The sequence below is a fragment of the Lytechinus pictus genome, chromosome 11 (assembly GCF_037042905.1).
Source record: "Lytechinus pictus isolate F3 Inbred chromosome 11, Lp3.0, whole genome shotgun sequence".
Taxonomy (NCBI): Eukaryota; Metazoa; Echinodermata; class Echinoidea; order Temnopleuroida; family Toxopneustidae; genus Lytechinus; species Lytechinus pictus.
The window spans coordinates 15,588,888-15,660,976 of record NC_087255.1 but is presented as its reverse complement, the minus strand read 5'-3'; the positions used below and the strand labels follow the sequence as shown (position 1 = coordinate 15,660,976).

Sequence of the window (72,089 nt, the reverse complement as noted above, 5' to 3'; positions counted from 1 at the left end):
AAAAAATCAAATCTTCAAAAGACGTGAATCTACTCGAAAAACGACGGGCATGCAAGGCCGTGGCAGGTTATGAGGCTGCATTTTACTAAAAATCCATGTCATTTTCATCAAATTCGGCAAAATTGTAGAGGAATGCATTGCAAATGTGTAGGGAAGTTAAAAATATGGGGTCCATGTGCTCGTTTTTAAATTATCAGGCCCGTATTCTGATAGCGTGGTTTAACTCAACCCTAGTCTAAGTGCGGTAACAAACTGCCATATTTAAACCTAGGTTTAAGTTTCGTTTTCCGATAGCAAGGTTTAATTTAACCCTGGTCTAAGTGTGGTAATAAATCCTTAAAAAGTTAAACTCGCGCAGGGGGTAGTTTAAGCCTGGTCTAAATCCAACAAATCATGGCCAACATTTTTTTAGAATTCATGCCTATATTGCATTTCGAGGTACTCCCTCAGTTTTAAACCGATTCTCATGAAATTTGGAACACACATTGGTCTCAAAGTAAGGAGGCGTAAGATTTTTTTTCTGTTTTTCGGAAATTGTGTTGCCATGGTAACATAATATTATTATGGCCAATATTTTGCCGTTTAAAATACTCCATCAGTTTTTTTACCAATTCTCAAGAAAGTTGGCTAACACATTGGTTTTGAGGTAAAGATATGCAAGACACATGTTTGCATGTGTCTGAAATTGTGTTGCCATGGTAACGGTATATTATGGAAAAAATTACGTATAAATATTGCTATTCCAACTTCTTTCTCAGTTTTTAACCAATTCTCTTGAAATTTGGCACAGACATTAGTCTTAATGTGAAGATGTGCAAAACATATTTTATTCATATATAAAAAAATCACGTTGCCATGGTAACAACATATTAAATAACGAAAATTAGGTGAAAAAGCCTTGTGGTTTTAACTACTTTATAATTTTTAAACCATTTCTCATGATATTTGGCACAGACATAAGTCTTGAGGTAAAGATGTGCAAGACACATTTTTGCATGTGTCGGAAACTGTATTGCCATGCTAACAGTATATCATGGCAAAAATTATGTAAAAATCTTGCAGTTCCAACTACTCCCTCAGTTTTTAACTAATTCTCAGGAAATGTGGTACAAACATTAGTCTTGATGTGAAAATGTGCAAATGCGTATTCTATGACTAAAAAAAAAGTGTTTCCATGGTAACAAATGAAAAACAAAAATTAGATGAAAATCTTGTGATTTGAACTACTTTATCAGTTTCCAACTGGTCAATTCTCTTTTTCTCAATTTCTCAAAAAAAAATGGCACATACATTAATTTTGAGAAAAAGATGTCTAAGACATAATTTTGCCTGTATCAGAAATCGTGTTGCCATGGTAACAACATATTATATAGCGAAAATAAGGTGAAAATCTTGTAGTTCGAACCCCTTCATCTTTTTTTCAACCAATGCTCATGAAAGTTGGCAAACACATTAGTCTTGAGTTGAAGATGTGCAAGACAGAGTTTTGTCTGTATCAGAAATCGTGTTGCCATGGTAACAACATATTATATAATGAATTTAGGTAAAAATCTTGGGGTTTGCACTCCTTCATTAGTTTTCAACCAATTCTTATAAAAGTTGGCTCACACATTGGTTTTCAGGTAAAGATCTGCGAGAAATATATTTGCGTGTGTTGGAAACTGTGTTGCCATGGTAACAGCATATTAAATCAATAAATGTGCAAACACATCTTGTGGATTGGACTACTTCATTTAATGACATAGGCCTATGCTCGTGAAATTTAGAACACAGGTTTTAAGCTAAAATAATCTGCAAGACACTTTTTCTCATTCATCAAAATATGTGTTTGTATGGTAACTAAACACGCCAAAATAACATTAAGACAATGGTCAATGCTAATTTTTGTTTGGCTACATAGAGAACTACGTGTAGCTGTAGGCTTAGTTCTAGTTTTAATGGGGGTGCTAGAACTCTAGATCTCAAACTACAGTCCATAGCTCTAGATCGAGATCCTTTAGTTCTAGAAATAATCTAACTTTAGATGCAAAGCCTACCTCCTTTTCAGGCCTAACGTTAGATGAGTAGATTTAACTGTTAGACTGGCCTACATTTACTATTTTTAGATCTAGAATAATATACATTTAGATAGAGTCTACAAGTCTCTAGATCTAGACGTATTACATGTAGACCTAGATTGATATAGTTCTAGATCTAGATAGGGACCAACTTTTTTAGTCAATGTTATTTAGTCTAGATCTAGGCCTACGCTAGAGATTCTAGATCAAACAGCGGGCTAGATCAGCCAGTCCTAACGTTAGGGCTACCGGCTAGGCTAGAAATAGATACTAGAAAACAAAATATAGCACAGACTAGGCCTAACGATAGGCCGCCGAGATCTAGATTCTTAAATAAATCTAGGTCCTGACCTAGTCTAGACTGAGCTGTTGCTTGTAGGTCTAGCCGGTTTAAACGGTCTATGCCTGTTTTCTAGTCCTGGAAACCTAAACAAGGCCCAAAAATGTTAACATAAAATAAAAACTCCAAACAAACAGATGGAACTAAAACAGAAGTAGATCTAATCATCGAGATCTGTAACTGTTACTGTAAGATAGAAATAACCGTTGTTTCTGGGGATTTATTTAGATATTTCTGACATTTTACTGTCATATCACATTGCCTTGGTGAGAGAGGCCAACGTAGATCTCTAGACTGTTAGTTCAGCGGAACAACTAAAATACAGAGACTGAAGCTTTTTGTCTAAGTCAGATCTAAAGTACTAGACCTAGATATATCCCTGTCGTAAGTAAGGCTAAGCCAGTCTAAGTCCTGAATGTTGTTCTATACCTAGAGTCTAGACCAATACTAATGTAGCTTCAGTCTCGGTTGCTCCACTAGACTATGTTTAGCTTCAGCCTTTAGTTTCAGGAAAGTAAAAAAGTCAAAACAATGTTCGATTCTCCTCCAAACAGACGGATATTAGTTGTAGATCTTGGGCCTAGGCTAGATCTAGGCCTAATGTTAGACCCAAGATTAGTCTCAAAAGTTACAAAAGTGTTCCCTTACTTAAAATTAGAATAAAGATGTCGACTTCTTAAGTTATTGTTTTAGACCTAGAGTCTAGATTCTAAAGTGGGTGAGGGGAATCGCATACATTCGTAATTCCGAAGCTTCGTTATTCCGAAGGTTCGTTATTCCGAAGGTTCGTATTTCCGAAGGTTCGTAATTCCGAAGGTTAGTTAGTCCGAAAACGAAATGAGGTTCGTAATTCCGAAGGTTCGTTAGTCCGAAAACGAAGTGAGGCTCGTAAGTCCGAAGGTTCGTTAATCCGAAATAGAAATGAGGTTCGTAATTCCGAAGGTTCGTTAGTCCGAAAACTAAATGATTAACTAACCTTATTTTGTTTTCGGACTAACGAACCTTCGGAACAACGAACCTTATTTCGCTTTCGGATTAACAAACCTTCGGAACAACGAACCTTATTTTGTTTTGGGATTAACGAACCTTCGGAACATCGAACCTTATTACGTTTTCGGATTATCGAACCTTCGGAATAACGCCACAAATGTTCGGATTAACGAACCCTTTTACGTTTTCGGATTAACGAACATCGAGGTATAGGCAATTTACGTGTTTCGGAATTACAACCTTCGGAATAAAGAACCTTCGGAATTACGAACCATCGGAATTACGAAGTGTAACCGAGGGGAATCTATTCAATTTTGACTTTACAATTTAAATTTTGACAAACAATACATGAAAAGCAATAAATGGGGCTGATACACAAAAACACTGCACGTCACTCGGTTTGGGATTGAAATGTTTTGGTAATTAACAAAAATATAGATAATCTGAATAAAAAAATTCTTACCATATATGGGTGATGGATGCTTTCCTATTACTAAAATAGTTGTAATTAGTTTCCATAAAATCAAACATTTTTAAGAAAAAAACAACTTTAGTAAAATTTTTTCAACTTTGTTGCAGTCACCCCTGCAGCACTAATTTACCCTAAATGTGCTAGTTTTGGTCAAAAGAGGGTCATTATTTCCAAAAAGAATTTTAAACCCGGGTTTAACCCAGGTTTAGTTAAACCTGGCTATCAGAATACCAAAATAATTAAACTACACTTAGACCAGAGGTGAGGTTTAGAGGAGATTTAGTTAAACTAGGGTTAACTTTAGACTAGGGTTAAAATAAACCTGCTATCAGAATACGGGCCTCAGTGTCTAAAGTGTTGCGAGTTGTATTGAAACAGCCAAAAATCAGCCGAATACGTGCAAAAGTCTAATATACCGTCTATAAAATATCTGAAATACGAATGGTTCCGTAGTTTTACTACCAAACATTTAAAATCCATGTCATTTTCATCATACTCCTCAGATTCTAAAGACGTTGAAATATTAAAAATATGGGGTCCATGTCCTCGTTTTTAAGCTACAAGTGTAAAAAATGAATTTGACATGTTTAGACCTCATGAGATCACAACAATGAGTTTAAAGCTCTATTACTCAGTCAAAATCCATGAAAATCTCATCAAACTTCGTAATGTAAATCAATAATTGTATCCTTAAGAATTAAGTTAAGATGGATAATCTATTATATTGAGATAAATTGTTTGCTCTTTTAAGTCTAATAGCACTCTCATTTCTTAGAGATTGCGCGAAAGATAGCAAGAGCACAACCTTTAAAATGTGAAATTTCAATAACAAACGTGAGAAGTACAAGAAATCCGTCATTCTTTGCAGCACTACGGAGTAAAGTATATTTTTAATTGTAGGGGAATTTTTAAAAATTGGTCCTTGGAATTCCAGTTTATTAGCTTCATAAAACAGCACATCATATCTGCGGTTAGTGCAGATAAGGAGAAAAATCAGCTCATACCTACAGCTGATTAATCACCTGCTCATCGATTGTGATGTCAGCGCGCAGAGTGTAAATTATGCGCAGATCATGATGCGCACCAACATAACTGTGGAACGTCCTTTTCAAATTTTTGTTGAAATGCTTAAGGACTTTCCACAGTTATGTTTGTATCAATCTTAAGGATACAACTATTACATTGCGAAATTTGACGACATTTTCATGGATTTTGACTGAGTGATAGAGCTTTAAACTCAATGTTGTGATCTCGTGATGTCTAAAAATATGTCAAATTATTTTGAATGCGCAATTCTTAAGAACATCCATTTTGGTGAAATTTGAAGCTCTATAGCAGAAAATCAAGCACACGGACCCATGTTAATTTTGCACATTTGGAATATTCAGGTGCTAAAGTATCTATGTGCAAAGTATGATAAAAATGACATGGATTTTCATTGTTTGGGAGCAAGACTACGGAACCATTCGCATTTTAGACGTATAAGAATTTTGCTTGTTTTTGGCGCATTTTGGGTTGTTTCAAGCCAACTCGCAATACTTTGGACACTGATAATTTGACCCCTTATTTTCAATGTAAAACATATTCCTTTACATTATTTGATTGATTTACAAGTTGATCTTTTTTTTTCTGTAAAATGACAGTTTTATGGTTTAGATATATACAGCTCGCGCTGCGCGCTAGCATTATTTGATTTGTCAAGTAACTATTCTCTTTGTGTATTCCATGAAGTTTTGAAAAATTTGATTGTGAATAGTATCAGCTAGCGCTGCTCGCTAGCATTGTATACCTATATTAATTCTAAGTTATTCTAAATCCCTCTTTCATGACAGTTTATCAAAATTTTCGGCTCGCAGTTTGCGCTCGCATTATATTTGATAAAAAATTATTAAACCATGCATCCGGTTCATTAATACAAAATGTCCAGTTTTCTGGCATTAACATCAATTTCGCGCTCTTATTAGGCTTATTAGGTTAATCAGTAAGATAGTAATATTTTAATGATGTCCTAATATCATATTGTCCATTTTTTTATAATGGAATATCGACAATTTTCATCTCGCGCTTGGGAAGACGTATAGGAAGATATTTATCATAGTCATAACAAAATATTCTTAAAATGTCCCGGTCGCACGTAAAAATACATAATAATAACTTGCATCATCAAGCGCAATCCCTATCCACTTCAGAACTTTCATACACAGTGTTCGAAATAGCGCTTAAATTCACATTTTTTTCAGATTGGAATATAAAATATTTTCAGCTCGCGCTTCGCGCTCGCACTATTGATATTATAATAAAATGTAGAATGTCCAGATTCTAGGTCTAAATCTGAACACGCGCACGCATGTTTATTGAGATTCAAATCTTGTTCCAGTTTCAGATCAGAATGTCTTTTTTTTTTTTTGATCACACGAGCTCTTTTTAATTCCATCCGGAGAAAAAGTATTCTTTATATACGATTTCATTCAAAGCAAACACTTGTGAATGAAGACATTTCATGAGAAATAAATACACTTATACGTTCTGCAAAAAGAAAATATTTTATAACAAATTTGAAAAAAAATAAAAGGTAATCTGAATAAACATGGACGTTCTTGACTGAAATCATAGGTAGAAACAAACCATCTACAATCAGTGAAATCATACATCATGATGTAAAGATAGAAAATCTGTTTGACGTGGCGAATGTATTCAATGACTTTTTTTCTTACCATAGGGGGAAAACCTCACTCGGTCTTAACCAAATTCAATATTCTTTGACTTCATGCCTTAAATATTTGATAAATCTTTGTTTTGAGACCCATTAGTGAACATGAAGTTGCTAATATCATAAAGAATATCAGCCCTGGAACGAGCCCTGAATATGATTTTTTGTCAATTTATATACACCTGATTTGTACTTATTACTTAACCATTGACTCATATATGTAATTTATCTATTCAAACCGATGATCTCCTAATAAAATGAGGTTAGCAAAGGTTGGCCCTGTCCATAAAAAGAGATAAATTTGATTATAATATTTACAGACCTATATCCGTTTTGCCATTGTTTTCGACAGTTCTTGAAAGACTAGTATACAATAGGTTGTACAATTTTGTGAACTTACTCATTCCCAATCAATACGGTTTTATGAAAGAATGTTCTACTGATTTTACATTAATTGAACTAAGTGATTTAATTTTGAATTATATGTATAAGAATAAACATCCAATCGTTATTTGTATGGATTTATCAAAAGTGTTTGATACTTTGTCACACTCTATTTTGCTGTCTAAGCTTTTTTTATGGAATTAAAGGCTTGCCTCATGCCTGGTTCTGTAGTTATTTACAAAAAATAGGAAACAATTTACCGTGTACAATGGCCAATCATCAAATTCCAAAATCATTTATTCTGGTGTTCTCCAAGGAAGTATTCTTGAGCCCCTTGTATTCTTAATTTACATAAATGATATAGCCAACTGTTCAAACGTCTTTAAATTTGTACAGTTTGCAGATGACAACTCATTGACTGCCTCTCATATAAACTTTCAATCTTTAATCCACATGATCAATATAAACTCCTCAAAAAAGTTTTGAAATCTGACTGGTTGATAATCCCTCCTCAGATTTTAGTAAATGTTAATGTGTGATTGATACCAATAAATAGATCATTTAATCAAAATGATACCCTACAATACATGATATGATAATGGTTCACATGGAGGTGAAGTTCCTTGAATTGTGGTTCAAGGTCAAAATTCAAAAGTTGCAAAATGACGCAATATTGAAAGTCACTGTTCTTTTTTCCCTGGTGATGAGCGAGTTTCTCAGCGGTTTCTTTTGTTTTCATGCACCTTAACATCAACATTATTTATTGGAATCAAGCACACTTCTGCACAAGCAAACACATAACAAACAAACAAATATGCATGGGTATTTCAAACCATGTTATCTCACAGAACATTTAGACAACAATTTCTAGTCTCTTTGATTGCGTGATCAATAAAAAATTATATTTTGTCAATAATAAAGTTATAGTAGGTGGTCATGTGAAAAATTGATTGGCAACAAAGAATGTTTCATTACAGGTGAATTAAAGGTGAAAATGTTATGTGTCGTTAGCGACTCAGAAATGTCCCTTTCCATAGGCAACTCCACTTTATTATTAACACAAAACAAATTGAAGTTTCTCATTTGTTTGGATAATAGGTTAAAAAATGTTGCGAAAATTGCTGATTTTTGTAGCATGGAACCGCCCACAACAAAACACTTGAAGAAGCAGGGACTTGATTTGAATGGATTTTCATATTTTTTATTGACACATCAGACGAAAGAATGATGTTCTTTGCTGACCCTTCGTGACTATTTCTGCTCGTTTTTTAGCTTTTCAATTCAGACCTCATCCAACACTTTTAAATCCTGCTCTTTACATGATGACATGATCATAACAAGCATAGTATCATTTTAAAGAGAATCAAATGATCTTTTGAATGATATCAAAAATGCATTGTGTTGAATTGGGGGTTGGGATAAATTAATGGCCAAACTCAGATTTCCAAACTTTGTTGAGAGGTTTAGATCTTAATTGTGTTTATATCTGGCTCGTTCACGATAACAATTATTGCTTAGAATGTTCAATTTCAAAATACTTGAAATTTCCTTTTAAAAATAGCTCGCGCTCGTACTATTCAATTAGGGCTTATATGATATTGTTTATGTTTTGTAAGAATCAAAGAAGTGACTATTAGGACTACCCTTTCAAAGGGTTCCATGACCATTGCTCCGCCGACAATTTCTACGCAAAATACGACAACTGCTCCGCCGTAAACTTTTCTTAGTCGTGAAACATTTGGGGGCACATGGCCCCCAAGCCGCCCCCATCTATACGCCTATGATATTCCCTGGAACTTGGGGCGCCCCACTGCGATTTTTTTCTAGGAGCGTCGAGGAACGTATGATGGGATATAGGCATGCGTGTTAGACCGCGTTGCCGGGGGGGGGGGGTCATTTTCATTCTTACACAGCGTGTACATCTTACGCGAAGACAAGGCGTTGGTTCAGTGTACATACACATTGAAATAATCGAAAACATCAGAGGGGGGGTCAAACTCGGACATGAAGGGTTTCTTTACGTAAGAAAAGAAGCCTACGTGCGAATTTCAGCGGAGTTCCCATTGTAGTGGGGCAATAACCACAGATGGACCACCAGCTTATGGCAACCCCCAGGGGCGTGTTGCCCATAATCACCCGCCGGATCAGTCTCGCGCTGCAGTGCTGCAGGTAAGGCAGGGGCTGAAAAGGGTGGCCCAAGATATAAACTCTGGCCCTACCACGCAGCTGATCGGAAACCACTTACTCGATGCAACGGATGATGTAAGGGCAAACTTTGGGTCCGTGGCAACGGTTGCTCGAGATGTGCAACGGCAGAGGTAATGTATGATGTTTAAAGAGAACAACAACAGAACAGCAATACTACCACATCCACAGTCATGAAGATGGTGGTGATAATTATGTTGATAATGATGATAATAATGATGATGATGCTGATGATGATAATGGTGATACAATGATAATGATAATGATAATACGTATATGAACACATGTTTTCTTCTCATAAAGTTCATTCTTGGTAAATAAATAGGCGGCCATATACAAATGAAGGTATATCATTTATAGAAGAAAATCTTGTTTGATTGATTTGTTTTATTTTTTAAACTACGTGTAAAATTATATTCCCCAATCAACAACAAATCGCTACTTACATTATAACATCATAATGAATATAATTCGACTGTTGGCGGACCATACGGATTTTATTTGTTGATTTTCGTGAATATTAATTTTTACTTACTTAATGACTTGGTCATGTTTGTGTGGGAAAAAATTGCCGACAGGAAACATTTTGCGTGACTACAGTACATGTTTTCGAAAAATAAGGTGGGGTACCGTTGAATTTCACCTCGAGCAAATATTAGTCCAGGATAGGCCCCACAGAAACTTGACCAAACCTTGTTTTTTTTACATATACAATATTTTTTGATGGTTTCTTGTCAATTCGAGGGTGCTGATTACGAATCTGGATGATGCCACTCGTGTAACCTTGAGCATTTTCCGCAAATCGGCAAAATTCAATATGGCCGCGAAAATATGCAAATTACCCTTGATAATCATAAATTGTCCGCACATAGGCTATGAAATACATGAAATTGTGTGGCAGGACTGAAACACTCTCTGAAAAAAATAATTTTTGACAAAATGTTTATTTTCATGATATTCAAAATGGCCGCCATAAGCCATTGTATATTCTGTTATGTACAATATGAATAGGGAAAACTAATTTTCACAAAAATGAGCACTAAACTGCAAAAACCGCGATGCATGAACGAAGTAATATATGCAAATCATCATTACTAACGAGATATATCATTTATTATGTCATATATGGGAACATTGCTGTATTTTGATGTCTAAAATAGCCGCCACTGGCCCAAAGACTATTATGTACAATGACAATGGCCAGGGCCCCCAAAAAATGACAAGAGTGAGCACTAAAATACATATTATTAAGATAAACGAGTGAAATACTGACTAAAAACATAATTGTTAATATGCCATTTTTGTTAAATGCTGTATTTTGACATTCAAAATTGCCGCCATAGGCCCTATATCTATCATGTACAATGCGAATGGAGAAACTAATTTTCACACGAGTGAGAAACATAAAATGCATGTAATTGTGACCTACGAGTAAAACATTGCTTGACAGCATGTATTATAACAAGACATATCATTCCTTTTGTCATGCATGAGATAAATGCTGTATTATGAATTTCAAAATGGGTCCTATAGGCCCAAACAGAATTATCTACAATGTGAATGGGGACATATTGTATTGTAAGAATTTGGATTTGCTTGACTATGATATCCAGATAATCTTGTTGTATGAGTAAATGTTATTTGAAAACATATTTTTTTAATATAGATTATAGCATTTCTTCTGCATATGCGTGATAAATACTGTATTTTGACATTCAAAATAACTCCTACAAGCCCTAACTAAATTATGTAACATGCGAACAGGGAAACTAATTTTCACGTGAGTGAGAATCATAAAATGCACATAACTGTGATGTACGAGTAAAAATATTGTCTTAAACATGATTTCTAACTAAATACATTACATATTGGTCGTGAAGGTAATAAATGCAGTACTTTGAAATCCAAAATATCTGCCATACACTGTAAAAAAATTAGTTGAAATTACTCAATAAGATTGTTTCAACAGATTGCCTTAATTTTTCAAGTATTTATGAGTTTGGCAGTTTTAAGTAAACTTTACTTATTTTCTTTGCATCCATTTCATTCAAGAAAATTAAGTTACAATAACTTAATTCAATTTAGTAAAACAATCACTAAAATATTTGGAAAAAAAATGGGGGAGTGGACTTTCGTTATTCGAAAGTCCGCTCCCTCATCGTCCCACTTTTACTTTAGTTACATCATTATCATCTCAAACATCTTTTATCCTAATACTAGACTTTATACATTTTCACTTACCTGTTACATGCAAAGGTACTTACATTGATATTTATACGCGATCGTTTCATTCGTACAGATAAAACAGTGAGAACAATATAATCATTTTCCGAAAACCTAAAAAGACATCTAAAATTTTCTGCTAAATGACTATTTAATGTTGCTCTTTCTTTGATTCAACAAAAGAATAAAATAGTCAGCACACCCTTATCAGAAAAAAATTCAAACACAAATAGATATGACAGTTATTTAAAAAAAAAAACATTTACTTGCTCTAACATGTCTAATGAATATTCATGCATTATTTAAAGGGGAATCCAGCCTTGGCCATAAAATGTTGTATTGGGAAGATGAAAAATAAATTAAACAGAATGGTGGAAGTTTGAAAGAAATCGGACCAACAATAAGAAAATTATAGCTGCTTTAAAATTGAGATCACTAATACTATGTAGATTTCAAATTGGCAACTGGGCAAGTAAATTATGACAAGGGGCAAGGACAACTTTCCCATAGGCCATGTACTTTATTATCAGGGATTTGTGGTTTTCTCCTAAGTACCAATTTCCACTGGGGCAGTAATCTAAATATAACCCAGGTAGTATACTGTTTTATGTCCTCATGAAAGAAAAATATAATTTGAAATAAAACTTTGGGGGAAAATGACATTTTAGCCATAATATGTATTGGAGTACATGGAAGAGTAGTCCTTGCCTTACATCACTATGACATCCCATATGCGGCCAATTTGAAGTCTCCATGGGTATAGTGATTACCAATATATAAAACTTTTAAAAATTCATAACTTTCTTGTTGTTTGTCCAATATTGTTCAAACTTTCACCTATCAACTTGTCTGATTTTTTTTTTCCTTATAAAAACAAGTTTTCATTTGGGTTGGATTCTCCTTTAAATAAGGCATTAATTGAAAAATATAAGTACATTCAACAGGAACTTATAAGTAATAATTATCTTTGCATAATTGAGTTAGATTTACTCAATCAAAGCAAGCCAGCAATACGTGAATTTTCTTAAATGTATATTGAACCCAAATAAATCAAGTAAATTAAAAGACAAGTTAAAACTACTTAAAAAAATGAAAAATAATTACAAATTATAAATCATATTTATATTCATTAAGTATTAACTACTGAGTCATAATTTTTTTTTTTACAGTGTAAGTCCTAAAAATATTGTGTGCATTGTAACATGGGACATATAATTTTGACAGAATTTCGCTTTGCTTGATTCTAAATATTGCATATATATTGTGATGTAAGGGTGAATTATTGTCTAAAACCATGGTTTCTAAAGAGATATATCATAATGTTGTGTAATTAAGGTGATAAATGCTACATTTTAAAATTGAAAATGGCCACCATAGCCCCTTTAATAATATACAATTTGAGTGGAGACAAATAATGTTCACAGAAAGGGCATATGGCAGCCATTTCGAATGTTGAAATATAGTATTTATCAACTAAATTATATAAGATATGATATATTTTGTTTTAAGTCATGTTTTCAGACAATATTTAACTCATACATCACCATTTGGCCAAGCAAAGCCAAATTCTGTTGAAATGATTTGTTCCCATTCACATTGTGCATAATACCGTAAGGGCCTGTGGTGGCTATTTTGAATTTAAAAATAACAGTATTTATCACCTAACTGGAAGAATGAATGATATATCTTAATAGAAACTATGCTTTCAGACAATATGTTACTCATAGATCACTATTACGTGCATTTATGGTGCTCACTCCTGTGAATATTGGTTTCCCACTTTGCATTGTACATAATACAGTTAATGTCTATGGCGGCCATTTTGAAAGTCAAAATACAGCATTTAACACAAACTTGAAACCTGAATGATATATTTCGTTAGAAAATATCTTTTTTAGACAGTATCCCATTAATTTTTCACATATATATGCATTTTAGTGCTCACTCTTGTGATTTCTTTGTTCCTCTTTCTCATTGTGCATAATACTTTAAGGGCCTTTTGCAGCCATTTTGAACATCAAATACAACATTCACCACATACATGGCATATTTTTAAAAAATTATGTTTTTAGTCAGTATTCCACTCGCTTAATTTTCATAATAAGCATTTTAGTAACCACTCTTGTGAATTTTTTGGCCCCCATTGCCATTGTATACGCAATACTGTTTGGGCCAGTGGCGGCAATTTTAGATATCAAAATACAGGAATGTTCCCATAAATGACATAATAAATGATATATCTCGGTAGTAATGATGATTTGCATATATTACTTTGTCCATACATCGCGATTTTTTGCAGTTTAGTGCTCATTTTGGTGAAAATTAGTTTTCCCTATTCACCTTGTACATAATACAGTATACAAAGGCCTATTGCGGCCATTTTGAATATCAGGATAATAAATATTTTGTCAAAAAATATTTTTCCAGAGAGTATTTCACTCCTGCCACACAATTTCATGTATTTCAGTTTCAGTTTCAGTTTAGTTTATTTCAATTCCATTTTCTGATAATAAACATAAACATATATATATATATACATAATAGGTATGAATGTACAAAACAGAATAAGTGTTATAAGAATACTTCACTAATTAATTAACAAATTTGTAGGAAATAGATGGAATATATACAATTGTTTTGTTCCAGATTCATTTTGATGATTAGACAAATTATAGATTACAGTTAGCATGTGAAAATGAAAATAAGGGACTTATCAAAAAGCGAAGCTTGTAATTGTAAGTCCCTTAGGATAAATTTATAGTAATCTTAATCGTATGTAATTAAAAGTAAAGTAAGACAATATAGACCATATATGAAGAACGGCAAAATAGGTTTGAATAACAAGGAAAGAAAAGGGGACGGTAACTATATAGGTTAGGGGGATAAGGGAATATTAAAAAACTAGGGAAAAAACAAAACAAAAAGAAACTATTATGTGTCCAGCAGAAAAGGGAAAGGGGGGTAAGAGAAATAGGGTCGAGAGGCAAGTGTCGTGGAAAAGATAAAGCAGTTCAAGTGTGTCATACATTGTACTCATTTCATAGCCAATGTGCGGACATTTTTATGATTTTCATGGGTAATTTGCATATTTTGGCGGCCATATTGGATTTTGCCAATTTGCGGAAAACGCTCAAGGTTTTACGAGTGGCATCATTCAGATTCGTAATCAACACCCTCAAATTGACAAGAAACCATCAAAAAATATTGTATATATAGAAAAACAAGGTTATGCCTCTTCTATCCTGGACTATATCTCTACTTCGGAGCATTTTTCGCCAGAGCGATTTTGACGCTAAGAATGGGGTATATCTAAGTCTTTTTGTACTGTCATAATAATTAGCATGGTCATAATAAATAGCATGGTCAGCCCCCCCCCCCCCCCACCTTGAAAAGCGTTCCGCGGCCACTGTGTATGTCATGTAATATATCATGCAAGCATAGTTTACTTTGCAATATATTATGATATACAAATTTGAAATTGATGCCTTAAGCCCGTGGTACAAAGTACAAATAAATAAATAATTGTCGCATTATCGAGCAATTTACGGCGGAGCAAGTGTCGACGGAGCAAATGTCTTATTTTGCGAAGCAATTGTCGGCGGAGCAGATGGCGGCGGAGCAAATATCGGCGAAGCAATTGTCGTATAATCAGAGATGTATTGGCTGAGCAGATGTCAGCGGAGCTAACATCGGCGGAGCAAATATCGGCAGAGCAAATGTCGGCGGAGCAAATATCGGCGGAGAAAATATCGGCAAATGTCGACGGAGCAAATTTCGGCGGAGCAAGTGTCAACGGAGCAACTGTCGGCGGAGCAATTGTCCGGAGCAAATGTCGGCGGAGCAATTGTCTTATTTTGCAAAGCAACTGTCGGCGGAGCAGATGGCGGCGGAGCAAATATCGGCGGAGCAAATATCGACAGAGCAAATGTCGGCGGAGCAAATATCGGCGGAGCAAATATCGGCGGAGCAAATGTCGACGGAGCAAATATCGGCGGAGCAAGTGTCAACGGAGCAACTGTCGGCGGAGCAATTGTCCGGAGCAAATGTCGGCGGAGCAATTGTCTTATTTTGCGAAGCAATTGTCGGCGGAGCAGATGGCGGTGGAGCAAATATCGGCGGAGCAATTGTCGTATAATCGGAGCAGATGTTTTGGCTGAGCAGATGTCGGCGGAGCAAATATCGGCGGAGAAAATATCGGCGGAGCAAATGTCGTATAATCAGAGATGTATCGGCGGAGCAGATGTCAGCGGAGCAAACATCGGCGGAGCAAATATCGGCAGAGCAAATGTCGGCGGAGCAAATATCGGCGGAGAAAATATCGGCAAATGTCGACGGAGCAAATTTCGGCGGAGCAAGTGTCAACGGAGCAACTGTCGGCGGAGCAATTGTCCGGAGCAAATGTCGGCGGAGCAATTGTCTTATTTTGCAAAGCAACTGTCGGCGGAGCAGATGGCGGCGGAGCAAATATCGGCAGAGCAAATGTCGGCGGACCAAATATCGGCGGAGCAAATATCGGCGGAGCAAATGTCGACGGAGCAAATATCGGCGGAGCAAGTGTCAACGGAGCAACTGTCAGCGGAGCAATTGTCCGGAGCAAATGTCGGCGGAGCAATTGTCTTATTTTGCGAAGCAATTGTCGGCGGAGCAGATGGCGGTGGAGCAAATATCGGCGGAGCAATTGTCGTATAATCGGAGCAGATGTTTTGGCTGAGCAGATGTCGGCGGAGCAAATATCGGCGGAGCAAATATCGGCGGAGCAAATGTCGACGGAGCAAATATCGGCGGAGCAAGTGTCAACGGAGCAACTGTCGGCGGAGCAATTGTCTTATTTCGCGTAGCAATTGTAGGCGGAGCAGATGTCGGCGGAGCAATTGTCGGGTCACCTTTTCTTTAACATACTTCAGTATATTAACTTGTTTTTCTTAATTTTTTAACATATTGATGAGCTCAATTTGATATAACCTCACCATTTATTTTGATGTAGTCTTTAGAGAGAATTTGTATTCTCAACATATATATTCATAGATAATGCTACTACAGTCGTGCCCATACAGATTTAAACAAAATATGAGCAACTCTTATCTAAACTTTCGACTTGATCAGTTAAAAAAAATATATATAATACTTGACATAATGACATCGTGATTAGCGATAGATTTTATCACTATTGACAGAGAGCCCCCGCTAAAAATGTCCTCTGATAGAGTACGTATTAAAGTAATAGTTTATCAATTTTGTGTTCAGAAATATAATCATAAAAAATATGCAATGCCCATTAATTCTTTTAAGTTTGTTTTATTTTATTAGTATTTTTCTTTTGGGGGGGTGTAATATCTGATATATTTTAAAGTTTCATTGATATGTGTAAAAAAAAAAATCTGCACTTTCTCTCGAAATGACCTTTTAAGCTTTTTTAGAAGCGAAATGTAGGCGAAAATCTTTAGTTGAATTATTGATTTGCTCTGACAATGTCTAAAAATGATCGAAATTCATACCATCGATCTTTTCCATTTCTTAAGTGAAGAATCATTTCAAGATAATGCATTGTATCTTCTTCTGGATGATTAAGCTTTAGATCATCGGATGATGGCATGTTTTAAAGTTCTTGTGCTTTTTATCAAAAGATGGGTCGATGGTTAATACTGATGACACAAAACTAATTAAGTGGTTCAGGCATAAACGAAAATCTTACTTGCAGAATAGATGTTTTGCATTTGGCATAGGCTATCGATTTTCCCCCTAGAATATTGAAGGGGTACACGTGAATCAAGCAGGATATATCGATTGGATTGGAGACAGCGGAGGAAATTGATGATAATCCGTTTCTTCTCAAGTCAAATTGAATAAAAGATTTGAATGGAATAGCGAATAAAAAGGAATAACCCTACAGGTACTTTCCCCTTCCCCGTTTATGAAGATGATACTGAATGCAAATAATAATGATGCAACTTAGATGCACTTTTGGAGAGAAAATAGGCATTATGAATCCATCAACGAGAGTGAGACATGGTGCTTCAATGGTTGAATGACCAAATCGAAGGGTTGAAGGATCGAACCCCCAACTAGGCGAAGGATATCGGAACCTTGTGCCGGCATGCCAGACCGGAAAAAAAAATTACGCATTATGTTACGAAGAGCCGGATGGGTGGTAAGTTCGAAGATGAAGCCGTTACTCTTGCAATTAAGAGTTATTTGATATTTTTTTATTATTGTTATAATTATTACAAGAGTATATCAATATTGTTATCATTATTATTATTATTAGTAGTAGTAGTAGTAGTAGTAGTAGTAGTAGTGGTATCATAATCATTATTATTATTATTATTATCATTTAATGAAACTATTATTATGTACTTACTTTATTTTTTTTAATGACTAATACGTAAAGAAAAAATGTTCTAATATTCTTTGACAGAATAGATTGATATTCATTAATGTTATTCATCAGTCGATCGCATGCCTTTAAGATATTTGAAAGGAGTGAACAAAATTACAATTTCTATATTATTCATTTATCATACTTATATCCATTCATGAACATACATGTACATCACACGTCATATTAGTAATTTCACAAGACAAAATGGATATTATGATAAAGATAAATTTACCAATAGATGATTTTAAAATCATCCTTATACACTTCTTTCCAGGGATATGCCAATTTATTTCCCTTTTTATTTTTTCCAATGAGGCGACCCTTTTCTTGCAGTTGAATTCATTTTATGTTGCTTTTATGATTTTCTCAATCTATCGTAGCTACTTTTTTCTTAGAATTGATAACAAGTATACATTGTGGATTTGGGCATAAAGGCTTGTTTACAAGCACATAAGAGTCGGTAAAAATTATTGAATTATTCGTTGTGATATCTTACTTCCATTATTATCACGCGGCAAATGTCGATACACATATACCATGTATACGATAGTATCTGTACGCTCTAAAAACACTGATTAAAATTGTACCCAATATTGGGTAGAAAAGGAACATGCATGTTTGCTGGGTATATTTTTATACCCCATATTCAGCTAAATGCATGTTTTAAGGGTAAATTTCAACGCAATATTGTGTAAAATTCACAAAATATTTGGCATCTTTTTACCCAACTAACATGCATGTTCCAATTTTACCCAATATTGGGTAAACCTTTGTTTAGAGTGTACATTATACCCAGATCAAGCATGGTTGATACCAAGTAAAACAAACAACTGTTAACGTGAAAATACTTCTACACTACATCAAACTCATGTACGGTAAAAATAAATATGAATAGCATTTATTACATTATCGAAACAATGATAAATTTCAAAAGTCGCTCAGTGGGCCAGGATGATTTGAAAGTGCGCTAAAATTATATTCCGTGTGATATTTTATACTTTAACATGGTAATAAGGGGGTAATCTGGGGCGTAGAATCGACTGAACATAATTTGAAGCCGATATGACGTCATCTAGATACAAAATTTTGATTGGCTACTTAAAACCTATCTGTGAAAAGACAAATTACGCTACTATTATATAAACTTTGTGTTATGTGTTACTTTAAGATTGACCTGAGTGAAAGTTGATTTATGCTTCTCACATGCCTAAAAAGTGTGTATGAAATCCTGAAAATAATTTTATGGCATCAAAATGGTCATTAAATAAAAAATAAAAAAATCTGAAAATATTAGCCGTTCTTTATCAAGATATGTAGACTTGGGTAAAACGCAGCGTATACATGTTATTACACCACGAATGTATCACTATGAGGAGGGTTTTTTTGCTGTTATCTCTGGAAGAGGGGTGGATAGTTCTTAATGCGTTATCAACCTTCTTATTATTCATGTCATTTTCATGGAATAGAAGGGGAATCGCCCTCGCCGTGCAAAATTGAACGGCGATGTACACCCAATACGATGAGCTGCGATGACTGCGCGGTGTACAATGGCCTTTTTTTTTGGGGGGGTGATGTGCCAAGTAAAATCGACTCTAATATAAAACGGTAAAAAACGGGCAGCTAAATTTGGTACCAACTTAAAGCTTAGACATCGGGGAAAATGATGCTGATAGAATTTAGACGGAAATCTACGGAAATTTAAACGTTTTTAATATAAATGCAAAAAAAACATGGATTATCAGCCTACTTCGAGGAATAATTATCATATAAGCCCCCTGAGTGTCTTTTATTTACTTTGACACCTTTCACACGAAAAAGTATATATTAGAATCATGTGGGAGCCTACATGAAAAACAATCTGTGAAATGGTTTGTTTTTCAACTAGGTTGTCATATACGCGTCATTTCGCAAAATGTCACATTTTAAGATTTGAGGTAGAACAATATTCCGGAATTAAATATTTTGCTGAAGTATTCTTCAAACTGTTGACTTTCAGCTGGGCATGACAAAATGAAACATCTGAAATTGCCCAAATGACTTTTGGCGCACTTTTGTTTCGCCCCGGCCCACTGTGCGTCGCTTCACCATACCATTGCTTCATGTAAAACCACCGCACACCTTACGATTGCTCTGCGACACGATTTATTAATAAAACGTATTAGAATTTGATATTAATATTGAAACATGGAATATTTTTAATGTGTAGTGTTCTAAATCATCCATGTCATTGTCATCACCAATTATATATGTGACTATGTTATCATCCTTATTAGAATGAAAGTAAATTTAAAATCTATTCGAATAAAAATGTACTCTTCATTCACATTATCAGAAAGTGAACAAAATGCAATTTGTTCCAAAATCGGATCGTGGATCAGTGCTAAGGAGTGCCTTTACGGTTACACCGACGCCAAACCGACGAATTGTCTTCTATCCGGATTAAACTATCAGATATATTCCTTTTCGGTTGGTCTGACCGGTGCATCTGTAGCAGTATAGGCATGACAGTGTGATCAAAACATTTGTGCTGAATTTAAATGGGTGTTATCATCGTTACCATGGTTACGGTGCATTATTATGTGATTATGTATACGTGTTCGAACTGACAATGTGTTCATGGTGCACATTATGTGAATCGTCACATCTACACTGTCATAATTCATAAAAAGAACACTAGACACTTTCACAATATTTATGACAACAAACTATCCACTTCAATTTGTTTACTTCCTCTAAAGTTTCCTTCATATAAAGTGTGAAGAACGCAAATGTATAATTAAGAGTGTTTTAAAAATGCTCGTTATTTTCAATCATGTATTTGTCATGATTGTACATAGGTATGGTCTTTCCTAGATACTTAGGTAAAGTTAATTATTGATCTATCAAGTAAGTTTATCATATTTACACAGCATCATAAATACCTGTTTTCAAACTATACTATTAACAATATTTTAGCGCATGCTTTAAATATGTTGCTAAATAATACAATTATAACATATTGACCCCAAACATTTTAATTACCTCTAGAGATCAAATGGTCTGCATACAAATGTTCAATTTTGTATCACTAAGAATGAATATCAAGAACAGTTGACAGCACGTGAGTTAACTCGAGAGTACTATGATTCTATTGACATTGTTGGCAGCCTTCCCTTTTAAAACTGTACATTTAAAGATTAATAGAAATTAGAGATAATGACTTAATTGGGCTTATTTGTTGTTAGACTGGTTGAACGTGTGTCATTCTTAGCCTTAGCCTTATTTACAGGTTGCGAAATGCCAGATACATTACAGGTAAGCAAAAAACGGAATACCTCCTTGAAGTTGGGGTGCTTGAGACCGTAGATAATTGGGTTAAGGGTACTGTTAAAGGACATGATTGCCCCCGAATAGAGGGTGAAGATACTGGCACCAGGGATGATGAAGTTGACTCCTTGTGGGGACATACAGAGTACAAACACACATACGACAACGAAAAGGTTTTTGGTGATTTCGATCTCTCGCTTGTTGAAACGGGCGTTGGTTGACATCCCATTTTCAGTCGTGTTGGACTGGTTTTCCTTAGTGCCTTTGGGAGCCTCGTCTTCTCTAAATTTGGTGCGGAATGATTTTGTACTCTTCATGACGAAGTGAAGAATGAGGATGTAAAAGACCGCGGTGACGAATAAGGCCAATACTAAGATGATGGCTTGGATGAGGACGTAGAATGCTCGAAGTGGGTTGTCATCCGTAACAGAGCACAGTCGATAGAACTCTGAATAGCCAACAGATCCTATACCAAGAGATGGAGGGGTTACCATTGCAATAAAAGATGCGATCCAGGTGATGATGGCAACGGTGATCATACTCCGGTGAGTGTTGATACCGTGGTAGCCATGGACGGAACGGGTGATAACGTACCATCGGATGATAGCAATGGCGGTTAGCGTCATGACACTGCAGCATATAGCGGCGTAGGACATATAGACGATACCCTTGCATACTACCTCTGGCAGTGGCCAGTCGGACTGGCTGAGCAGCATCACCACTTGTAAGGGGATGATGAGGCATGTCATCAAGTCGGCAACGGCAAGACTGACGACTAACACATTGGTTGGCGTCTGCAATTTCTTAGAGACCATTACGGATAGGATCACGAGAAAATTCCCTGCCATGCCCAAGAGGCTTACAAAGAGAAGCAGGGCGCTCACTATGATGCGATGTTTGTACGAAACCGTCGGCAAGAGTGAAATACCCCCATTGGAAACGACATTCGTTGTTTCGAAATAAAACAATGTTACTAACTCACTAACGACGTCGGTTTGAGCTGTAGGCGTGGTGGTGTTAACGAACGACATTGTTTTCCAAACAAGTTGTTTTGTTGGTCTTTGACTTTTTACTGAACAACCTGAGAGCCAGTTCTGTAATAATCGTTATGAGTGGGATTGCAATATAAATGATTGAGTGAGAAAAATAAAAAGGTTCTCCCTTTTAAGAAAAGTTAGTTCTCAAGTGATTTTGATAAAGGTTGCATCACTTATTTATAGTATAACAAACTTGAGACGTACTGATATGACTGATCACGTGACTTTAACACACCAGTCCTATGGCATGCATGCCATGACAGAAGTTAGAGATAGGGAGAGGGTGATGGCGAAGGGCAAGGATACAAGTGACGACAGTGAGCAAGAGGAGGATGATGGTTGTCATGGTAAAGGGTAAATATCGAGACGGAAAGGGAGAGTTTTTAGATAGAGGGAGAGGGAGAGAATGGGAGTGAGTAAGGAGGGGAGGAGGAAAGAAGAGATAGAGAAGGGGAGAAAATGGAAATGAGACAAGAGGGGGAAGATGGGAGAGAGACAGTGGGAGAATGGGGAGGGAGAGAGACAATGGGGATGAAATAGGAGAGGAGGAGGGCGGAAGAGGGAGAGGGAGAGAGAGTGAGTGACAACTTCTTGAATTTTCATCGGCATGACTGAATATGCTGAAAGGCCCTTTTTAGTCTTCAGCCATGATTGAATTTTGCGTTAACACAGGGTCTCATTCACTGATGAAAATTTGATGTGTTATATTGTTATTATCGTGACCTGCATTAATGGCTTGCCGTATTCTTGGAGGAGGAGGTCGAGAGGAGTACAAATTACCAGAGACGTATATTCTTCCTTTAAAATTAAAAGTCACTTTGTCCATTCACCCAGAAATCAACCTTAATCACGATGGACACAGGGAGTGCATTTCAAGGAAAGTGTCGTAGCTAGTAATTATACAGTGTTGTGAATTAAGACAAAAAGTGAACAAACTTATCGTTACTTTAATAAAAAAGACAAAAAAAGAAACAGCATTGATGATGATAAAAGGTGTTGCTTGGTCATAAAGTTCTTAAAAATGGAAGGGATAAGAGCGGGAAACCAACACGAAGTTTTAGCTTCCTCTTCCAAAGGACCAAAATATAATAATTACATTTTTATACAGGAAAATAGTTAAAGCACTTACAACGCGTCGAATCAATTGTAATTAAATTCAACGTTTCCTTGCGAAATCTAGAAGAGTTTTTAAAAAGCTATCGTTTGCGCCTTTTTAAACTGAATTAGAGGTAAGACTATGCCATCTCTATCATTTTTTTTTCTCACCCCCTCTCTCTCCCTGTCTATCTCCCTATCACACACGCTCTGTTACGAATATTCTCTCCCTTACACCATCGATTTTCTCCTACACTCTCCTCCCCTCTCTTTCTCTTTCTCTTTCCCTCTTCTCTTTCTGCCCCTCTCCATCTCTCTTTCTTGTAGAGAAACACATATTTGCCCACTTTTTTGGTTTGTCACTCGTCCAGATGCAACGAGTATGCAATAATGTACATCATGAAAAAGAAAACATCAGTTTAATGAAATAGCTTTCATGCATGTCAGAGAGAGAGGAACAGTAATTTATCAATACCTTGCATTTAAAATGATATGATTTTCGTATTGCATCGTTTGGTAACCACGATAAAGATGATGATGATGATGGCAATGATAGCGAATTAAGGCAGAGTAGCCACTTTAGTTAACAACTGCTCTACCAGCGGGCCCCGCATAGCATAATAAATTATTGCCTTTCTCCATTCTAAATGCTGAGCACATAGCAATAAGCAGAAGGTCTCATTTTTAAAGTCTTTTGTAAGACTTAGCCGGGGATCGAATCTAGTACCTCCCGTTTATGAGGCGACCGCCCTACCACTGAGCCACCATGCACAGATAATTCCAATCATCTTCGAATTTCATTCGAAAATGGCCTTTCGTGTATCAATATTACCCTCGCGATGTTTGGTAAAAGCTTTATTATTTATGCTTATTATGCATTTTTACTGTTATATTTTTACTGCCCGTGATCCAGGATTTTTCTAAAGGGGGTGATTTTTGTCCCCGAAATTTGACAAGTAAAAGTAACCAAGCCCCCCCCCCCCCCAAAAAAAAAAAAAAAAAAAAAAAAAAAAAAAAACATCACAAAAAAAAATGAGAGCGTTTGTTCTCCTGCTTTCTTTTGAGTTAATTTGGTGGAATGGATGGGCAAAATACGCTTCACAAACGCTGATTATTTATTTTCCAAGCTTTGGAAACAAATTTATATAATAATTTGAAGACTAAGGTTGTCAATAATGATTGAATTATAAAAATTGTGTCCTTTTTACCGAGTAAAACTTTCATTTTGAAAATGATTATATTACGATTCAAGATAGAATGCAGTAGCAAGAGAGAGAGAGAGAGAGAGGGGAGGGAGAGAGAGAGAGAGATTTTGCAATGATCAATTATATCAATAATATCACGAATTATTCAAATCAACCTTGGTGTGCTCAATAATGAAACTCCCCTACCTAAATCGTCGTTGTTATATCAAATAATGATGTCTGCCCAGCATGTGAAAGTATCTAAATTCATTCAATAAAAAGTTGGACTTCCGTTGAATAAAAGAGAACAGCCGCCGAGTTTATCAAATGAATACCGCTTTGATCAATCGGCTCCAATGTCATTTGACGATAAATACTCTGCTCAATTTTTTTTTTCATTCTTGTCATATCAATTACTTAGCGCTTCTGTCGGAAAAAGGCCAACCTGCACGTACACAATATACATTGCAATGTCCTCAATTGAGATATAAAAAGACGAAAAATATTGTCTAACATTCCATGTTAAGACCTTGCTCTTTACTTTAAAAAAAACATTATTTTTTATCAAACCACGCAATACAGTATGTATTTAGATTTACATCTTTCTTGTATTGCTTTGGGGACTTTTAAGGGGTTTTGTGTGTGTGTTTTTGTTTTGTTTTATCTTTTTTTTTATTGGGGGGGGCTTCACTTTTCAATAATTAGCAGCTGTCAGTTGTGCTGTGCCTCTCTTTCAATAAATTGTTTCATAAGAGAAACTTAGCTGTTAAATAGTTAAGACTAATCCCGATTAGCAGCACAATGCTATCTACTGTAGATGTGAACGGAGGAAAAGCGAAGTGGCGTTCTTGATTTCGTCTTTGTTTTAGATATCTTTTCTTGAAAGAGATTGAATCTTCCTGTAGAATCAGGCTTCCTTTTCTGGAAAGAACACAGTGTCACGCAGTGTGATCACGGTGTGTTCACGTAGTGGACTATTTCAAAATATTATTCACACTGTTAAAATGCACAAATTCAACAGTGTGAAGATATTTTCACACTGTGTACACCTCGACAGTGCGCCTGTTCACAGCGTGTTCACGTGGTCGACTATGTGAATCAAATAGTCGACCATGTGAAAATCTAAAAGTGTGAAGGTGATTTCACATTGTGTTTCACACTGTGAACACACAGTGGCCCCCACTTTGGGACATCGGTCTTTCCAGTAGGATTGTTAGAGTAAAGATGTAAATGTAGGATACTCAGCAAGACATTATATCTTCAAAGGAAAGAAACCAGATGTGGTTCACTGTACAAAATAAGGTACATGTAAAAGGGTCCGGCATACAGATACTGCACACACACACAAAGCATGGTCTTGTCAAGGCGGCACGCATACTTTAGGGCGTTAGAAAGAGGGGAGAGGGATTGAATCGCCTCCCCCCCCCCCCCCCACCTTGAGATACTAGTGACTGATTGGCATAATAAAGTGTGCGATGTAATCTACAAGCCAGGATGTATGTTATTTTTCTTTCCAAAATGAATATTTTTCTTAATGAATTGATAATGGTAATTTATAAAATCAGATATAATGTTGCGTAATTTTTCAATTGCGTACCCGTATGACACTAATTAAGGTCTCAAAAGATGAGAAAGACCTCTATTAAAGTAGAAGACAGCAAGCGACGCGGTCGAAAAATTTCGCGCGGCGGAATGGTCGCGAAAAATGGCCGAGGTTGGGGGATAATGCACTCAGGTATTCCCCTCTCCCCTTCCCTCTCTCTCTCTCTCTCTTCCTATCATTTCACGCCCTTGTCCTTCTTTTATTTCCTCTTTCACTTTTCTTTTCGCCTTCTCTTCTTCCCCTCGCTTATTCCTTTTTCTTTCTTTTCCCTCTTCCCCTTCTTTGCCCGCTCGATCCCTTCCCCCTCTCTTTTTTATCTTCCCCCCTTTCTCTATTTTCTCTCTTCCTTTCTATCTCCCTACCTTCAAATTTTTTTCCCTTCCTTTTCCTCCCCTTCCTCTCCTATTCTCTTTCCCCTTTTTCTTTCTTCTCCCTCTTTTCCTCTTCCTTTTTTCTTTCCCTCTGCTTTCTCTTCTCTTTTTTTATATTTTCCCTTCCTTTCTCTCCTTTCTCACTATCCCTTCCATTTTTTCTCTCATCTCCCGCCTTTTGCCTTCCCCTTCTCTTTTTTGTGGGGGGGGGGCATGGATCCGGACCTGAATCCACCCCGGTTTTAGTTTTTTTTGTGTGCCACAGAAACAAATCTCATAGTCGTGAGACGATAAATATATTCAGCTAAACTCAGAAATCAATTGCCGAAATTGACGTGAATCACTCAGCCTTGAAATGTTATTATGAAATGGAAGATTATATATGAAAAACTAATTTTAGGTAATATAGAATAGAAAGTGGAATTATTCAGGGGCTGCGGAACGGTTTTCAAAGTGGGGGGGCTGAGCCAAAAGTGGGGGGGCTGACCATGCTAAAAATTACAATCATATGGTAATTTTTACGTTTTTGTACACGGTTTTTGGAAAAAAAGTGGGGGCTGAAGCCCCCCCCCCCCCCAGCCCCCCGGTTCCGCGGCCCCTGTTAATATCTTAGAACTTTTTAATGGTGTGGGCAGTGGCCCCACATAGATATGAATATAATTACATCCGATATTTTTTTTTTTTGGAGGGGGGGTATTTTATTCCTATGAGTAAAAACATATTTCTCACGTAATCTTTGCCTCAAATCATGTAAATTAGGCCAAAGACCGGGATGATTTATAACATCATGATTTTCAAGACAAGAATTCTGACAAGAATATCGCAAGAAAAAAATTGGTACGAGTTAACGTATACCTTGCATGCCCAATATATTACGACGCTTTCCTTGTAACGAGATTTTCTTTGATATATTACGTTTAAAGCAAAACAAAATAATGCAGACCAAAAATGTTTTACAAATGTTTATTAATTTTACAGTTTTATTTTCAGGAACTAGAAACCAGAGTGCAAAACATTAGGGACTCTTATTACGATTATATAAAACACATTGAAACTCCTTTACAACACGATTACGCCGAATATTATTTTTCTATAAAAAGACACAAGCGTGAGTTTAAAACCCTTTGATATAAAAGGACTAAATCAATATTTACATTTTACTGACTTAGTTATATATTATAAAGTACAGTGCATATTACCTATTATGTTTCTCTTCAGATGACGGGGTAATCGTCTTTCAAGGATTAAAAAAAATGAAAGCCATAACTTTAATATGGACGATTCACCTCATTCGATTTTATATCATCTCGTTTTAAAGAAAATATTCCATATAACTATGTGTAGTGAGGCAAAAATATGCTTACATTTTGCCGCTTTATCGTTTAATAAATAATAATGCCTTCTAGTGTACCACGTACATCAATATCTGAATAAATAACAGCAATAAGCACACTAAAAAATGACTCGACATGTACATACTACGTGAATATTGGTACAACTTACTTCATAAGAATAAAAGAGAAGTTTTTATTTTGGTGATAGTAGAACATGGGACGCAGTACATCTCTTACAAGGACATAGAAAATGTATTGTAAAGTGCCGATCATGACAAAATAAAAATGTCTTTGTCGAAAATCTATGAATCAATACGACAGTTTCGTCCTGGACTCTGGACAAACGGAATATTTGAACTTTTTTCGTCAGCTCCGAAACTTTGGACGATCAGTCTGTCTGGTTCACCAATTTTCGACAAAGACCTTTCAGCTGTTCATCGTGATTTGATTTGCATTTTCGATACATACACCGTGCTGTTTGATTCGTTCTGCGTGGCGATGCGAAGACACGCTAATAACTATGTTGACGTCAATACACTGTACTCTATATAGAAGAAGTACAACACGTTGTGTCCGCTTGTCCGCATGCGCCATATGAGGGCTCGAGGTGGTTCAAGTAACAAATTGCTCAATAAACCAGGGCCTTTGGCTTTCAGCGCCAGTTGTATGTACTATTTGCAAATCAGAATTTATTTTCTAAGCGTCAGTGTTTCTATAGGCGCCCCTTCCAGAAAAGTGTGGGAAAGTATATCCCTTATCTCTTACCCAATATTTACACCACTTTACAGCACCCAGCCACTAGTCTGGCCCGAGCGCGTTTCTAGTTGACATGACTTAGAACCGAAACCCGATCTAACATTCAGCGCTTGTTAGGCTTTTCTTTCCACAGAACAGAGGCATTTGAAATACCGATGAGAGACAGAAATTAGCACGATTTTTAAGTACTGTCCAAGATCAATGGAATATGTTGTCTCTGTGAACATGGTCAAATGACTCAGCACACCTCTGAAGACTAAAAACAAAACTTCCAGTAATGACACATGAGGACCTTGAAGAGGACTGAAAGTTTACAGAGAAGACTTTTGGGTAATCACTGAAAGATCATCTGGCATATTGCCAGATATCAATTATCGGTCAAGGTCAACGAAAGACTGAGGAGGCCACTGAAAGAACTCCGAAAGACTGACAAATACCCAAACGAACGTTGAAACACTAGTATGTCTTTTCTGGCTCAACTTAGACTAATCCTTCAATAATCTGCCCAAGGCATTTCAATTTTATTCCAATGGTCTTTCAGATATCCTGCATGCAAAAGAACAATCTTTCGGCGATCTGTCTACTGATTTTCGCTACTAATGAACCAATTAATACTTATTCTACCCGACGCTTGTCAATCATTGCTCAGTTGAAGATTTCACACTTTTTTTTTATTTTCATTACTACGTGCTATCTTGTTTTCCTGAGGAAAAAAAAACATGTCGAAACAATTTACATTGGTGCGGCACCTATATCACGAGCTCCCCGTATTGATACAATACAATCCCTAACACGGTGTGACCCATTGCAAAGAGGCTTTTTTTCAGCTTAGGCATTTAGGGTCTATGGCACCTAGTCGAAAGTATGTGTCACGCCTTTCAGCAGTAATCTTTCTATAAAGGCTATATGCGTCTTTTTACAACGGCTTTCCTGCATTCCCATTTTTGTTGTCTTTGATGAATTGTGAGAATTCGTTATGACAGGCCGCTTGCGGATTCCCGCGCGAAAGACGCGGTTCTGACTTTAAACAAAGTGCCCGACTTAATCGAGAAACGACTACTCCTTAGTTCAAGTTATCACACGTTCTTGTCACGAGTTGATGTCACAATCGAGGGTTCTTGAGTCCTCAAATACCAGGCATATGCTTGTAGAGCAATGAAGTCCGTAATCACATGTGCCGAGAACAGACGGAGATTTAAGTAAGCTGACGAGGTTTACTTAGATTTGCAACCAACAAGTGCCTTCACAATTGCTCGTAGATAGGCAAGATTTTGTCTGAAGATATCTGAATCGGCTATAAAGCTGCATCTTGATGGTTCAGTAATGGCGAAGAAGTGCCTCCACTCCCTCCTCTAATGCCATCGACACTCCCGTATCCTGTTATCACGTCTTAAGTACTCACGCGAGCCGATATCAACTCCTGAATCAAGATGACTCCCATTTGAAAGAAAATGAACCTCGCATTCAAGCATCTGGGGCGAAAATAAAGCATGGGCATTTGAATGAATCTCCCGCTTGAATAGAACCCAGGACATTTGATGTAGGTTCAGGAATTAACAGCATGCCTTCAGCTGTTAAAACTACAATTAATCTAGTTAAAACCAGCCTTAAATAAACTCGTCAGTTTTGGCTAAAAATCCCCACCCCCTAAAAATATAATAATAATGAAAATAATAATAAATGATAATGATAACCATGACACATTTTTAGATACGAACAAGATAGAATGTAGTGTTTAAAATTAATAAGAATATAATGTTGAAAAAATAATAGATAGGATTAGAAATAATAAATAACTGGAATAAGAATCCTCGCTATAATTTTACCAAACTGCCATTTGTCCGTCTTACTTTTCAGTGTCAGTTTGTCTTTCTTAATGTCTTATAATATGTGGTAAAATTCCATTCGTTCTTAGTTAGATTGTGCGAAGATTTTAAAGAGGATGTTTAATTCAAGTTATTTCGTCTATTAGGGGGACGAATTTTTGCAATACGTAACTATTTACGGCTTGCGTTGTATTCAAAGTTGCAAGTAAAAACAGATTAGATGTATTGGGAGGCATTCTACTGCTTAGGGGGCCCCTGTACATGCATAGATTTATCGAGCGCGCGACCCGAAATCAGTCTAAAATTCGACTTTGCAAATTTCTATCACAAGCAAAATAAAAGTTACATTCGCTACGGGGGCAACAGTATTGTTAAGTAGATCTAAAAGACTATAAAAAAAAAAACTGAAAAGCCCTTATCGAGATGTATCAATGGTGCATGTTACTTTAAAAGCAGAGCAAAATCGTCATGTAGATCTAAAAAACTAAAGAAAAAAAAAATGCCGTATCAACGGTAGGTTTTTTAATTAGTACCCCCAAATCAACTAAATTAAATCTACTTCGGGTAGGTTTTCAAAACTACATACAAACCCTACACATTTCATATACATGTGCAACTACAAGCTAAAAACGTACATTGCTTTTCAAGATTATGGTTGATGTTTAACATAAACACAATAACACCAAATAAATTTAAATTGCTCCATTTAAATTTAACGCATGTTTTCATTTCAAAACAGTTTGTTATTATACACATATTAGAAAACCCCTCAATGTTAGTTATACCATCGTGCTTGCCACATACATGTACACGGGTGTATCTGCTAATAAAACATTAAAAAACAAGGTCTCAATTAGAAAAAATGGATGATTCACCCCACCCCCCCCCCCCCCCTTCATCTCTCTTATGTCAAATCACAATTTGAAATGACTTAAATTATCCATACGTTTTTCTTATATAAGAAGTGTTTAAATATACATATATTATGTGTGTGTGTGTTCATTCATATTTGGCAATAGTACGTACCCGTTTTCCTTCAGACCCTTGCAGAGGATCAGAGTCCGGCATGCTTTCAAAAGTTCCTCGTTCCTGGATCGTACAACATCCCGAGTCGGTTTGATCTTCATACTGATTAAAATGATATATCACTTTGTCTTGATCATTGATATTAGCAGCAGATGAATATACACTGGTGGCGCCCTGAAGGATTCCAAGATTAATGCCTGTATCGTGCTGAGGCCGAGAATATTTTATTTCATTCTCGTCACGTTTTTCTGAAATATATGACAGAAAAACCTCATTTGAAGGGGTTACATCATGTTAAATATTCATTAAAACGGGTAATGCATTCGTTTTCTAAAAAAGAACAAGTCCACCCAGCAAAAACTTGATTTGAAAACCGAGAGAAAATCCAACGAGAACACCAAATATTTCATTAAAATAAGATATGAAATGAAAAAAAAGTTATGGCATCATCCCTCCCCTTTTCCTCTGCAGCGCTATTATACCCTGGTCAATGGTTCACCAAAGGGACAAACAATTGTCTTTTCCTCAACAACAACTTCGTCCGCGAACCATTTCGAAATTTCCATCTAGCCCATTTACTACTTTTGTCTAATTTTCAGTTACATTATAGTATACCAATTCGTCCACTGAGCTGTTCATGAACCAGACGTTGATTCGACAAGTTAAAATACTAAGTAAACAATTAAATTACACCCACTTGGAATTAAAGTGAATGTCAATTAGACTAAACAGTGCGTCCCAGATAAAAAGTAAACCGGGATTCCCATGTCCTTTTTCTTCAAAGGAAAATGAATTACGATATTTCATTTACTTCCTCATACAATCAAATTATTTTCCTCGATATCTTGATACCTAATATGAGACGAACAGTTCACACATTTTAATGAGCAAGACGAGTTTGAAGTTTTAATGGCAAAATCGGGTTGCGCAGAAAAGTTGAACAAGATTGGTTCGTAATACGACGACTATGCATATTCGATGAGTGTCTCATTATCATTTCTTTTGTACTCTTTGTTAAAATTCTCTCATTGATCCCTGACATGAGAGTGGATTCAAATTCACATAATGATTTTCTGCGCAAATCATTTCTGACATGCCTCAATATTTATTGTTTGTAATCTGCCATGCGCGATGTTGATCTCATACTAAAGATGAGATTCCATTCTTACCAGAAATATCAAATTTATAGTCAAGACATATTTCATAATTGTGAAATTTGTCTCAGTGTTTACCTTTTTTGTGGGACGCACTGTATAGTAGTCATCAGCCCAAATTTAGATGTTAGACCAAACAGAAGTACACCAACTGCTCGTAGAGCAACTTAAAACACAACAACTTACCTGCCAAGACGAGTCTAAACCTTTCTTTGCAAGTCTCAAGTCTGGATTTACCCGGTACCTTTGGACAGCAATTATTGACGGTGAAGAAAGCAATGACAGCTGCCAGAGCAATTCCAAGAACAGAGCCCACAATAATGGGGACCGGTACAGAGCCATTTGACTTTGGCCTTTCTGCGGAAGTAATTTCAAGAAAAATTATCCATCATCAAAAGTAAAAAATAGTCACAGTTGATGCCTGGTAGATTTACTGGTAGACTTGGAATGGAATAATAATAATAATAGTGGTTCTTGTATAGCGCATAATACATTATGAATAACGTCTCTATGCGCTTCCAAATGACTTGGATATTATTACCACGGCTTTAGCTGGGCTGCCTAGGCGCTCAAGCATTCAAGAAATTTCTTCCTACCGGGTACCCATTCACCTCACCGGGGTTAAGTGTAGCACAATGTGGACAAATTGCTTGCTGAAGGAAATTACTCCATGGCTGGGATTCGAACCCACGACCCTCTGTTTCAAAGTCAGAAGACTAATCCACTTGGCCACAACGCTCTACAAAATGGGTGGAAGATTTTTTGGGAAAAAAGCCAATTGCACTATGGCTTTATCTCTCAGATGGTTGATGTCTCTATGCCACCTTGTATTTGTGATATATACCTTCAATGTTCAATGTTGGAGATAATAATGATAACAATAACAGCTCGTTTTTTATACATGGGCATATCAGGACCACTGGTTCTCAAAGCCGAGATGTCTACACATTTTTTATTTTTTTTTTTCAATATGTTTTTATTAAGGATTTCATTCAAATGAATTACATAAACTGCAGATAAATACAAAACAAAATACAAATCTTCATTTCATATCAACAAGGATATGCAAAAAAGTACATATATATTTACCAAGAACTGAAGCAAATAAGGACGGAATGAAACTCCTTAAAATTATACTTTTATATCTGAAAAAAAAAAATAACTCAACTGAGTCCCCAACCCTCTATGTATTTCAATAATAATTAATGTTAAATGGCTATATAAATGATTTGCAGGAAAACAGAAATCAACCTAAATGTATTATCATTGCATCCCATTTTAAATCAAGCTTCAACATAACTTTACATAATTATACACACATACACACACACACCTTAACACCCATACACACATGCACATACCACGCATACGTAAACAAACATAATATATACAAATCTGCATAATGAACGTTTAACATTTTGGCGCAATAGGATACAGAAAGAAAAAAAAAACCTGCAAATCATATTGATACAAGAGAAGGGGAAATTGAAAAGAACTAGTAAAAAGAAAAAAAAAACATCAACATACACACCAGGATTCACACTCGCACCACACTAGACACATCCCACCTGTTCACATTCAAATCCCTTTTCACCTTCAGTTCATCCCATTTCTGCAAATGTAAACTTAACTTGCCTGACTTCGTTGCCAGGCGTCTTTCTTCTTCTATACAACCCGTTATATATTTGTGTATTTTAATAAATGACGGTACCCGGCCTTCAGCTCTGGATTTAAAAATTGCATATTTAATAAAAAGAATAACAGAATTGACACATTTAATTCTACAAGAATTTCCAGGTAACCCTAAGAATATTTCCCTCCAATTCAAAGTTCTTAATTCAGCTAAACAAAAATGATCAATACAAAATTGCCAAAGAGGTTTAACTTTTATGCAATCCATGAGTATATGAAAGTACGATTCAGTTTTTGTACAACCAAACGAACAATAATTATCTCCCACGAAACCAAATCTCATCAAATGCTCTTTTGTATATATTGCTCCATGTAAAAACAAAAACTGAAATTCCCTTTGTTTTCTTATAAGAGTTGTACTCCTGATATATTCAAATAATTTACAAATTTCTACATCAGTAAAATCAAAATCACTGTGACCATCCTTAAGTGTTAACTTGTATAGCTCTTGTAGCTTAGTTATAAACAAGTTATAAATTGTTTTTGATTTACTTACTTCAAAAGCTGTTTCCTGTTTTCCAATATTCATACTTATCCCAAAGTCTACCAAATCAATTTTTTTAAACTTTATTAAACTATTAAAATTTTTCCAGCTTGCTGGTATAACGTGCACAATATCTATTATTTGGAGAAGTTGATTTGCGGTAATACCGAAATTTTGAAAAAAAGTCACAGGCTTCAAGTGGCCATTATCAAAGATTTGATCAACGCTAAATATTCCTTTATTAAAAAGATCATTGTCAAAAATTGTTTTACCTTTTATACAAATATGTTGATTATTGAATATAATAGGGTTAACCTCCTCTTCAGAATAACGAAATCTCCTTAAGTCTTGCCAAGCCTTCATCATTTCTGAATAAAATGGGGGCATTTTTATATTTAATTTTGAAGTGTCAAAGTCACATAGAAACAGAAATCTCCCCCCAACTGATCGAAAACAAAAATCAAAATACAACTTCCATCCTGCATCTCGTTCTCCGTAAAGTAATCGCTTAAGCCACATTAAACGTTGAGACTTTACAAGCAACTTAAAATTCATCATTTTTAAACCCCCTTGTGACTAATCCTGGTACATTATAATTCTCTTTATCCGATCTTTTCCGGACCATAAAAATTCAAATGTGATCTTTTCAACCTCAGCATACAACCACTGAGGAACCACTATTAGTGACGAAACAAAGTTTAGCCTTGACAATGCATATGTTTTTAACAAGTGAATTTTCCCCATAAGTGTGAGATCCCTTTGTTTCCACCATCCCAACAGTCTTTTTATTTTACGAAGTATTTCTTTGTAATTCATTTCTTCTTTTATTATAACATTAAGAGAAAAGTAAACACCTAAAATTTTAATATGCTGAACAAAATTCCCAAACAACTGTGTCTGAGGTCTGTCATTATCCCGACCCATCCACAAAATATTAGTTTTTCCTTTGTTTATTTTTAGACCACTAATTTTCTCGAATTCTTCAAAAAGGTATTGAAGACGATCTAAAGAGTGTGTATTTTTAACAAACAATGATATATCATCAGCATACAAAATTTGCTTTTACACATGCTTTTACACACATAGACACCCACACACACTTTAAACACACGCACATGCATATAGACCTACATTATGTCTGGCAAGTTGCTTGAATGACTTGTAAATCATTTTTGCTACACCAACTAGCGACATGATGTGGCTTAAACTAGTCTAGGTCCTACAACATGTGAAAGGTTCCTGGTCAATGAAACCCTTTTAGTCTGTAAGCTCTAGCAAGTATTAATCTTCAACAAACTAATGCCTGAAGTCTTGTCGTAAGAAAATCGTCAAGTAAATGTTACAATTTACCAAGGTTAGCTTTTTTTTTTTTTTTTTTTTTCCTCTCGTGGGCTGGATGACCCTCTTCAGCCACAGGCTGTTCTTCTGAGGGGTCCAGCTTAAATACTTCTGAATCCACCACTTTTTAGGCTTCAAATTCAGACCACTACATGGCGACCATATGATAAGGGTGCAAGTCACAGATGTATAGCCCACAGAATATTCAGTGATGCATTTATTTGCAATTTCCTTTCTCAATACGGGGATGAAAGTTCACCTAAGAGTAAATAATAATGATATAATAATCATGAAAATGATAATGATAATCATCATAAAAGTATATTGTTCGGAAAGCCCTCGGTTAGAGGTACACAAATCGTCAAAAACTTTCCTGTGAGAAAAGCCACCACTTCCACAATCGTAACACAACCTTCTGCAGAGTAACTCACCCTTAACAGTGCAGATGCTTCTGCACGTCTTGGTCAGGACTTCATCACGTATGAGGACAACCATCTCATGGGATCCTATGGGTACATTACTTCCAACCGGAAAACCTCCTAGTGTCATATCCAATGCTACCCGGTGCTTATCCCCGTAATATATATACCCGGGAACAGATTTTGTGATGTTGCTTTCTCCAATATTTGGATCGAAGGTATAAGTATTCCTGCCCGGGTCGGTGATTGCTGTATCTTCTAGATGTGGACAATTGACCGGGAGCTCAGCCACTATGGCGTTACAAAGAATTCAAATACCGGACATTAACGTGAGAGAACGTGACGTTTACAATCGTTATAAACTCATCGAATCTGACATTTACAGTCATCATAAATCCATCAATGTGGTCATTCAATTTGTTGGTTTACTTTAGATTCACACGAGTTAAATTTTAGATAATTAAAATCTACAACTTTACAACAAAAGTAGCACAGTCACCTTGCATGTCGCAAATCCTGTTGATATGATTGAAATATGTTTTCTCTCTGAGCCTCCCCAATATTAATAGTATTTCACATGACACAATAAATTGTCAGGGGGATATTTCATCTTTTTCTGTCAGTGTCAAAACAATTCTCATTGTCTGCATATCGGTTTTTTTTTTCTTTTCTTTTACGACATACAGAATGCAATCACAAACGAAACTATTACCTTGATTACCTCAAAATAACAGAATGATATATTCTCATGACCTTCAATTCAGAGTCACAAGCTTTTGGGATTGAAAGTATGCGAGTGATTCCCATAATTACTGTAAAAGCTAATGAACGCTTACTGTCATTAGCAAAAATATGTACTAAGAGTTACTTACAAGCATTCTTTACGTAGAAGACACAGGTGGCTGTGTTACGAAAGGTATCCTTTGCAACGAGAGTGACAGATGTGTCGCCTGGTGGGATAACAGTTCCAGTAACTCCTTCCATCATTTCCATGTCTTTGGTGAAGTTGTACAATACCCCATCCGGGTCAGGGTTGTTGTCGTCATACGTGTAGGATTCCCCTTCTACCAGGCCACTGAAGACGTTTGGAGATTCGGATGGGAGGGTAACGTTTGAACATGTCACAACTGGAGGTTCTGTGTCTGCGCCAGGTGAAGATATGGTAATTTGTAAATGTCCAATTTCTTTAGATAAACGGGTCAAAATGCCTTTATGTCATTCCGTATCTATATTCAACTACTTGAATTATTGTCGTAACCAATGGCTACGACCAACTGGTAATATGCTTAAAAGCGAAACAAAAAGTGTTTCATACCCGACTCATTTCAGTTTTCATATGATTTTTTCTTCAAAAGATCTGAAAAAATTAATTGTTTTACCTCTCCCTCATTACATACTCGCAGATTTTCTACAAAGGTGCATTGTATCACAAAACTGAGTCCCTCAGAACGTTTTTACGAGATGCTTCTGCTAGTTACGTATGCTAGCTAGGAATTAAACGTACTGGAGCTAGATTACTCTTAGATCACTCGCTTTTATATTTCGAAAAGTGACGATTGCAAAAAATAGACTAGAAAATTCAAGAAAAAATAAAAATCGTACAAGTACTGGGGAGCGTTTCATTATCAGACGTTTTATCCGACAAGTTATATCCGACAGTTACAATAGCTACAGTGCTTCACAGCCAATCGGAATCGAATAAAGACGTCAGATCTGTCAAGTTGTCGGACGAAAAATGTTGATGAAATTCTCCCAGGTGTTTATTGCAATATCTAAAGCAATCATAGGCAGGGGAGCGAATTTGAAATTGGAGGGGGGACCTTTTCTTTCGAAAAGGGCACTATCTTTAAAAAAAATGACTTATGTACAGTGCTTTAACGAGCCCAACAATTTTAGGGGGCTAGATATGTCGTATTACGAAAAATTTATAAAAAGTTGCGAGTGAGCTTAAAACGAAAAATCAAATTTTGTGATAGATTTTGACATTACATAATATTCTGAAAATAATATCATATTTCACCCTTCTCTCTTTACTTTTCCTTTTGTTCTTGGTCGTGAGAAATTTGGCTGGGGGGGGGGGCTAGCGCCCTCACCCCATATGTGCGCCACTACTTATCTACCCCCATTCACATGACTTATTAAAACTTAAGGCACGTATGATTTTTCTTACAAGTCTTTTTTTTCTTCATAAGTAGTAACATCTAAAAACTAGAACATTGTTTTCTTGTTTCAAAGGGGCACTTCTTAACACATAAAACGGGTCCTTCTCAGGTAAAAGGGGCGCAGAACACGTTCGTGAGGGGCACTTTTTTGGTTAAAAGGGGCACTGATACGAGAAAGGGCGCCTATATAAGAAGGCAAAAAGGCACTTGCTAACGGCATAAAACGGGTCCTTCTTCTGTATGAAAGAGGCACAGACCACGTTTGTGAGGGGCACTTTTCTTGGGTAAAAGGGGCACTGATTCGAGAAAGGGCACTTAAAAGAAGGCAAGGGGGCACTTGCTCACATATCAAACGGTTCTTTCTCAGGTGAAAGGGGCACAGAACACGTTCGAGAGGGTGCAGTTTTGGTAGATTGGTACTGATTCGAAAAATGGCACTTGCTAACACATAAAACGGGTCCTTCTTAAATGAAAGGGGCACAGAACGAAATGAGAATTTTTTGGCAAAAAATGACACTTATACGAGAAAGGGCACCTGGTAACACCTAAAACGATTCCTCCTCAGGTGAAAAGGGACAGTACAGGTTCGTGAGGGGGTATTTTATTGCGTAAAACAGGACACTTTTTTAGTGCTTCAAAAAGTGGGGGGATGTGCTGCCCCCCCCTCCCCCCCCCACCCCCCAGGATCACCGCCCCTGTACATAGGCATATGTTGCAGTAAATGAATTGGTCAAAAGTCCATAACTACATCTATAACTGTTTGGCAGGAGAACTTACCACTTAAAACCTTGATGTAAAAGGAACAAATGGCTCTTTCTTCTTGATTGTATTGCCAGAATTCATACCGGACTTCAGTGGTTGTACCCTCTTGAAAGATATCTCCAGAGTGATGTGACTGTGAGCTATTAATGCTGACATGATCTTCGCAAGGGGAATAGGCAAGTGGGGGTGGCCATGTAACGCTGGTGTTACCTCGAATTTCTGTGTAGCGCGTTATATTTTCTGGACATACGGTGACTTGAGGTTTCTCACCTGTGCAAAGTTGAAGAAATGATTTTAGTGTATAATTGCACCTTATTTTTTTGCATTCATGACTCCTCCAAATGTTCCTTTTATCAAAGACAATGGGGATATGGAACCACTCATTGCGCATCCACGTATTTCCTTCAGAGACCAATAATATTGCTTGTTCTTTACAGCAAGGTATTTTAAATATATGAATGAACAAAATAGATTCTAACAAGCATAACGCTAAAATTTCACAAAATTTGACTCTGAAAGAAGGGGTCTTTAAGTGTTCGAATCTTGTTTAATTTCACCAGTTATATGCAGAAATGTACTCGCAATTGAGCTTTTTCATATGATTATGAAATATGTCAAATTTCAACTATAAATTAGAGATATATTTTTTTTACTGCAGCTTGAGCTTGTGTGATTACAAAACCATATCTTGATTTTAATCAAGAGCTTGATTTATCTAGGTTTTAGTTTCGAGAGTCAACTTTCCTTAAGTATTCCACTATTGTGAGTCAGGAATGCTATATTTTCTCCTTGTCATGGATGCACGCAATTCAGAGAGATCAACTCGCTTCCAACCACAAAATAATGTGCACTTGTGACTTTCATATAATTTTTAGGAGTTTCGATTCTGATGATTTTTTTCATGGATTCGGTTCTCTACTTCCTTTCGGCACAATCGAATACTAGGGAAAATTGCACCTGTACAGGGCTTAAGTGTGAATTCAAGGAGAGATGTGTAATAATATACCATGTATCCTGACTTACAGACAGGCGTGTCAACATCTTACCAATTTGGGGAGTTTCACGAGCCACTTTCGATTTCATCCGGCTGGTGACATCCAAAATTATTAAAACAAAATATCCCAGTGTCTATTTGATAGCAATTTCAATTGGATTTCATGTTAGTTTGATGAAATATAGAGGGGCATTTATCATGATAGTCCAGAGACCTTTGGCAAGAGATACAACCTGCACCATTATCATCAAAATAAGCAGTTCATTCATGGTTGCCATAACTTTTCATTTTTTTTCTTTTTCTTTGATTACTTACTGTTAACATATAATGATTGTTCGTAAGGTACACACGACTTGCACGTCCCCCTGGCCTGGATCTATAAGGAGTGGGTGATGAATAAAGATGGAAACATGGTAACGAATACAAGACAGTTATATATGACAATGACAATGATAATAATGTTAATAATAATAATAATGATAATAATAATAGTAATAGTATTGATGATAATACTACTAATAATACTCGTTTACAGTAACTAAAACAATAAATATAACGATGTTAAACAACATTTATAGTGCTTAATGTGTACAATGTTTCTAAGCGTTGCATGCTGTTACCCCGACCAATATGAAATGAATAACCAATTTTACCATTGTATTATAGGAAATTCGTTTGCACTTTGATACTTGAAGAATGATCTGGAAGAATTTTTATTTTTGTTACCTTTATGACGTATGGTCCCGGTTCGAGGCATTCAAACACAAGTTCTGTCTTATCCTGATTATTCTATAAAGAGAGAGAGAGAGAAAACAAAAGAAGAGAAAAGAAAAAAAAGAGGTTGTAAGGTGATAAGACAGGGTTTAACAATTTAACACAATTGATATTCGAAGCTATGATAGCAAGTTAAATTTGAATTTATTTTTTTTCCTGTTAATTCAAGTATTCAATAACTGTACACTTTCATTTCATATCTATATCCGAACATCAAACAAAATTAAATTAAATTCGAAAGAAGTCCAAGATTCAAGATTCAAGATTTATTCATTCCATTCGATAAAAAGATACAATTCATACATACAAATTTACAAGATTTACATATACATACAAATTTACAAGATTTACATTTGAATACAATACAATTTATACAAACACAGAAATGGTATTGATTTCATATATACAGAAAAAAATCAAATGAAAATGGGTCACTGCAAAAGTTCAAAAAGAAACTTGAACTTGTCACGGCTGTGTCCCAAACTGGAATTAAACATTGTTGCAATGGATAGGTTAAGGTAAATAATTATAAAAAACAATACAAAAATAAGGAATTTTACAAACTAAACATAAAGTGAAGTGAAGAGGGAGTGAAAAGTTGAATTAGTCCCAAGGTTTTGACTCTGTATTTTTTTTTTGACGGTTTTTTGCAATTCAGGTGCAAATCAAGATGACTAACTTCATTATTTTGAACACCCCCTTTTAATTTGACTCGCCAAGAAAATAATGTTTAGCCTTTCTCCCCCCCCCCCCCCCGGCTTTCCTATAAAAAAAAAAACGCCGATATCGTATAGTAATGTTTTAATCATATAACAACTATCCGTTTCTTGTTTCCGATCCATTTATTTCTAACTACTCATTTTTAAAGGGCGAATCAAGCCAGGTTGAAAGTTATTTTTAGAGTGAAAGAAAAATCGGACAGTCATGTATGTGAACTATATATGACTAACATTAAAAAAGTTGTAAAATTTTGTAATCATCTATGGAGACATCTTATTGTTTAACTTGAAGGTATATTTTTGTTTTATGAGGACATCAAACAATATTTTATCTCAATATTATTTTGATTACTGCCCCATGGTATAGATGCTCAAGAAAACGACAAATCCCCGATGATTAAAAAGGGGGAAGTTCACCCTTACAAAAATTTATTGTAAAAACAATCAAAGGACGTTGGCGAAGGTTAGAGAAATAGCCATTAAAGATTTAGAAAGTTGTTCGAATTTCAAGTTTCTTATTTGTGACGTCATAAATGCCCCATGTGTTATGCAATATAAAATGCATATTGAATTGGTTTTTATTGGTTCGTGATAACTTAATGGGTTTTTTTCAGCAACGGGAATGGAATTATTTGTGTATTGATATACGCCATAGATTTCAAGCTTAATCGATCACTATGACGGTCTCCTGCGTTCATTAATTAATGTTTTCTTTATTTTTTATAATTATTAATAATGAAGTTTATGTTCACATCTTTATTTTATACATCATGTTTTATGATTATATTATTTGTATTATGGATTATTTTGTATATTGCATAATTTATGTAAACACACTTGATATTGTATATGATTTAAAACGCAGTAATAAAATAAACAGATAAACAAACAATATAATGAAGTTACAATAAAAAAATAACTTTCAATTTTCTGAGAAAAATGACAATTCATTGATTTTTTACCCTACGATATGTAGGAAAGCTGCTCGCACAATGACGTCACAAGCCAAGTAATTTTTGGATGGATTTTCCTCCAACCTTCACAAATATTTGTTATCATTTTTTGTCTGCTATTTTTACAATAATATTTTTGTCAAGGTGAACTTTCCCTTTGAAGGGACGGTCCGGGCTCAGGATTTGTATATCTTAATAAATAGGGTAAAATTCACAAAGCAAAATGCTGAAAATTTCTTCAAAATCGGAAAACAAATAACAAAGTTATTGAATTTTAAAGTTCATCAATATCTTGTGAAAACAGTTAATGCACATCGTCATGAATATTCATTAGGTGGGCTGATGATGTCACATCCCCACTTTCCTTTTTTATGTTATTACATGAAATCATATTTGTTTCATTTTTTATACATGTGTAAACAATATTCCTCCATTATGATGAAATAAGTTGCGACAATAAATAACTAATGCACTTAATCAGTTGTCAATCCAATTGTTCTAGTTCTTGGTAGAACAAATTTGAATAAACCTAATTTCATAATAATGAAATGCAAAAGAACAAGTGGGGGTATGACATCATCAGCCCATCCAATAAATATTTATAAAGACATGCCTAGAACTGTTTCAACGGAGTGATGCATATATTTGAAATTCAATAACTTCGTTATTTGTTCTCCGATTTTACCCCATTTATTGAGATATACATATCTCCAGTCTTGACCATCCCTTTAAGTACACAGCCTTTGGTGTCTTTTGAAATCTTTTCAGTTAGACTCTAGTCAGAAAGTTCTTTCTCTTCCCTTCCTTAGGTACGCCACATGCAGCTTCCAACAGAATAAGGAATTGAATAAGGACGCAGAATCTTTGCATAATTATTGCAAAGACATAACATAAAGATAATTGCATCTTCTACCTATTTGTATGTTTAAATTTAGAATACAAAATCAGAAACCATGACACCATTTATCAGAAACCATGAAATAAGTGTATAATTCCCTGTACGTTCATTTATTAAGGTTTATGTATATTTATTTGGTAAATATATTTTGTAAAATAACCAAAGTAAAATTCGAGTGCTCACCTGTATTATTTTATAAGGGAGAGATTGAGCTGATGATGAGTGGAGGGAAACATTATATTCGTCAATATCTTTCTTGTAATCAGCATGGTTATTCAGGATCATGGTAAAATTGGCAGCAAATGGGGTACCGTGCCATGTAAGGGAAGGACTCCAACCTGAAACAAATATAGCAACATGAATTTGTTAAATGGCAGGATATTACACACAGCTTAGACAAAACGAAGTTTTTGTTAATGAACCTTCTTTTTTTTCGAAAGCGTTTCGAAGGTAATTTTCAATGGTCCCCACCAAAAATGAACATATTAAAATTGTTCAGGTTCGCCATGTTTTAGATATATCATTGTTAAGTCAGGTGATAAAAAAACAATATTACATTGAATAAAGTTTGTTTCTCTGGGCTCGCCAAACATTGTAGTGTTGTTGTCTACATTCACTACTCAGCGTGAAGAAGTGCATTTTGTGCTCTTTCTTGCGTGGGTGCGCGCGCGCGTGTGTGTGTACGATATATACAGTACGTGCAAAAACTAATAATGAGTAGACGTAGCTCTTCGAGGTAAGAGGTAATGTTTCCTTTTTTATTTCGGCCATATAATATTGGCGACGTACAACAGGCCTGTAGTTAGGAGTGATGCGTAAACAGATATACATGTAATCAAATCCCGACAAGACAGCTTAGCAGACCTGCCAACCTTCTACAACAACAAACAAGTATTCTTAGAAGGAAAAAAAGTATTTTGGATAAAAAAAGAGTATTTAAAACAAATTGTCTCAACGTATAACAATCGCCAGCCTGTTGTAGTGAGATCAGTGAAAAAACATGGGAAATGACTTTTCTTTTAAACTTGATAATTCACCCTTTTAAACATGTGCTCATAGGCAAGAGTTTACTTAATCTTTTCATGTAACAAGTTAATGGCCGGACAGTGATTTTTACCGGTCTGGGACTGTCGGACCGGCGCGGCGCTAGTATGGCTAGTGTCATGTGCGGTGTATAATACATACTCCATGGCCTGATTTTTTTTTTATATTGATGTATTCAGAAAAAAATAGAGGAACAACTACTCTAAAAAGGGGACGGTTGGCATGTCTTGCTTAGGTGCGCACAGGTATAGGGGAAGGCGGGGTAAGTTGTGACAATTTTTGCATTTTGCATGTTAGAATTGATATGACTAGTAATATTGTAGAAATAAGTACCTTGCCTTTAAATTTGATACTTGGGAAATATTTTTCACCTATATATAACTTTCTACCCCTACACTGAAAGTCATCGTGACCTTTGAAAAAAAAAAACGATGTCAAATGGCTCAACTTGCCCCATCTGTGGGGTAAGTTGTGCCACTGTCTAGGGTAAGTTGAGCCAAAAAAAACTATGTACAAAATGTATGCGGGAAGAACCAGGATGTCAATTTTTTCATTTAAAGTCTTTTCACTTGCTACTTCTCTATAAATACTAACATCTTCTAAAAGTAAAAGAACTGTCATGTGAATTTGCTCCTTTCTGCCTGCATATCAATGGCATTTTACGTTTTTTTATTTTTTTATTATACATCACCATGAGAATTACCATGGCTAAACTTGCCCCATGTTGATTTGGCTTAAATTACCCCAGTCCGAACTTATTGCGATATTTTCACATCCATACATTTCTTATGCATTCATCATGTAAAATACTATGACAAGAATGAGAATCCATACCTAGACTAACAATATTGTTCCTATTTCTACAATATATTTAAAGACGTGTATGGGTAAAAAGCACTTATCTAATTCACACCCTTTTTTACTTTTTTGGCTGAAATTTGTATTTTTCTCTCTAAAAAAGTACTTTTTATTTCAAAGATGAAAACAAAGTAGTGGGGTTAAGGGTTATGCAATGGGTCATCAATACCACAATATCTGACTCATTCATTATTAGCCTGGGGGTGGTGGCTCAACTTGCCCCTATGCTTAACTTACCCCGCCTTCCCCTACCATTGAAGCTTATAACAGAATATTGAATCAATAAGATGAAGTCGGTAAAATACATTGTCGATTTTATGTTTAGCTGATCACAAAACCTAGTAGGAAATTGGCATCGGCAAATCAGACTCGGGTCAAATTTCGACACCCTGTGTCCATGATATAATCAGTGGATAATACATAATGTTATATAATTTCATGTGTTTTGCATTTCTATTAAAGGATTCTTCGTCGTTTTGGTTTCTGATCTTGTTTTGGCGGTACATTAACATGTGCTATTTGCACCAAGTTCATAGCAGGCGTGCATGACCGAAAAGAAAAATACCCTTGAGAACTATAGGCCTGCTCTTGTTTCTATGAATTCACATAAAACAGGTGTAAATATAACTGTGTATGCACAGTCTAAAGCGAAACTACGATATGAATGTATTGTAGTTCGGTATTTATCCACCATTTTGGGGTTTTTATTTACACTATAAGGTTTGGGAAAATATGTATCCGTTTGCTAAACACGCAGGCCTGCCTACACGGCGCGGTCCAAGGCTAGGGGTCTAACTGATTGTAATCTTACCACGAAGAAGAACGGTGCATATATTTACCTTGCCAGCGGACAGCGCCATATTGCGTATATACGCCCTCGTTTTGAATACAAAATTTTTTGCACAGATAAAGTTCAGTATTTATTCCTGATAAAATTCCCTTTCATAAGGAGATACTCGATGGAGTCTCTTTTCTTATTGGAAGTCGATGGTAATGTAAACTGTGCTCTTACTGGTAAGATGTAGAGCGTAGCTGGAAAATATGACAACGGACTTTATTTCTTTTCAGTCGCGATATTTCACAACTTATTCTAATTATGACGTAAATGATTTCTTCTCTTTGGACGGATGAAAACAACCAAAACTATGGTGATAAATTCTTCAATCATTTTTAATAGTGTATTGTTTGTTCCTTACCCGAGCAATAAGAATCATTTTGTGATTGATTCTCATAGTGAAATCTCTAGAGCTAATTTATCGATTATGCAATTGTTTATGGTCATTATGTTGAAATGCAGTCAAAACCTATTGTGATCCAACGATGGTATTTCAAAAACAGATGAAAAAAAATATTTTATAATCTTTGATATGAAGAAAAAAAATTATATACTCATCAAAGACTTTAGGGGCGTATTTTGACCCAGACATGTTGAGGGGACAGATATGGCGTGTGGTCGGCAACATCATTATAATCATTCCTTAAAATTTTCAATATGATTATTAATACACAGTTTTCTTGTTCATTTTCTCAATGCAGTCTAACAGGCCTTGTCGGACGTTTCATCCGACAAATGCTATTTTATCCGACAGTTACCATAGGAACAGTGCCTCTCATCCAATCAGATTCTAGGATAGATCATGTGTCTGCATTGTTAGTTTTAAACCATGTGGTTTACCTTCTTTCCCAACAGTGACACATAGTTCGCATGTCAGATAATACAGTATCTACTCTCAAATGTAATATCCCTTCTCTTCTTCCTGCACTGCACAAATTCCGGTGTTGATTTAACACCAGCCCGGAATCTATATATGTCCACACCAGAGAAGTATTGAAACAACGCCAGTTTGGAATCAAATCGATGCTGTTTTGATACTAATTGGTGTTGTACAAACACCTATCTTGTGTTAGACCAAACCGAAACTGGTGTTGTTTAACACTTTTCTGGTGTGGACGTATATAGATTCCGGGCTGGTGTTAAATCAACACCAGAGTTATTACAGTGTGTAAACTCCATCCTGCAAAGCAAATTACGCATCAGTAATTATTGCAATAAAATGTACAAAATGGTAAGATTTACTTACAAGGTCGAGTTCGGAACTTCTTTTTGACCCACGTATCTTGATCCACCTGCGCTGTTGGTAAGCCTCGTACAGCAACTTCATACTCGAATCCAGGTACGAGCCCAATAAAGCCATCGTAGTAAAATAAACGCTGAAAGTAACGCAGAAAATATTTTGGAAAATGAGACATCTTGGTATAATTATGCGAATAATGACAACTGTAATAGATGGGAGGTATATTGTTTAGTAATAAAAAATTAAAAAAAAAGGATCTTTCGTGGGAACTTTGGCTACATGTACTCCCTATTATAACAGTCATCGCGTAATGCTTGTTTTTGCCATTCAGACCATTTCTCACTAGGATTAAAAAAGTGGACTTATACCTACCATTTAAAAAAAACTATTCAGTGTTATCAATGACAACTCCTGTTACGTTTTACAATTAGGTAGGAGCATCTCTATTGAACATATGAATTTACATATCATACAAAATAAGCGTTATTGAACAAGCATTGCTGTTTTTGGAATAAGCATTACTCTTTTATGCAGGTTCCCTAATATTTCTTTGATTCCAAATCGCTGTATTTTGTTTTGTAATAATATTTTTTTTTTTTTATAATTTAATGTATAATTTAATTTCGATGAATGATGCCATCTTTGATTTATATATTTATCCTCTTGAATCTTCTGATGTTATTATTGTTTCGTACTATGTTAATTTTGTGAAATATGTAAAATAAGTAAAATAAAGTCAAATTCAGGTGAAATTCAAGTATTGAGCGATATAAATTTGACCAAAAAAATATCAACTCCCAGAGAAAGGGGCATTGGGGCCAATCAATGGGATATCGGTTTTCTAAGATTGCCTTAGATGAATTTCCAAATAAATCAGAAAATAAGACTATGGGAGCTTCACTAGTAAGAAACTACGGGACGGTTATGAAAGTGGTGATCACAGCAATCACCAGGTCATTTCTTAAATTTTTGACACGTTTATAATAAAGTGGAAATTGAAGCCCCCTCCCCCTACACCCCCCCCCCCCTCCCCCCCCCCCCCCCGGTTCCGCGGCACTTGCTTTTTACCTTTCACCCACAAAGAACAGTGCTCATCTTTACAGACAGGCGTCAAACCTCCTAGTGAATGGACTTTATTCACGATTTATGATTCATCTTTTTCATATGTATATATTGAATATCCCAAAACAATAAGGGGAATTCTGAAACCTCGTTTAATGCCATAAAGTATGTAATTCATTACCTAATAACAAAAGGTGTAGTTCAATTAAATGATAAGAATGTTTACATTAAAACATAAATCTTAGTAATTCCCACTTGACCTCTACTAATTTGTATGATCAATAATTTCTTGGCGAAATATATTTCTATCGCTTCCGCCTTTGCTTTATCAATATTTTTTTGTTCTGGTTAGTACCATGATATTATACGACAAATATTTCATTTCACATGTAATTCTAGCAAAACAATCCCTCTTTTCAAGTGCTTCACTTGTAGTTTTATGCAGATAGAAAATCAGAACGCTTTATTTTATATCGTATCGATCTGAGTTCCATAGGAAAACGCGGGATACCATTACTACCAGACTACTGTGAAAGTGTAAATAGGTTTTTTTATGTTTATCTATAACATATCATCTCAAACAATCATGGTGTTTGTTTATATAATATATATCAAAAAACAATTATTTGTTTTAGATTATCTTGGTTAATATTTGTATTGCAAATAAAATTCAATACATGAATCATACACTGTATATATATCGCATATATACCGATCTTATAGTTGTGATATACAGAATAAGTTATTTTTTTTAATTAAATCAAAACGTGACAATCAATGTATGCATTGAATTATACAAAATAATTTAAAAACTAAAGCTATGACTGATTTATAAAACATAAAGTGTGCTCATTTGTTGACATTTTTATTATCAACAGTCTAATCTTATTGACAACTTGCATCTGTTTTTTTTTTCTATCCGTTGGAGTAAACAAAAAAATAATATATCTATAAGATAATAACAATAATAATATGATAATAATAGCTGGATTTATATAGCGCTTTTTGCCTGAGGATACAAAGCGCTTGCTATTATTACCCCGGCTTTAGCTCGAGCTACCATCACCGGCGCTCAGTGCATGCAAGGAATTGATCCTACCGGGTACCCATTCACCTCACCTGGGCCGAGTGCAGCACAGTGTGGATAAATTTCTTGCTGAAAGAAAACACGCCATGGCTATGATTCGAACCCACGACCCTCTGTTTGAAAGACGAGAGTCAGAACCACTAGACCACGAAATACAATAGTTGTGTCGGTGCATTATACATAGAGAGAAGAACTTACTTCTGTTTTCATTAATCGTATATACGTAATATTATTATTAATCTATTTCTCAGGTTTTCTTATATAATGCCATTCTAAAATATGTTTGTTACTTTATCCATCTTAAGATACAAAGACGAAATAGGAGCAGGACTACCTGGATATGAAATAAAAATAATAATAATCTGATGATATACCGTTTCATTGAAGGAAATTGAAACAGTTTTTGTCATTTTGTCTGACGATTGAACAGACAAAGCTATTCAAAAATTAATGAAGGCTCCTTGTTTTGCCTAACAACTACACCACTGATAGAAATTTGGTGTTAAGAATACACCACTGTGTTTGCAAATGGCGGCAAATATGATAACACAAGTGGGTGTTGAAGAAACACTATTAAATAAACACTGATGTAAAATGCTTGGTGCAGTCCGATCTCACAGCACAATACACAAAGTTATAATATCACTATGCCTGCAGTCAATGCTTGTGTTTATTTTCAATTGATCTAATACCAGTTCCTCCAATTGCCAACTCTCGTCTTCTATGATTTGGTCTACCATCAGTTCGTCCACTATCCACATGGGCTAATTGCCATTTCATCCACTCATCATTTCATACACTGTAAACAAATATTGGGTAAAATTTTAACCAGCACGAGGGTAATTATGTATCCAACCAATTATGGGCAGTATGTTACCCAATGCCTATGGTCTATTTTACCCATAGACCACGTGATAAGTGGACGAGTTGGCAATAGACAAATTGACAATTTACCAAGTTTTATGGTTTCTTTTTCCGATTTACTTCAAACTTACATTAGTCTATTTTCTACATTTTGGTTTGGGAGCTGAATGAGGTTAAGGTTTCCTCAAAATGAAATGACATTCTAACATCATTTCCATTCTTTTGATGAAATGAAATTGGCTTTAATATAGTAGTCATGTAGCGAAATCGACGTGCAAAAATGTATGATATAGCTACACAAATAACTGTTAACTTAAACATTCTTGCAATTTACAATTTGCCAGATTGTCATAAAGATTCGTCTCAATATTCGTGATTATCAAAATGAATACGTCAGTCATCATCCCAATATATCACCTTAAGTCCAAACAGAGTATTTGCAGAGCAATTGTATTAGGTTGTAAAATTTGCAACATAACACGCAGTACTTTCCAACAGCCAGTTGTGAAGGGCTTGCATTCGTGCATTCGACTGTAATATGTACAATTAAATACTAATACTGTACATTAAATAGGGTAACTTTACTGTTAGCCTGTTTAATACAGGTATATGTTTGAATAGATTTGATATCATATTATATCACACCTTACCATAGGATAACTAAAAATAATTATAAGATAACAAAGAATTTAATTTAGAATAGAATCCATGTTGCAAATGGAAAACATTTCAGAGTGTCATGGACTGAAATTTTTTCACATGTCTGATCAAAGGTCTGGAAAAAATCACAGCCATATAAAAGGAGCTCATAAATATAACCTACTTAAGTGAAGTATGTGTCATTTTGTTGTGTCTATTTACATAACGCTATGCAATAAAATCGCTGAGATACTACCATGTTACAAAGATTATAACTAACAATTGTATTCATCCTCTTTGATATTTGTTTTTAATCTCGGTATTGCAGTGCCTCTTTTGTGCAGTGAAATATTAAATTATTACGTATAAAAAACACAGACCTGTCTGCAAGAGAGGGATTTTGACTCTAAATAGGTCGGGAACTTGCCCAACTTTATCAACGTAGAGAGCATTTCTGTTACAGTTTTATTCCACAGGGAAGTATATTTCATGAATAAATGAGAATGACGTAAAAAATGCCTTCTGAAAAAAATGATTTGAACAAAATGTGATTTGTATCACATAAGAAATTCAATATGAACTTTAAAGCCCCTGTCTGAGGTGCTCTGTATAACGGAAAATAACAAAATGTATTTTTTAAAGCAATCCTTATTGTTCGTTAGATGCGCGTTCCATTAACTAAACGGTACAGGAGCTTTGTAGGAGGGAATCCTGCATATTATCTGATGAATTCTTTTTTTTTAATGTTTTTAGGGGGAACAAAATTTATTTAAACCATATAGCAAGTTTATTTTGGATCTGTTGGCGATGTTTTTCTTTCTACAGTTACTTCATTAACTGGGGACCAAGTGTAGTTCATTACCAACAAGAATACCAAGCTTCCATTATGGCTACGGGGGAGGGGAAGGTAGTGGTTGCTTTAACATTTCACAATCTTCAAGCAAAGAACATCAGAAAACTGAATACATTTGACTTAATTCTGAATGATTTTATGATTTCGAAAGCAGTTTTATTTTGAAATAATTCTAAACTATTTTTGCATTCAGACTATTTATTAAGTATGAAATATAGGTGAAATGACATGTAGGTATTCATGGTACTATGAAGGAGAAGCTGGGTAGAAAACACCCATAAATTTATACGAAAAAATATATAATCAATAAATTAAGGTATAATTTACATTTTAAAAAGATATGAGCTCAAAAATGTTTGTCGATTTAGTTCAGAGAACTCTATTTGACCCAAGAAGGTTCAATGAACTAGGTTGGTTTGAAGTATATCGAATACAAGGAATAGTTCTGCAGGCACTAAAGATTGCCTCTTAAGATCCGCCATCTTAATCCGTGGTGATTATTCACGCGCGCGTTCAACGTAAAGGAATCACATATTGCATGAATTATTCATTATGGTAAGATATTTTGCGCCCTTGTTATGGTCATTGTTTGATTCCTTAAGAATTAATATTCCTATGTATAATTCTCTTATTTCCATTTCACGAACTGTCATTAATTCAAAATGGTATTAAAAGTTAATGCATGACGTAAGGTTGGAGAAATACTTGAAGTTGAGTATAACTCTTTCTTTCGTATAAAAAACTATCTGTCAACCACACACATAAAATATGTATAAAGATGAAACAGCACGGACAATGAGACCAAATCTCCCTCTCTCCCCCTCTTGTTTTTCTTTCTCTCCCTCTCTCTTCCTATCGTCTCATTTTCTCCTTTCTCTATATCACACACACACATCCTCACATACACTCTCTCTATATCAATCCCCTTCACGCTGTTCACTCTCTCTTCGACTTTTCTGTTTCTCCCTAATTCCCCACAAGGCTCTTTCTGTTTTATTTCATCATGAGGTTTAGTTCTTTTTATGCTTTTTTGTTGTCAGGTTTCTGTATAGTATACCACCAAACAGGTAACCACGTCACTTATCAATAAGGCGCATATCGCCAAATATGCACAATAAGACAATTAAATGTATACACTTAAGCGTTCCACATTTTAGGGAGAGTCTGGCAAGAAGAAAAGGAAGCCAATTTTATAACCCTCTTATCATGCTCGTAAAACTTAAAGGACAAGTCCACCCCAACAAAAAGTTGATTTGAATAAAAGGAGAAAAATCCAACAAGCATAATGGTGAAAATTTCATCAAAATCGGATGTAAAATAAGAAAGTTATGACATTTTTAAGTTTCGCTTAATTTCACAAAACAGTTCTATGCACATCCCGGTCGGTATGCAAATGAGAAACTGATGACATCACTCACTATTTCTTTTGTATTTTATTATAGAAAATATGAAATATTCTAATTTTCTCCCCATTGTCCTGTGAAACAAAGTTTTATTTCTCCCTGAACATGTGGAATTACCATTGTTGAACATTTTATGGGTCAATCAAGTTTGTCCTTATTGTCAAATCTGTAAAAATTGAAATAATGTATAATTCAAACAATAAAAACAAAAAAAATAGTGAGGGACATCATCGATTCTCTCATTACCATGTGACTAAATTGTGCATATAACTATTTTGTGAAAAATAAGTGAAACTTTAAAATGTTATTTCTGTATTGATTAAAGTCAACATTTTTCTGAGGTGGACTTGACCTTTAACTTGGGCTCAACTCTATCAGATCGTTTCAATCGATAAGAACTACTGCAAAAACCGATACAACTGCATAAATCATTAAAAAAACTAAAAAAAATAGTGGGAAGAAAACTTACATTTGTGGCGTCGTCATATTGTACGTTTTCTCGCCCGTACTCGTAAAGTACACACCATTCTTTCCCGCCATGGGAGACTCCATCCAATCCCCGCAGTATAATTTCAATAGCCTCTACTTTACTTGCAGCTACAAAGACGAATGGGTTTAATAGAACAATACACAAAGAGAAATCAAATGTCAGATGACGGTAGTCAACGGAGCAATCATTGATTTGACAATGGAGCTGAATGTTTCAACCACAACTACACGCGGTCATATAAACAATCGCTTGAGTTTATGCAGTATACAGATAAGAAAATTAAAAGAAACGAGGTATTCAGAAGATTTTTCTTTTATTCAAAGCCTCATTTTCTTGATGTAATTAATCATTCGTTGACACAAATGAACATTACCAAAAGACGAATCCATTCAATGCAATTACTGCGCAGACGCTTCATAAAACGTAGAGAATATTTTGTTAAAAGCCCTCTAATGACAAAACAGCCTTTGTCGAAAATTGGTGAATCAAAACAACGGCGTCGTCCTGGACTCTAAGAAACGACATATTTGCCAATTTTCGTCCGGTCCAAATCTTCGGATGATCTGCTGTCCCAGTCCAACAACTTTCGACAAAAACCAATCAGCTACTGTGAGTTGACTTGCATTTTCAAATGATTTGGTGCGTTGTAGAAAACGTCTAGGTAATGATCGCGAAAACTCTCTAGATACTCCTCAAATTCGTTAATTTATCATTGTATGTATTTATACTCCCCTTTCACTCCCTCTCTTTCTTCTCTCATTGCGCTTGAGCACTCTGCGGAGTAGATTTGGCACATTATGATTTTCACCTATTATTATCAATTTCAGTTATTTTTCATGATGTTTGAAACAACTAGATGATAAAACAACTAGATACAAAGCGAACACATGATTACTACATGCGTTTCATTGTTATTTTCTCCAGGGCTTCCTACTGACCACCTTGATGACCTTAGTGTAGAACCAAACTTCTAATCAATTTCCCCGCTTTTTGCATGTTGCAATTTATTTTAATTCCTGGTTTGACTTCCTACACCACATGTACAGCCACATTTGTCTCCTTAACATATGGAGATAATTTTAAAGGAATTGCATTTTAAGAACTGATAATTTTTGCTTTGGAGCTGAGCTGCTGGTTGTATGAAAAGTAGTATTACTCATATATATATATATGTATATATATAATTTTGTCTGCTATTTGTTTTAATAATAAAAAAAGAAATTTATCAGGTATTAATATATTTCAATGAGATTATTAGATTGTATATATGCATATGTTATTAATTATGTCATTTGCTTATTGTTATGTTATGCTAAGAAAAAAATATTACACTTGTATATACTTTTGTTATTGGAATGTGGAAATAAATAAATCAAGATCAAATTTACATTTACAGTGGATACAATTTCTCAGATAAGAGTATTTACCCTATCGTTAGTAGTGAGGGAATTTTGGAAGTTCATAAAGATTATAGTTCTGATACGAAATTACAATAGAATTATGCCAGCGAGGTGAGCTATTTACTCACACATTTTTATTTATTTAATTTATTTCCTTTTTTATCTTTTATTAAGAAAATATTTTGTATGAAAAATATATTTCATATGAAAATGTATAAAATTATTATTATTAAACTATTCTCAATTGGCGGCTTCTAGATATGTGTCATATGTTTAGTCTAACTTGGTAAGCACACCAGCTTTCAAATTTACTTACAAGTATAGTCAAGTTCGAAGGTGATGTTTATCGCAATGTATGATAATCCATTGTTGGCATTGCAGCTGGCCGGACAACGATCTGACTTCTGGCCTCGCTCCTCTCGTAGGGACCGATTACACTGAGTGAGGTAGTATTCGACCTTCAGGTCATGGACGTTCCCCGGTATCTCATCATTTTTCTTGGCCCAAAGATTGTGAGTACAACCCTCGGAGTCACCTACAACAAGGGTGAAAATCATTGATTGTATCGAAAATAGTCCAGTGTATAATCAAACTAGATACATTATATTTGTCAAAATATAGCAATCGTATATTGGTGTGGGAAAGTCAGGGAATTCAAATGCACTGAGGCCGATGATCTCAACATCTCAACAGCTAGTTTTTCGTTCATGCTTTGGGTTTGTCTCAAATATTTTGTTTCTTCAAGATGTGTGAGTTGGTATTTGGGTGTGTGTGCGTGGGTGTGAGTTGGTGTTTGGGTGTGTATGCGTAGGTGTGAGTGTTATGTGCGGGCGTGCGTTGGAGCGTGTGTGAGTAGATGATTGAAAAGGGAGAGCTGATGTAGGCACAATAAGTGTAGGGATGGAGAGTGAAAGATGATGTAGGGGGTGTCGGGTAACGATGTTTGATTTTATGAGTACTATTTATAATGGTACACGACAATTGCTCCGGCGACAATTGCTTTGGGCGTCATTTCGTCTAAGATGTAGTGTTTGGGTAGGGGTACACCCGCTATAGCCATAAGGACTACATGACTAGTGGTCCTTATGAACAGCAGGCATATCCCTTAGGGTAAGGGCTGCGATAGGGTTTTAAGTCAGGGCTAGGTGTAGGATGGGGTTGAAGTTGATCACTCCGTTAATATGTGGAATTTGCTGCGGAGCAATTACCATTTATAATACCAGTGCGTGGTAGTCTGACAATTAAAAACTTACGTTTAACCTATGGTCTACACTAAAATTTTAAACCACACTTCTATGGAAATTCTGGCTACATAATATTTCTTCCATATTCGGGCCAAGTATAATGTACCAATTAATTCGTTGAAATGCATACTTATTTTTAATTTTCGTGTTCTTCCCATTTCACGACTCAATCAATATTTGATGACTTTTTGCAGCAGGATAAGAATAATTTTTTTATTATTGAAGAAGTGTTGTCTAAGTTAACCCAGGTTTAATTAAACCTCTTTATCAGAATACCACCTGATTAAATGACCAGTCAAACCGTATGTATTTTATATTTTCCAGGGGGAAAATTCTAATGTACTGGGAACTAGTGACGAAGACGATTTAGTCTAAGAAAATACTTAGCCTTTACACAATGTTAGACACATCATAGGGATTTAAGGTTATAAAGCATATTTTTACTCTGAAATTTGCTTCATTTTTTACTAAATTTATTTGACGAAACTTTATTTGAGGTTTGGGATGGATTTGCATTAAATTGACTCGAATCAATAAAGACAAATCTACAAAAAATAATAAAAACACATAACCATGAGAATTTCACCAAAATAGGATTTCTATTCAATAACAGATGACGTCGCTCATTCAATGGTAAGGATTAATATTCTAATAATCATTTTCAAGCGAGTAGTGATAAAATTGAATACCAGAGTACAGACCTATCCAAATTGACTTTTTATTTTAATCAAGTGTTTTACTAATTTCATAATCAGCATAATAACAAATAAACACAATGAATAGCATTAAATACAATACTACAAAACAAACATATCAATAACATTATGATAGTAAATATAATAGTAATGGTGCCTATAATAATAATGAAACTGTGGTGAAGAGTTTTAAAACTTGACATTCATACAATTTACAGTAATGAACATTTATAAACGATACAAAAATTCAACTTTTCTGAAAATGGATACGGAGTTTTTCTTTCTTTTTAGCTAGATAATGCTCAGTTTTCTTTTGTTTCACCATGTATGTCTATAAAGCATTGAAGGTAAAAAATTACAGCGGTAGATGAAATATCATATCGTCTAGGCCTTTAAAGAATGACATTCATTTTAGTTACTCACGTCTTCTGAAATCCTTCAGGGTACAGGTCACATTCTCCTGAGGGTTAATATTTCAAAAGAAAATACAAAATAGGACAAATTATATATAACAGAGCAAAATATAAAAAAAAACACCCATAACGCACATACATGCACTCACCCGCACCCACATATACATTATTGTATGATAAATATACAGTGCGTCCCACAAAAAAGGAAACCCGTTTTCAGAGATAGATTTCACAATTATTAAATACGTTTTTTACTATAAATTTGATAATCATGCCAAGAGTGGAATCTCATCTCTAATTTGAAACCAACAGGTTAGCAAGTCGTTGATGCATGGCAGATTACAAACAATTAATACTGAGGCATAACAGAAACGATTCGCGCAGAAACTTACGTGTGAATCTGCATTTCAGGGATCAGTGAGAGAAGCTTATTAAATAATACAAAATAAATGCTAATGAGCCAATCGTCGAATGAGCCCCGGGGGGCGAAATTATTTTTCCCACCGAGTTCTGGACCGACATATGAATATTCATGACTTGCGTCTTCGGATTGAGAGTACGCATGCGCGTGGACTTGGCCTCGACCAGTGCCGATCGTAAGCATTCACGTTGCTCAGAATGAATTAGCATCGTCAAATTACCGGTACCCTTACATAGTTACATAGGTCTTATAGGCTTAGATCTCTCTCTCTCTCTCTCTCTCTCTCTATATATATATACATGTATATATATCCAATTCTTAAACACTTAATAAACTAGCTGCCATTAATGGCAAGACATGTGCTACTTAGGCTAGCGCATTAACTTTATCTCAAATCTGGACCTGTCTAATTAATGCCTAGTACTAACCAGTGTTGTAGTGCCTTGATGCTCGGCCTTGGCCTTAAGGCGCCTTAATGCCTAGCTACTTATTCAAAGCCTTGGCCTTGAGAGGGCCTTGGCTTTGAGGATTTTGAGCCTTGACATTTTAAGGCATTTTCAAGGCATTTTGTATTTTGTACTTTCATTTGTTTTAAATAAGTAATTATAAATGTTTCAATTGTTTGTTTTTTTATATATATTTAATAACACTAATGGTCAATACTACCAATCACCATTAACAGTAGCAGCAGCAGTAGTAAGTGTACCAGCAGTGTCATCAATTGTAATTGTCACCATTATCAAGAAATTCAAACAAAGAATACATCAGTTATGAAAAATAGCATTATGTATTGGTAATGTGTTGTAATCATATGATGATAATGACAGTAAATAATAATGGTCATGATCAAGATAATAGTGCTTTGATGACAATAATAATTTTTACATCTGACTGCAATTTTGACAACAATTTTCATACTTTAAACATAGCTAACTCTAAAGAACGATAACAAGGTTGATTTCTATTCCATTAGGATTTTCCTTGTATTATTTTCTTTGGCCAACAAGAATGTTTTAAGTCTTAATGATATTCTGAAAAGATTTGGTAAACTTGAACACAGTCTCCAATTTTGTCATATCCAAATGGGTTATGTCAATGGCATGATGAGCCAGCAACTTTGAGGGGCCAAGCATGGCATATATAGAGCAAAATTTCTGTCAAAAAAAAGAAGAAAGCGATTGAAGCGAGCGAGTGAACAAAATTTGTCCCCCTCTTTCTATAAGAAAAGCTAATTTTGCAATAGATTGTTTAAAAAATAATATTACATTTACTCCATCTTTCCCTTTCCCCCCTTGTCTAAGTTTATTCTTGGTGGTGGGACTTCTTCTTCTCTCTTCTAAATTTTATATTTGTTTTGGGTCAGATTGACAAAACAAAGGGGAAAAAATTTTTACTTCTTTTTAATCATATATCGTTCAACATTGAATCTCATTTCTCTACAGTTTCAAGGAAATAAACAACGTATTTGTTTTTGTGTCAATATAGTTTCAAGAAATAATAATTAACAAAAAATAATTTAATAATTACTAATTATTAATATTATCAATAAGTATTAATAATTAATGATTAATTAACTGTTTAATAAAAGTGGTTGTAAGCAGAAAAAAATATGAAAACAGATTTTGAATCGTGCTTGCATCAATTATTGTTTAGTACAGTACTGCTAATGGTTACAAAAATGTATAGAATGTTGCTTTATGGTTGAAATATCACAAATATTTGGCTCGCTTCCTGCACTCGCATCAATTATTGTACTCGTTCTCTTCCCGTTCACAAAAAAATGCTTAGAATGTCCAGTTTTCAGGTTTGAATATCACATATTTTTGAGCTCGCGCTTTGCGCTCGCATTATTTTTTATTGGTGAGTTATGTATCTTATTTAAAATGCAGTAATTAACTGCTTAATTAACTGCTTCCTTTACTGGTCAGTATATAAAAAGAATTAGCGAGCGCAAAGTTATTTTTTAGTTAGATACACATCTTTTTCATGATTACAAAACCAGCTCAGAATAAAATAATTTCCATGTCTTATTACACGACGTGTCAAGAAGTTTGATCTGCTGATTCGCGCTGGCAACATCGCGCAAGGAAATTTCAATAATGATTAGCCCCATAATTGACCATAAATCAAGTTTTACAACATCAGAATTGATTTTTTTTTCAAAACCGCTTGCTCGCTATGCTTTCTCGCTGAGAAGTAAAACCTAAAGCAAAATATCTATCTTATAATTAAAAATCACTTTAGAAAGCCTTTGCTCAACTTAATTTCTATAAAACACACAATTACTTCACGCAGTTCATAATCTCATTTTGAAAATACATCTGTTTGCACAAAAAAACTTATTTTGATAAATGGGTGCCTTTTTGGCGTTGACCCCCCCCCCCCCCCATAATAATTTTCTGCTGCCCCTGTCCCAGGGAGTGGAGAAAAACATACGTTGAGAATGCCAGGATCAGATGACCGTGGTAATAATAATTATTGCAATGTAAATCGCCTATAGAAAAATTATGGATTATGTGTACACAGGTAACTATATCAATATTTTAATATGTCTCTATCATGAAATTATTTTTGTTTTAAATGTACAAAGGTTAATTTTTTCTCGCTCAGTCCCCTCGCTCACATACATTTTACCATGTGTGATGTCTGCCGCCTGAGTATTGTTAGTTCATTGTTCTGTATATCGTACGTTTGAAATGCCTTGGCCTTGAGGTTTTCAGGTCTTGGCCTTTGGTATTGAAGCCTTGGCCTTGGGTATTAAAGCCTTGGCCTTGGAGGTTTGAGCCTTGACTACAATACTGAATAGCCGACTAATGCCATGGTTAACTTCGAACGGGTTAATTCCGAACTTCACGTTTAATTAGGTTTAGACAAATATTAGCTTATTTGCCATGGTTTAATATGTCTAGTCCGTATACAAAACCAGTCCTAGATCTAAATTTTTTTTATCTTAGTTCTAGTCTAGTCTCTATATCTAGACTCTGATCTACGCTGTATCAGCATGGAACCACTAGTGTACCAAGGGGGGGGGAGGGGGAAGACTGTCCCTCTGACGAGTCACAACTGATTCAGGGGACGTGTCCCTTTTGAGAAGCCAAATTAATAATTTGTAATGTAAAAATGCAATGAAAAAGACGTATGTCCCCTTTTTCCTTTTTTGAACGTGAAGCTACTTTTTTTTTTTTGCTTGTCAATTTTTTTTCAGCTAAGAAATCCATAATTTGGGGTGAAGACCCTTTTTTTTTTTTTGGGGGGGGGCTTGTCACATTTTTTCGCGGACGAAATATCCTCTAAAAAATTTGCCCCCCTTTTGGAAAATCCTAGGTACACCAGTGCGTGCATGGAACGTATTCTAACGTCAGGCACAAATTTAATAACGTCAGTGATCTTGATCCCCGTCTTCACCCAAAATTAAGGATTTCGTAGCTGAAAAAAATCTGACAATAAAAAAAAAAGATCTTCACGTTCAAAAGAGGGGACATACGTCTTTTTTCGTTGCATTTTGACATTACAAATTATTAATTTGGCTTCTCAAGGGGGGGCACGTCCCCTGGATCAGTTGTGACTCGTCAGGGGGGCAGTCTGCCCCCCCCCCCTTTGGTACACTAGTGGTTCCATGCTGATAGCGCGTAGATCAGAGTCTAGATCTAGAGACTAGACTAGAACTAAGATATTTATTTTAGATCTAGGACTGGTTCTGTATACGGACTAGACATATTAAACCATGGTAAATAAGCTAATATTGGTCCAAACCTAATCAAACGTAAAGTTCGGAATTAACAAGTTCGAAGTTAACCATGGCATTGGTCGGCTATTCATATTAGTATTAGGCATTAGACAGGTCCAGAGTTGAGGTAAAGTTAATGCGCTAGCCTAAGCTAGCCCTACCCTAGCACATGTCTTGCCATTAATGGCAGCTAGTTTGATAAGTGTTTAAGAATTGGATGTATATATTATAGATCTAAGCCTATAAGGCCTAAGTAACTATGTAAGGGTACCGGTAATTTGACGATGCTAATTCATTCTGAGCAACGTGAATGCTTACGATCGGCACTGGTCGAGGCCAAGTCCACGCGCATGCGTACTCTCAATCCGAAGACGCAAGTCATGAATATTCATATGTCGGTCCAGAACTCGGTGGGAAAAATAATTTCGCCCCCGGGGGGGGGGCACTCAGTATACAATGCATAGTGGGTATGTGCCGCGGAGGGGATCCCCATTTTTACACTCAAATTTCCGTTCCAAGGCATAGCATTTTTGTCTTATTGAGAAAAAGAACAAAGAAAGCCGCTCCAAAGCATAGCATTTTCTTCTTATCGAGAAAAAAGAAGAAAGAAATCTGCTCAAAAGCTTCGCATATTTTTCGCTACGCCGTTCCGGTCGCATTGATCTGCTACAAGGAGCTGCAATTTTGGTGAAAAGCGGCCGCAGAGCGCTGTCCGACCATCGCCTCTGCGCGAGCGCACCCGGCGGAGGCAGCGCTAGCTGCATCATGCACACATGCCCGTTCCATAGGGATGCATACGCCCTCATCACACGCTGGCGATCCGTTCCAAGGTCCCCCGTTTTCACAAACATTTGTAGTTCCGAAGCCCGTTCCGAGGACCCTCCTTTTTACAATTAGCCCGCTCCAAGGCCCCCGTTTTTTGTCTCGCCCGCGGCACACCCCTACCACTTTTTTGGTAGAGTGCCCCCCCCCCCCGGGGAATGAGCACGGTTGTCGTATCACGAACCTATCTTGTCAATTTTTTCTGCGCAACTTGATTTGGACATTTAAAGTTCAAACTCGTCTCGCTCATTAATTACTACGTGAAGTATTCGTCACATATTAGGTATCAAAATGTCGAGAAATAATTTAATTGTATCATGATGCAAGTAAAATATCATGATTAGTTTGCCCCGGTTTCCTTTTTTCTGGGACGCACTGTATAAACTGAATTGGTACATGTTTTAATTTTTTTATCCTTATACACGTGGATGCTGTGAAGAATTGGTCACACGGGACAGCAAGTGACGAAATACCCATTCAAACAAATATGAAAAGGCCATACACACATTCAAGGCTCATTGATTCTTTGTCATTTTTGGCCTCTGAAAACGCTTTTGTTCAGTCGTTGAAACGGAACAAAATCACATATTTACTTTAGTTTTCGTCTTCACGCGCACTATTGCTTTCTTTTCTTTTAGAAATTATTTTGGTATGCATCCGGTTATGTTAAAGGGGGTACTCGAGGATTATAAAATCCTAATGAATATAGTTATACTAATGAGAAAAACACTGAACAATTCATCTTAATTTGATAGAAAATGACCAAGTTGTGAAATTTAAAAATTAAGCAATATTCTCGAAAACAATATATGCATATCATCATGTATTTGCAAAAGGTGGGCTGATGATGTCATGTTCACACTCTCATTAATCTCATTTAACGAGTCATAATTATTTCATATTGTGTGCATAATGTTTAAAAGTGAAAGTTAAAAATAAAAGTTATAAGTTATAAGAAGCGGCAGTCAATCATGATTTTACATTATTAGAAGATAAAATGTAAAGAGATTTAATTTCATATGATACAATGCAAAATAATATGGCCTATGTGGGGAGAAATCATCAGATATTGATTATTGCAGATTTATAAATACAACAAAAATGAAGGTATCATTTAAAATGGCGTTTGTACTTGTCTAATTCTGATGAATCTTTAACTATTTTGTTAATCTGATTTCATTATCTCTTTCGTTTTCTCTGTCCTCTATTCTCTGTCCTCTATGTTTAAACCATCAACCTGAAATCCACTTTCCCCCCCCCCCCTTAGATTTGTCAAGATTAAAGTATTTGTCCATTCTTGGCTGTCATGAAAAACTTGTGAAATTAACTATTTTAAAAATTGAATTTAATTGAATTAATTTATATTGGTAGTGGTTAACATGCCGATCCTGGAGTTCAGGTTACCTTCGGGAGGGCTGAAATTATGTCATGGACTCCTTGTCTTCCATGTATATCTTTAAATGCTTACCTGGTTAGCTCATTACTGCATGTCTGTGATTTAAAAACTTATACTTCATCGATTTTTTTTTTGCCATTCAGTTAACGTGGAACCATATTTTATATATGATACATTCGAAACTTAGACGGAAACTTCGACATCATTAAGTTTTATGCCAAAAAGAGGCAAAGCAAACATTTTCTGCTGTGCAGTAAACACGAACAATGAGATCAAAGTGGGAACAAAGAAAAGTCGATTTCGAATCGAACACTTTGTGTACCAATTGGTTTCTCTTCATTGTTTCGAATATAATCACCATAACCTGGCTTGTATTGATTCTTATCACACGTTCGGGGAGGGGTGGGCAACAGAACACCTTCTGTTCACGAGAAAAGTTTTTTTTTTCTTTCAATAGCATTTATTTAAATATCTGTACATACTTTTTACATTAACATAAAAATATCAAATATAGTCAAATAATACATACGAAAGATGATACAAAGATTTACCAGTATATTTTTGTTCATTTCTAGCGTTCTACGCAATTCTTATTTAAATAAGAATTTGAAAGTCAATTGTCTACTTTCTTGTAATTACGTAACAAAATTGATTTATACACTGTCCAAAAAGCTATATTAATGATATCTAGTTCTTTGTGCTCGTTTTTTTATCAAAAGATCGACATCAATAATAGCGTGTTTATTAAAGACTTATTTAATCAACCAAATTATATATATGACCCAAAACTATGATTCAATTTACGTTTGATCAAAGCATGTATTAGTCCTCTTTTACGAGAAAAGTTACATGCAATATCAAATTTGATATTTTATGAGAATGATCTTATTCGTGGTTTTATTTATATAAAGGTTTGTTATTAAACCCTTCGCAAGTATGTTTACATGAAATATTACTTGAATAAACATTGTTAAGATATGATTAATCTAGTGACGATTATTGACTTGGCGATCTACGTGTACCTGCGACTTTACACGTGTCAGAATTTTAAACTAGCTTCCTCATGTTTTCTAGATATTAGTGATTTCAAAATAGATAATCATCTATTCTATTCTTGTAATTTTCAAAGTTTATGCATTTAAATATTTCGAAGGGATGGTGGACGTACTCCACGTTTTTTTTTTCTTTGTTTCTCTTATCATTTAGATTTTTATGAATTTTTATCTGTATCAGAGTCAAGTTGCAATGTTCTTCATTATCTTCATAATTGTATTCTTTTTCATTTATAATTCTATGACACTTGTCTTATTGATTGTATAATTTACTTATGAGATTCATATCGTTATTGTATATTTGATTTGAGAGAAGACAATAAAAACATGTTATAAAAGAAAAACAAAATATCCCGGTTATCTTAACTAGATCAATGATTGTATATTTCTAGTATACCTGAATTACTACCCCTGTATCTTGGCCCACATTTCAAACGTTTGTCATCAGAATGATATCACCAAAAGGGGTTTACTTTACGCACTGGCGGATCCAGGGAGGGCACAGCCTGCCCGTGCCCCCCCCCCCCCCCCTTGAGATCCATAATCAAAGATTGTAATGTTAATGTATCGCTTTTACCCAAGTGTGATTTTTTTTTTGGCTTTTAAGAATTTCAGCGGACGCGAAATGACCTCTGATTTTAGGGGAAAACCTTTTTTTTTCGCTTTTCAAATTTTCCGCGGACGAAATTTTCTCCGATCTTAGGTGAAAATCCTTTGTTGCCCCCCCCCCCCTCCCCCTCTCGTTTTCTCTCTCACCCCATTCCCCCCCCCTCTCTCTCTCTCTCTCTCTATCATTTTCTCACATCCCTTCCATATTTCACAGTAAGAATGGATTAAACAGACCGAAAGGTCAGTGGAAATGCCCCCCAAACAATGTTAAGCCAACACTACCCGTCTTCAAGTTATGATTAATAATCCTTAAGTTAATGGCTAAACGGATACTTCTTTATCATGCTGATATAGACTTATAAGCCCGTATTCTAAAGTCGGGTTTAACTTAAACTCAGGTTTAAAGTTGTGGTTTAAGTATGGGAAGCCAAAAGTATCAAATTTTTTTATTAAGTTGTATGTTTCTTATGTTTACTGTGCTCTTTCCTGATTCAACGATGGTATGAATGATTTGAGAGCCGAATGAGCTGAAGTATGATATCTCTACTGTTAGTGGTTATGTAACAATTGGCTGTCCATACTTAAACCACAACTTTAAACCTGAGTTTAAGTTAAACCCGACTTCAGAATACGGGCCATAGAGGTTATATTGGGGAGGGTCGGGGAGGAAATACAATACACGATCATGATTTTTTTTTAATGGACGCGTTATTTCTTCTTTCACTTTTACCGACATGTAAGTATATTTGGTAAAAGCTATTTGTCCACTTATGGCTTAGCTGTATTAATGGTAGAGTTGATTATCTATGTATTATTGATATAAACAAAATTTCCGATTGTCAATTAAATCTGGTAAATATTTTGACTGAATATGAAATTACATTTCCTTGCACCCTCTTATCAAAGTAAATACCTTCATAACCTAGATTAACTATAGAAAAATAAGTTTAGAAATACTGGAATAAGAAGAAAAGAATACACTGCTCAATTTGTTTAATTTATTTTTGTAATTATACAGAAACGAATGACAAAAATAACATACACTTATCATGCATAATGTACTTAAGACACATCTTACTTAAAATGACAATATAATGAAATTGAATTTTAAAAAGCTGAGTTCAAAAGTACACACACATACATTCTTATTCACATCGCTCGATCTTATTATGAAAGATTTCATTCAGCATCATCATGTTCAGAAACATTTAGAATTAATTAATACACTGTAATACGTGCACATTAGAAATAAAGTGAGGATTACTTTACCCTTAATTCTGAGTTTACACGTGTAAACGAACAGTCTGATATCGGTCCCGAATCACCCACGCAACAGGCGTTTACCGGGTCTTTTGAGTTGGAGAGTACAAAGAAGAGCAGTACAAATGTCAGATGCAGGTGCGTTGGAGCAACAAATGCTATCCATGGCCGACACCCCGGCCGCCCTCGCCTCTCCGCCGTCCGATCCAAACCCCACTCCCAGCACCTGAAATTGTCAGCTGAGAAGCACATGTCCGATTTCATTCATAATATTCTCATAAATGTTCAACCGAGTATGGAAAATGCATGAATGAAATATCACAACGCCGACTTGCTTCGACGGATGCCAATGAATGAAGTTCTGGTTCCCATGACCAGGTCGACAGAATGAATTAAGCTTGGGCTATTGTCACAAAAGACAGCATGGAAAGTCAACTCCTCAAGAAATCAAATCTGCGATACCCTCGACGATGCAAATAGAGACATTTTCTTGTATGAATAAGTTCACCCTGAAGAATTTGTCAATTGAGGAAGGTAATTAAATAACATGTGGCGTGCTCTCCAAGTTTGTTATGGTTACTCCAAAAGAAAGCGGATCATTGCCTTCGAGTAAAACTAATAAAAACTATGCACAGTCTCCGCAACGGCATCCTCCTATAATGTCAGTTTTTAGTTTACCATCAATCATGCCAATAATAAATAGCTATGTAAGTATATAGCTGATGTCATTGAATAAAGGGGAGGGTCTCCGTGAAACCTGTGTATATAGTCATCAACAGTCTTGAACATGCTTCAATACACACGGCTATATATGAAAACGTGTGCATGTACACAAAACAAATAAAGCCCAAGAAAATACAACACATGTGAATGAAGGAAAGCCCTTGGCTTTCTGAACTTTGTCCAGTATTATTATGGTGGTCTGACTTGCAGCCTTTATAGACCAATTCAAGTTTGTGCAAATGTAAAGAATAGTCATTTTTGCTTTGAATTCTTTACGAGATTTGAAATTAAGGGTACCGCTATGTGAACGATCGGAAAAAAGTCGGACGTAGTAGGGCTATGTGAATTATTTACATTATTTTTTCTATTGGTTTATACATGCAAATGCAAAGTAATTAAATGAAATGTAATGTTTTGTCCTCGATTATTTGATGTATGTGGAAATATACAAACATCAAGTTACAATCTTCGTTTATGCAATGTATATAATTTTAGACATGAATTTACAAAATTCATAAGAAAAATGGTAACACAATCGAAAAAGGGCGAAAGATTTCTCAACAATAAAATAGGAAATATCAACGAGAATCAATGAATCAAGAGAAGGATATCGAAAGTGAATGTATTTCTATATATTCATCATTTAAGATATTACCCAAATAGTTTTGCTCATGAAATCTTTACCAAAATTGTGGATGTTTATATATATATCAACATCCACAATTTGGTAAAGATTTCATGAAAAAAAGTATTTGGGTAATATATATATATATATATATATATGAATATACATACACCTATACATACACTCGTATATCTATATACATGTAGAAAGAACTCATTTACAAAAGGAGTTCGATCCATTTTTCATCAAATTTGATTTTTTTTTTTTTGTCTCAATGTATAGATGAAAGTTGAAATTCCCATTAAAAAAAGTGAATAAAAATGCCAAATAAAATCACTTTTTTTTCAAAAGGGATTAGATCGATTTCAGTTTGTTTGCAAAAGGGGCTAGATCCACAATGGTGATTTTTGGAGAAAAAATATTTGAAAAATATGAAGACAGGCAGATTTCCTTTATACCCATGTTCGGGTATCATAACAATTTAGTTTCGCATAAGAATATTGCAATATGGAAGAATACAAAAGCTTGATTTTCTCGGAATTGTCTAAAGTGGATCTAACCCCTTTTCCATCAAACTCTTCACACACACATATATGTATATATATATATATATATGTATATATATATATATATATATATATATATATATATATATATATATATATATATATATAAGCAATAAACATTAATTGGGCAGGATCTCACGTTCAATGTGCGAAATTACAGAGAGTTGTGATCCTGCATGGTCGGCTGGTCTAGCTCATAAAAAATGATTAATTATGTATCAAAACTCCATGGAGAAGGGTCGAATTGGGCTCAATAATTGATTTATTCAAAATAGAAACCAATTGCACCTAAGCATCTATATCGCGTTCTAAATCCATTAAAAATGATTAAAATCAAGAATCATCGACATGATTTTGTTTTTTATTTAGTCTCTAGTCCTCAGCTAGTTTGACCTTTAAAGTGTATGTGTTTTATACCGTTCAAATTGTGACGTCATACGCCTTTATTGTCATATATCCAGGATATCAGCGTGTTTGTCTCATAAACATGTACGCAAATTATCGCTTACCTCTTTTGAATGGAAAAAAAAATACATTTTCTTTTATGAATGTCACATCATACTTTGTAAATTGCTATGACATGCAGAAATAACATAAATGATTATATAATAGTATACCAAACCATTACAAACAATATAAACACATGAAACCTGAAAGAAATGTTCTCAATGAAATTGATTTATTGTTTACATCGATATCACTATCAATGTCAATAAAACAAGCGAATTTGGTTTCACAAGAAGAAATAATTAAACATGCTATATATATATATATATATATATTTATATAATCTTTGCACTTTGTATTCGTCACAAAACGTGTGTTGCGTTTCAATTAAACAGAACATTGATAAAATGTGTGTTACATACATGTAAACAAAAATATCGTAAATAAATTGTGTTGTGCTGTACTTGAAAACAAAATTAACTTGTACCCCAGCCTTGCCGGCAAGAAGATCCCTAGACCTACTAAAGTGAAAAGGCGTATTTATTTACCCGCAGGTCTATGGTCGCCATGGCGGCACCGCCGGGGTAGGGCTATAGCGCAACAAAAAAGACGTTCATATATTACATTCCTGAACGTATGACATAAACAGACGATAAAACAAACTCACAAAAAGGCGATTAAAAAAAGATAAATATAAAATACTAATCTACAGTGGTTACAATTTATGCAATGGAAATATATTCATTTGTGTTTTGCCATTTTACATGGTGTTCATTAATTTAGTTTGTTTTTCGTCTTTGCAATAACTTCCTCAGTGACTGTATACGTTTCAAACTACATGAACTAGGGAGAGTCTTTTGGTATTTGCAACGTAAAATGAATTGTTTACCTAGTAAAACTAGAATATTAAAAAGACGATGTGGTTTGATTTCAAAATGGTTCAAATAATCCAAATAAACTAGTTTCACATTAAAGTAATAATTAGGATTGAAATCAGTCTTATACGCAACGCGTTCCAAAAGGATGCTGTTTTAGGGCATGCAAAAACAAAATGATCCAACGTCTCGGGTGTCGCATATGATTGCAAAAAGAGCATAATGCACTGGTTTTCTTTCCTATTCTTTTAACGCAACGCGTTCAAAAGGATGCTATTTTAGGGCACGCAAAAAACAACAAGAAATGTTCCAATGTCTCGGGTGTCGCATTGCAAAAGAGCATAATGCATTAATTTTCTTTCCTTTGGGTTTTTTTTTTTACGCAACGCGTTCCAAAAGGATGCTATTTTGGGGCATGCAAAAAAAAACAAATGTTCCAATCTCTCGGGTCTCGTATTCAATTTGCAAAAAGTGCAAAATGCACCGGTTTTCTTTCTTTCTTTTTGTGTAAACCATTCATTTGTAGGCATTAAAGTATTCAATATTGTGTAGTGTGTGATTCGAAGTCTGGTGTCAATAGTGATTCTTGATGGAAAATGAACAATATGGAAGTCCTGACTTTCCACGAATTGAGTTGAGATTTAAAGGTAAATTCCAGTTCTGGTAACGATCTCAAAATGACTTTTTACAGAATCTAATATAATGACCACCCAAGTGTCTGTTTGTATGAATAAAAAATATGTGCCAAAGGATTCTGAAAGAAATTGTGTAATTGCTGAGAAATAAGCAAAATAAGCGCGGATTCGGTCACTTCCGTCGGGTCTTTATTCCAGCAATAATAATACACTGTCCCACGTGTGCCTATCTGTGTTGGCGATCTTCAGTGTGATCGTATTTCAGCTTAGATTTTCTGATTTCACAAAGTTCAGTTTATGTAAGTTCTACATACCAGATCTAGATCCACGATGATATAGTCATACTTAACCTTGGTTTTACAGACTTTCTCACAAAATTAGTGTTTTACTGCAACTACTGTAATTTAGCTTTAATGTTAGATAAAATTCTTTTAATTTTGCCTCACGGCAGCTCTAAGTGATTTTCAGTTTAATACAGTATGTTCATCACTTTCACTGAATTAAGGTAAGACGAAAGCAATGTTAATAGGACATTGCAGATTGCAACATCCAGTTATAACAATAGATATAAAGTTTCTTAACGTTTTACAATCCTTGGAATCGCCATCTCTTACTCTTTGAAGATAGAACATGCTTTCTGTTGCTAAATGTTTTTTTTTTCATTCAGTTCTTTTATACAATAAGCATGGTATAAATATCTATATTTACCGCACTGTCCATCTGCAGTGGGATATATATATTTCTCTTAATAAATATAGTACTGTTTATATTTTATGGTTGTTTTACCATGCAAAGCAATATTTACGTACATTTATATTTACAATACACAATGAGAACTAATTACAAATTCAAGTCAATTCAATTCATTTTTTTTTTCTTTTTTAAAAAGTATATAAAACCAGATATGAATTATTTACAAGTAAACGTATTAAAGAAAAGAATAAAAATTATATTAGAAACGGCATAAATAAACAAGAGGCCTTGTACAATTAAGAGCAGTTCCCAAAACATTGTTATCATTGTAAGGAAAGAATAACAATCACTGAAACAGAAAGCATCTGACGTGTACGTGTATGACACAATATAATCAAGGTGATAACAAAATATATGTTCAGAATAACAATTTACAAGAGAGAAATGACTATACATAATTCAGA

General features: G+C 35.2%; 2 protein-coding genes across 2 annotated transcripts; both read right to left on the bottom strand.

The window, feature by feature from the left end:
• Positions 1 to 18,501: 18,501 nt before the first annotated feature.
• LOC129271843 (thyrotropin-releasing hormone receptor-like) lies at positions 18,502 to 22,250 on the bottom strand. Its single transcript, XM_054909105.2, has one exon. The coding sequence runs from the start codon at positions 22,095 to 22,097 to the stop codon at positions 20,961 to 20,963; it is 1,137 nt and encodes a 378-aa protein (XP_054765080.2). The 5' UTR covers positions 22,098 to 22,250; the 3' UTR covers positions 18,502 to 20,960.
• A 4,242-nt stretch (positions 22,251 to 26,492) lies between these two features.
• On the bottom strand, positions 26,493 to 67,800 carry LOC129271842 (uncharacterized). Its single transcript, XM_064106858.1, has 14 exons — positions 67,071 to 67,800; positions 57,785 to 57,821; positions 55,739 to 55,957; positions 54,002 to 54,129; positions 47,631 to 47,760; positions 43,831 to 43,985; positions 41,030 to 41,092; positions 40,619 to 40,679; positions 39,325 to 39,579; positions 37,258 to 37,527; positions 36,398 to 36,676; positions 32,639 to 32,809; positions 31,299 to 31,546; positions 26,493 to 29,918 (listed from the first exon to the last, which is right to left on the bottom strand). Exons 1-14 carry the CDS (start codon positions 67,323 to 67,325, stop codon positions 29,799 to 29,801), a joined length of 2,391 nt encoding a protein of 796 aa, XP_063962928.1. The 5' UTR covers positions 67,326 to 67,800; the 3' UTR covers positions 26,493 to 29,798.
• Between the last annotated feature and the right edge of the window lie 4,289 nt (positions 67,801 to 72,089).

What these genes read in the sequence shown, in the direction of transcription:
- LOC129271843 (XM_054909105.2), bottom strand. Translation starts at nt 22,097, where the DNA reads ATGTCGTTCGTTAACACCACCACGCCTACAGCTCAAACCGACGTCGTT.
- LOC129271842 (XM_064106858.1), bottom strand. Translation starts at nt 67,325, where the DNA reads ATGAAATCGGACATGTGCTTCTCAGCTGACAATTTCAGGTGCTGGGAG. An exon ending in ACAATCATTATATGTTAACA is followed by an intron (nt 39,580 to 40,618) that starts GTAAGTAATCAA and finishes AACTTTGCACAG; the next exon opens with GTGAGAAACCTCAAGTCACC. An exon ending in AAGCATCTGCACTGTTAAGG is followed by an intron (nt 32,810 to 36,397) that starts GTGAGTTACTCT and finishes TTACTTCCGCAG; the next exon opens with AAAGGCCAAAGTCAAATGGC.